The sequence below is a fragment of the Triticum aestivum genome, chromosome 3B (assembly GCF_018294505.1).
Source record: "Triticum aestivum cultivar Chinese Spring chromosome 3B, IWGSC CS RefSeq v2.1, whole genome shotgun sequence".
Classification (NCBI taxonomy): Eukaryota; Viridiplantae; Streptophyta; class Magnoliopsida; order Poales; family Poaceae; genus Triticum; species Triticum aestivum.
In genome coordinates this window covers 710454961-710527049 of record NC_057801.1, presented here as the reverse complement: position 1 = coordinate 710527049, position 72089 = coordinate 710454961, and the positions used below count along the sequence as shown (strand labels likewise).

The following is a 72089-nucleotide window of genomic DNA, read 5'->3' as shown; positions in this document are numbered from 1 at the left end:
TAGATGGCTATCTTTTAGAGTTGCGTGGGTTGAAGGTACTGCCACCGCCGGATCTGGATGACGGGGAGTCTTTGTGGATTGGCCCGGGGGCGGCGCAACCACGGCAGTGCGGTGGGGCGGGGAGCGGGTTTTTGTCCGGGGCCACGGACGGTGGAGGCAGGCTGCTCTGCCGTTGGTCGCTGGCTCTTCGGGGAAGATTCCGAACAGTGTCAGCCAGGAGGCACAAGACGGCCATCAAGCCATCCGGCGTAGATCGGACAGTACCAAAATAAAATAAAATCATGTGACCCCAGTTTAGTCTTCAGTCAACAGACGTGTGACCACTCTCGTACCTTGCTATTGATCTCTTAGTGTATTTCTTCAGATCAAAGAGATATGTCGTTCTTAACATTATGTGTTATCTGCATCTTCAGACACACCATCTTCCGACTCACCGCAGCTGCTCCAACAAGGGAAGCATACACTAGAAGGGAGCTATAGTCCCTACTCAACAGTTCCCTGCATCGAATGCGCGTGCCCGACATGGACAGCCACAACAACTGCAGGGCCATCGACAAGTCAGCACATGATGCTCACTCCTATGGATGGCAGCCAGATAGGTTGTACCCTCATCTTACTTGTGTGCAACATTTATGGCGTTGTTATTCATCTAAGCATGGAAAATAGATCATCACATTTCACTGTATATTCATGCTAATCTCTTACAAGTCTTGTTCAGGAGTTCACGTTGTTCCATAGTTCAGCTAAGATACTTGTTCTTTAGGTAACATTGTTCCATAGTTATCATCCATCAGCCAATGCTATCCCACAGGCTGGTGATTATAGTATTATACCACTTCTAGTATTACCTATGTTGTTCTTTAATACTTTTGTGTGCCATCTAGTTAATCTCGAGTACAAATGATACATATTCTATAGCTTTCATCAGTGTTCTCCCTTTAGTTTATGAGACCTGTTGCTGCTAGTTAACCCCAGTCCTACTATTTATGTCATCTCCTATAGGCACTCATTACATAAATCTAACTACTAGTTGTCTTCCATGCATGTCAGATATAATTGCACACACTGATATATCCACAAGAACCTCACGGAGCAATGTAAAGGCCAATAAACTTGATGTCAATGATACCCAATATGATGGAACATGTAAAGGCAGTTCTTCAGAAGACTTGGAGAAAGATGATGAATCCTCTTAACCACACAAGGTCCTTGCTCTAACTTGGCCTGTGATATGGGTACAACATGCATATAATGTCCTGGAGTGTATCTACTCCGTTGCAATGCCATGTGCTTAGCATGCTGATCATGCATGTAAATATGTCATGCCTTCCTGTTTTTCAGTACCTATTCCATTCATGATAACATGTTTTCAAATTCAAGTACTGTCATTCTACTCTATGGCAATGCCATCTGCTTAATTTGGACATCATGCTTCTGAATATCTTATGCATTGTTATTCATCAGTATGTACTTCATCTGTCTGCCATACCATGTTTTTTACATTCAAGTGTTGTTCTAGTGCTCTGTTGCAATGCCATCTTATTTTCCCAATCATACACGTGTATGTTGCCTTAGTTATTTCTGTATGTATTCTGCTAGCATATAGTTTTACATTCAACTAGTATTTTTTTGCTGTGTTGTCATGTCGTATCCCTAGCTCTTACACCATACTCCCTCCGTCCGGATTACATGTTGCCGAAATGGATAAAAAAGGATGTATCTAGAACTGAAATACACCTAGACCCATCCATTTTTTCCGGATGGAGGGAATACATGTCAATATGTCATGCCTTTCTATTCTTCAGTACCTATTCCATCCCTCTACTGTCGCATGTTTTATAATTAAAGCACCATTCTTCTATACAAGGCATGCAAGGGGAAGACGACTATGTTAGAATCTAAAGGGTTACAAACAAGACCATTGCAAAAGATCCAAACGCCAGGAGATAATAAACCAACTCCAGTTTTTATAGATGCTGCTCCAGCACGGAGAAACCCAACTCCTACTAATAATAAGCAGATTCCGGTGGCCAAAGAACTAGTCCGCTCTAGTCCAGCAAAAATATGTCAACTCAATTCTAAGAAGCATTTGCGTTTCCTTGCATCATGAAATTTTATAGCATGTTGATCATATTTTATACATGTTTCTTACCCATCTCTCTTTTAGAAAATAAGCTTAACAAATAGAAAAATTTCTGCAATGGTATCATTTATGAGGAAAGATTCTTGCAGGAACTCTCTGTGCTCCAATGTAGATGTAAGTACCTATTGTATATCACTATATTTTTACATCAGCATGTATTTTGTTAATCAGCGTGAATCCAACCTTTATCTGATCTAAATTTAGTTGTAGCAAAATGTATGATTAAAGGCCACAATGTTGATTTTTGTAAGGAAAACTGCCTGGTAGTTTTGCATCCTGAGCTGCATGAGTGTACTATCTCATATCAGTGGGTTTGAATACTTTGGTTCTGCGGTGGGGTTTTCAGTGTTTTTTTACTGTGTTGTCCTGTCATATCCCTAGCTCTTACATCATACTCCCTTCATCTGGATTAAATGTCGCAGAAATGGATAAAACTGGATGTATCTAGAACTGAAATACGTCTAGACCCATCCATTTATTTCCGGATGGAGGGAATACATGTCAATATGTCATGCCTTTCTATTCTTTAGTACCTATTCCATCTCTAATGTAGCATGTTTTATAACTGAATCACCATTCTTCTATATAAGGCATGCAAGGGGAAGACGGCTATGTTAGAATCTGAAGGGTTACAAACCAGGTCCTTGCAAAAGATCCAAACACCAGGAGATAATAAACCAACTCCATTTTTCATAGATACTGCTCCAGCACAGAGAAACCCAACTCCCACTGATAATAAGCAGATTCCAGTGGCCAAAGAACTAGTCCGCTCCAGTCCAGCAAAAGAATGTCAACTCCATTCTAAGAAGCGTGTGCGTATCCTCGCATCATGAAATTTTATAGCATTCTGACCATATTTTCTACATGTTTCTTACCCATCTCTCTTTTAGAAAATAAGGTTAAACGATAAAAGACTTCCTCCATTGGGATCGTATGCGAGGAAAATATCTTGCGGGAATTCTCTGTGCTCCAATGCTGATGTAAGTACCTGTTGTATATCACTATATTTTTACATCAACATGTATTTTGTTAATCAGCGTGAATCTAACCTTTATCTGATCTAAAATTAGTTGTAGCAGAATGTTAAAGGCGCCAATGTTGATTTTTGTAAGGAAAACTGCCTGGTAGTTTTGCATACTAAGCTGCATGAATGTACCATCTCATATCATGCACATTACTGAATTGTAGTGCTTCTCTGGTTGCCCATTCATTCATTGTGTCAATGTTGCTTTCATACTACCTTACCTGGCTGATGATAGTTGTGCCATATTGTGTTAATTTGGTGTAGGCTAGTTGCCCAAACGTTCATTGTGTCAATGTTGCTTTCCTATTATCTGACTTGGCCGATGATAGCAATGCTAGTGTGTTAATTTTGTGCAGGCTGCTGAAGATAAGAAGACAAACTCTGAAAACAGCAAGGCAACCCCATTGTTTCTTTCCAGTAAATCTAGGCCAGGTAATATGGCAATAACTCATGATTAATCTGTTTGGTTCCCGTCCTAATTTATGTTATGATGCAATGGTCGAGACACTCTCCACTATCAATAATACAAGCCTGCCAAAATCGCCATCTGAATCTGTTCAGTATCCTCTGTCTCGAATGCAACGGAATAAATGTATGTTTGTGAACCAATTAATGGTTGAAGCAATGATGGAAATGGTGGATGAATCAGAGGTGCAGAGTCGTGCGACACAACAACTGATCAATGTTTTCAGAGACAATGTAGCAAAGCAGCAAGAACTTGCCCACATGCTTATGGGCGTCATCTGTGCTGAGGTTGCAGATTGTGACGTTGTAGATGGTTAGGTTCTGCTCATTTATTTGCACTGGCATCAATCTTTGATTGCCCAGTGGATGTAATTTCCTGTAATATATGCTGGATGTGCAACGTTATTCCCTGTATGTCGTACCTTTGCTTGATCGGTTTTGGTCCTGTGCATAATTGCTCGTCGTAATGGGCTCAAATTATCTAATTTGGCCTAAAGACATGTACGAACTTTAGTGGGCCCATTAAGTTAATGGGCCGTTACTAGGCCGAAAGTTAATGGTCGGCCCTCTTACCTCTCGGGTCGTTAACAGGCCGACATCGAAGCGGGCAATAGGTGGCCCCAATTTACTTCATGGGCCGTTAACATGTCATTACCAAGTTTGGGCTACATATGGCCCAACTATACTGTAGGCCTTTAGCAGGCCGAAAGAGACAGCGGGCTTGTACTGGACCATGAAGAGCATGGGCCGCTAAGAGGCCGAAAGTCAGGTCGTATTGTAAATGGCCCAACTGTGTTGTGGGCCTTTAGCAGGCCGAAAGAGAAACCGGGCTGGTATTGGACCATGACGGGCATGGGCTGTTAAAAGGCCAAAACTAAGGTCCGACTACAAATGGTCGAGCTCATTTATGGTCCGTTAACAGGCCGAAAGGCACACAGGGCCGGGAATTGGCCCAACACTTAAATGGGTCGCTAAAAGGCCAAAACTCAGGTCCGACTACAAATGGCCCAACTGATTTATGGGCCGTAAACAGGCTGAAAGTGACATCGGGCCAGAAATTGGCCCAACACTTAAATGGGCCGCTAAAAGGCCAAAACTCAGGTCCGACTACAAATGGCCCATCAGATTTATGGGCCGTCAACAGGCTGAAAGACACACCGGGCCGGAAATTAGCCCAACATTTAAATGGCTCGCTAAAAGGCTGAAAGATGTACATCCTAAAAATTAGCCCATCCATTAAATGGGCCGTTAACAGGCCAAAATCTCATCGGGCCGATATTGAGCCCAAATATATAGCGGGCTGTTAACAGGCTCGAACTGATGATGGGCTGTAATGGTGTCAAATCTTTAACAGGCCGTTGACGGGCCGAATTGGCACATCTCGTATGGGCCGTGGGCTTAAATGGACCTGACACAAGTAGGCCTTATATGGGCCAGCCTGCTAATTTTTACTGGGCCGGCCTTTTTCACCAGAATGGGCCACTATTGGGCCGTGCCACGTGTCGACCTATCATAGGCGCCTCCTGTCCAATGAGTGGATGACATCTGTCCCAACGGTGAGGCAACACATGTTTCCTGCAGCCAATGATGATTTTACACGAGGAAAATCCCCATTGGTTCGGGTTGTTAACGGGTTACCGGATCCAAAACCGGACCCGATAGCTTAACGACGTTCCGTTACGGTGGATGCCACGTGTCGGTAACCCTTGACGAAAGCACTTCTGTGATGCGCGATTTATTGTCATGGAAGTGGACACTTTCGTGATGATAATTTTGGTAATGTCATGGAACACTTCTGCGACAGCACAGGTATGACTATCTTGATTCTGTCATAAAATCTTCATGGATGTACATGCATGACAAAAAACGCGACCTACTGTGACAAACATGTATCATCACGGAAGTGTATTTTTTTTGTAGTGTGTGCCCTTGCCATTGCATTTGGTGCATCGATTTGAGTTCTCCACGGTGATACGTGGAAGTGAAGTTTGAGAAGCTTATTACTCTTGGATGTTTGAGCACCCGAGAGATTGTTCCTCTTGGGTGCCTTGGCGCCCTAGACGATTGGTGTTGTTCGGAGCTCAATCATTATGGTGTAAAGCTCTGGGCAAGTTTTGGGGTCTCCAATTAGGTTGTGGAGATCGCTCCAAGCAATTTGACGGGTACTGGTGACCGCCCCCAAGGGTTGCCAAAGTGTACGGGTTCGGTGACCGCCCCTAAGGGTTGCCATTTATACGGGTTCGGTGACCTCCCTCAAGGGTCCCTTAGTGGAATCACGGCATCTTGCATTGTGCGAGGGCGTGAGGAGATTACGGTGGCCCTAGTGGCTTCTTGGGGAGCATTGTGCCTCAACACCGCTCTAAACGGAGATTAGCATCCGCAAGGGTGTGAACTTGGGGATACATCATCGTCTCCGCGTGCCTCGGTTATCTCTTACCCGAGCCCTTTACTTATGCACTTTACTTTGTGATAGCCATATTGTTTCTTGTCATATATCTTGCTATCACTTAGTTGTTTATCTTGCTTAGCATAAGTTGTTGGTTCACATAGGTGAGCCTAGTTGTTGTAGGTTTTGTGCTTGACAAATTAACCGCTAGGTTTATTCCGCATTTGTTCAAGCCTAAATCATAATTATTTTAAAGCACCTATTCACCCCCCCCCCTCTAGGAAACATCCACGATCTTTCAATTGGTATCAGAGCCTCATCTCTCTTTATAGGGCTTAACTGCCTAGAGAGTAAGGATGTCGACTAGGTGCTTAGGATTCTCTAACACTCTTAGTTTCGATGGCACAAATTTTGATGTTTAGGTAATTCGCATGCTTAATCTCTTTAGGGCCATGGACCCAAATTTAGAGCGATTTGTAGACATGGGTTTTTCTCCTCCAAAGGATCCCCAAATATTATCTTTAAAGGATGAGAAAAACTCTTATCTCAATGCTTAATCTTCTAATGTGCTTTTTGATGCTCTGAGCAATGTAGTTATATTTCAACTCATGTCGTTCTGGGATGCTCATGAGTTGTGGACAAAGCTTCAAGATAAATATGGTGTGTCCAAGATTTGTGGGGATGATTTTTCTCCCTCCACCTCCGGCCGTGTTGCCTTCTCAACTTCCTCTACTTCACCTACATGTGGATTGCCACAAGGTAATGCTAGGGTGAGTAGTATTGGTCATTGCAATGATGATAGTGTGCTTGTTCTTGGTGATCCTTCATTACTATCTTATTGCAATGGTCCTTCTTTGGACTTTAACACTTCGAGCACCTTACATGGTTCACATGCTTGTGTTTATAGTCCTTGCATATCATGTAGAAATTGCTTGCTCAAATATCATGATGATATGCTTGCTATGTCTTGTTGCCATGATAAAAATGCTTGTATTTCCTCTAGTTGTTGTGCTAACAATGTAGAGGAAACACAACACTCCATGGAACAAGATGTGGTCTTGAATGGTGCCTCAAGGGATCCTACAGCATCATCTATTTCTTTTTGCCTTATGGCTAAGGAGTCAAAGGTATCTCCTACTTTGAACCCCAATATGTCGCTTGATGATGATGTTAATGTTAATGATGATGAGGATAATGATGAAGAGAATGATAATATTGCTTCCTTAAAAATTAAGGGGGAAATGATTTTTAAAGCTCTTCACAAAAATAAACTTGCTCGTTCCAACTTCATGGAAATCATGTCTATTGCCATTGAGGGCAAGAAATACATTGAGGAGTTGGAATCTCATCTAGAGGAGCATGAGGTCACCATTGATAAAATGGAAGCTCATGAGCGTGATTACGCAAATGAGATTGCGGAGCTATCTTAAGCTCTTGAACATGAACAAACCACCTTCGAATCTCTTGAGGAGACTTTTGCTCTAGAATTATCTAGAGTGAGGGAATCTCATGATAGAGCTCTTGAGGTAGCCAGTGATTTCAAAACTAAAAATGCTAAGCTTGAAGTTGCTCATGCTAGACTCCTTGAGGACTTTGAGCACCTCAAAAATGGCTCTAGGGTCATTAAGAGTGAGCTCATCGAACTCACCGAGTCTCATGCTCAACTTAAAGCTTCTTATTTAAAAGAGCTTGCCAAGTTGTCCTCTCCTATTGTTGTAAATGATTATGCTTGTGCTACTAATTCTATTACTTGTGAAGCATCCATTTTGAAGGAGAATGTTGAGCTACGGGCTCAACTTGAGGTGCTATCTAGCAATAATGGGAAATTGGAAGAAAGTCATGAAAAGCTCTCAAGCTCTCATGATGATCTTTTAGTATCCCATAATGTGCTAAAGATAGCTAATGAGGCCATGATTGCTAAGGTAACATCTAGTGAGCCTCATGTGGATACTAGCACTACTTCTAGTCAAAATACTATATTGCCATGTGCTAGTCCTTGTAATTCATCTACTCATAATGTTGGTACTTCTTGTGATGAATTGCTTTCCTTGCCTTGTTGTTCTAACGATGAAGCTTATACTTCCTCTAGTACTTGTGTTGAGACTAACCATGTAGAGGAAATCAAAGAGCTCAAGGCCCAAGTCACTTCCTTGAATAAAGACTTGGAAAAGAGTCATGAAGGGAAATCCACACTCAACAATATCTTAAGTGTGCAAAAATCCCCCAATGACAAAGGTGGACTTGGATTCAACTCCAATAAGAAGAAGAAGTCCAAGACGAACAAAAAGAATGGCCAAGAACAAATCAAGAATTCGGCCAAGATTGTTTGCCTCAAGTGCAAAGTAGAAGGGCATCATGTTATATCTTGCCCATTGAAGAAGAAGCCCATTAGTGTTCCCTCTTATACTCAACCTCAAGTTGAAGAAAGGCCTCTTCCCAAGAAAACTCAAGCTAATGCTTCTCAAGCTGAGAAATCAAGTGAGAAGAAAGTGAAGAGTAGACGTTGCTACCTATGTCGTGAGAAAGGTCACCTCGCTTCTTCATGCACTAGTGGTAACTTATCCAACCCAATTATTATTGATGATATCTATTATCTTAGGAAGGATAAGGTTGGCAATGTGTTTGCCAAAGTTGTTAGTACTCAAAGTGGTGTCAAGAAAAGAAACATTTGGTTAGCCAAGCCTATTGGGACTAATCTCTTAGGACCCAACTTGGTTGGGGACCAACTAGCTCAAACTTGATCAATAGATGTTGTTGGAGGGCATTGGAGACTTGGCTACATTATGAAGAATTAAGGGGACTTCATCATTCTTATTGTCTCAAGCCAAGTCAATTGGATTATCAAGTTTCTATCTTATATCCAATGTGCCTCCTTGTGGTAACTTGTACTTAATTTATTTACATTGAAAGTTACTTGCCCCCTTGCATGTTTTGGTTTTGTTCCTTGCATGTGTTTGTATATGTTGTGCTTCCAACTTGCTTATCTTGAGCAATCAAGTATGTGTGTGTTGGTTTGCACATCATGTACGTGTGTGTTGTGCGTTGAGCCTTTATGCTTCTTGTTTGTATCCTAGTTGGCTCGTGTGAGAGATTAATGGAACATCCCATTTTGGGGGAGTGATGTGCTTTGTGCACCTCACAATCCTATAAATGTGTGTACATGAGGAATACCATCTAGTATTGATATTACAAGATTATCTAGTCGCTAGGTGGTATATCTCTCTTGAGAAATTCAAATTCTAAAAGGTCCATTGATTATCTCTCGTTGGATCATCTTATTGCCTCTTGTTAAGTTTTCTTTGGTATCACATTATGGGGGAGTAATATGCTATGTGCATATTACAAGCCTAGAAAATGTGTACATTTGAGATATTGTCACTTAGAGTTGATGTTATTAATTATGTTGTTCCTAGGTGACATGTTAGCTCTACAAGTTGCAATTTGCTTGTGTTTGTTGTGAAGATGATGCTGGATATCCTTGTTATCTACCACCGGGAATTATTTCCAAATACTTCTTGTCTTTTGACAATTGGTAGTCACTTATCTGTGGTAGAATTTATTGATTATATTTACATTGGTTTTTGTTTTTATTTGCCTTATCTCTTGCCAAGGATCGTGTCAACTCCCTTGTCTTCCATACCACTTGCGGATCTTGCTATTTTCTTGTTCTTGTCTAGTGTTTTCTAGATATAGTGAAAGTGGTGATCTCACCTTGTGCATTTTGTATTCAAATGCAATTTCTCTATAATGCACAACTCGTGGGGGAGCTATCCTATTTTCTTTAGAACACTCTTCTTGTGATCCTTATCAAGTGTGTTTTGGTGGAAGGCAAGTCATTCTTTTTGGTACTTGTGCCATCATGAAACTTTGTAGAGGGCTTGGTGTGTTTGGAACCATTCTCTCTTTTGGGAGTTTGATATCTTTCTTTATGTGTGTATCAATGGATATATCATTCCTTGATGTATCTTTTAATGATAACTTCCAAGTGATGATTTCTCCATTTGGTATCCTATTTTCTCTTGTTATTTCTTTTTCTTTTGGGTTCGGTCCTTGAAAGTTTTGAGCATGCATATTTACTTCATGTATTTTATTTAGCATGCTTTCTTTCTTTGACCCAATATATAGGAGAAACTCCACCAAGTCTCAAATTGGATGAGATGTGCATGAAATTCATTTTCATATCTATATGCACATATTTATGTGGAGTTTGTCCTATGTATTGGTGTTTCTAACTATTTGGTCCCAATGAGTTTGGGTACCGTTTAGTTTGTGTTGTTCTTGTAGGAACATTTGGAGATGCATTGGATGCTCGGCTCACTCACAAGGAAGGTGTTGTCACCATGTTCTTATTGGAGTCAAGCTAGGATGATCAATGAACTACTATCTACCTTCAATTGGTATCTACTACATCCTTCCAATGGTATCTCGGTAACTGATACGTCTCCAACGTATCTATAATTTTTGATTGTTCCATTCTATTATATTATCTGTTTTGAATGATTATGGGCTTTATTATACACTTTTATATTACTTTTGGGACTAACCTGTTAACCGGAGGCCCAGCCCATATTGCTGTTTTATTGCCTGTTTCAGTATTTCGAAGAAAAGGAATATCAAACGGAGTCCAAACGGAATGAAACCTTTGGCAAAGTTGTTTTTGGAACAGAACCAATCCCAGGAACTTGGAGTGCACGTCAGAAGATCTTCAAGGAGGCCACAAGATAGGGGGGCACCCACCCCCCTGGGCGCGCCCTACCCTCTCTTGGGCCCCTCGAGGCTCCCCCGACCGACTTCTTTCGCCTATATATTCCCTCGTACCCTAACAACATCGAAAATCAAGATAGATCGGGAGTTTCGCCGCCGCAAGCCTCTGTAGCCACCAGAAACCTCTCGGGAGCCTTTCCCGGCACCCTACCGGAGGGGGGATCCTTCACCGGTGGCCATCTTCATCATCCTGGTGCTATCCATGACGAGGAGGGAGTAGTTCACCCTCGGGGCTAAGGGTATGTACCAGTAGCTATGTGTTTGATCTCTCTTTCTCGTGTTCTCTCTCGTGTTCCCTCTATGGCACGATCTTGATGTATCCCGAGCTTTGCTATTGTAGTTGGATCTTATGATGTTTCTCCCCCTCTACTCTCTTGTGATGAATTGAGTTTTCCTCTTGAAGTTATCTTATCGGATTGAGTCTTTATTTGAGAACACTTGATGTATGTCTTGCCGTGATTATCTGTGGTGACAATGGGATATCATGTGCCACTTGATGTATGTTTTGGTGACCAACTTGCGGGTTCCGCCCATGAACCTATGCATAGGGGTTGGCACACGTTCTTGACTCTCCGGTAGAAACTTTGGGTCACTCTTTGAAGTACTTTGTGTTGGTTGAATAGATGAATCTGAGATTGTGTGATGCATATCGTATAATCATGCCCACGGATACTTGAGGTGACAATGGAGTATCTAGGTGACATTAGGGTTTTGGTTGATTTGTGTCTTAAGGTGTTATTCTAGTACGAACTCTTGAATAGATTGATCTGAAAGAATAACTTTGAGGTGGTTTCGTACCCTACCATAATCTTCTCATTTGTTCCCCGCTATTAGTGGCTTTGGAATGACTCTTTGTTGCATGTTGAGGGATTGTTATATGATCTATCTATGTTATTATTGTTGAGAGAACTTGCACTAGTGAAAGTATGAACCTTAGGCCTTGTTTCCTACCATTGCAATATCGTTTACGCTCACTTTTATCATTAGTTACCTTGCTGTTTTTATAATTTCAGATTACAAATACCTTTATCTACCATCCATATTGCACTTGTATCACCATCTCTTTGCCGAACTAGTGCACCTATACAATTTACCATTGTATTGGGTGTGTTGGGGACACAAGAGACTCTTTGTTATTTGGTTGCATGGTTGTTTGAGAGAGACCATCTTCATCCTACGCCTCCTACGGATTGATAAACCTTAGGTCATCCACTTGAGGGAAATTTGCTACTGTCCTACAAACCTGTGCACTTGCAGGCCCAACAACGTCTACAAGAAGAAAGTTGTGTAGTAGACATCAAGCTCTTTTCTAGCGTCGTTGCCGGGGAGGTGAGTGCTTGAAGGTATATCTTTAGATCTTGCAATTGAGTCTTTTAGTTTCTTGTTTTATCACTAGTTTATTCTATAAAAGAAAACTACAAAAAAATGGAATTGAGTTTGTCTCATACGCTTCATCTTTTTAATATCTTTCGTGAGAATGATGGTAAGGAAAATTGTGCTCAAATGCTAGAAGAAGAAATCTATAAAATGTTTTTCACTAAATCTTTGAATTATGAGCATGATTGCAATGTTGTTAGTATGAATTCCATGAATACCCATGATGCTAATGATATGCAAAGCCACAAGCTTGGGGATGCTATGTTTGATGAATATGATATTTTTTGTCCCCCAAGTTTTGATGAGAATATTTATTATGATGAAAGCATGCCTCCTATTTACGATGATTATATTGATGAAAGTGGGTTTGCAAGAGTGTCAACTAGGTAATATTGATCCCACTATTTTGGAGGATGTTGAATCTTATTGTGATGAATATGAAAGTGGATTTGGAAGAGTGTCAACTTTATTTAGTGATGATTCCACTATTTCGGAAGAGGTTCCAATTGATTATGAGAACAAAGTTGCTATCTATGATGATTATTGTGATGACTTGTACGCTATTAAGAATAATGATAACCATGAAACTTGTCATCATGATTTTAGTTTTCAATTGGATTATGCCTCACATGATAATTATTTTGTTGAGTTTGCTCCCACTATTATTCATGAGAAGAAAATTGCTTATGTGGAGAGTAGTAAAATTTCAATGCTTGTAGATCATGAAAAGAACGCTTTAGGTGCTGGTTATATTGTTGAATTCATTCATGATGCTACTGAAAAATATTATGAGGGAGGAACATATGCTTGTAGGAATTGCAATAATATTAAGTTTCCTCTCTATGTGTTGAAAATCTTGAAGCTATGCTTGTTTTGCCTTCCTATGCTAGTTTATTATTGTTCCCATAAGTTATTTGATCACAAAATCCCTATGCATAGGAAGTGGGTTAGACTTAAATGTGCTAGTCATATTCTTCATGATGCTCCCATTATGTTTCAATTCTTATCCTTTATGTGAGCATCATTGCCATCATCATGCCTAGCTAGAAAGGCATTAAAGAAAAGCGCTTGTTGGGAGACAACCCAATATTTATCCTTAATGTTTTTGTGTGTTAACATTATTATGTTACTGTAGTAACCATGTTTTATAGCTTTTGTTTCAATAAAGTGCCAAGTAGAGCCTTTGGGAAGACTTGGGTGAAGTCTTTATGATCTTGCTGTAAAAAACAAAAACTTTAGCGCTCACGAGATTAGCTGCCATTTTTTACAGGAGAGTTCTTTTAGGTTGATTCATTTTGCATATGATTAATAGACAAATTACTCAGGTACACCAATTTATTTCATAATTTTTGGGGTTCCAGAAGTATACGTTTGATACAGATTACTAAAGACTGTTCTATTTTTGACAGATTCTGTTTTCATTGTGTTGTTTACTTATTTTGATGCATCTATGGCTAGTATGTAAGGGTATGAACCATAGATAACTTGGAATACAGTAGGTTTAACACCAATATGAATTTAGAATGAGTTCATTACAGTACCTAAGTGGTGATTTATTTTCTTATACTAACGGAGCTTAAGAGTTTTGTGTTGAGTTTTGTGTGGTTGAAGTTTTCAAGTTTTGGATAAGGATTCGATGGACTATGGAATAAGGAGTGGTAAGAGCCTAAGCTTGGGGATGCCCAAGGCACCCCAAGGTAATATCCAAGGACAACCAAGAGCCTAAGCTTGGGGATGCCCCGGAAGGCATCCCCTCTTTCGTCTTCGTTCATCGGTAACTTTACTTGGAGCTATATTTTTATTCACCACATGATATGTGTTTTGCTTGGAGCGTCAATTTCTTTTGTTAGTATTTGCTTGATGTTATTTGGATTAATGTTTTGCATCTTTATTTTCAATAAAAATGTCAAGGATAGCCTTTACTATGCTTATTTTGCTAGTATACATGTTGCTTTTTGAAAACAGAAAGTTTACTGCTGTTGCGAAAATTCCCTAGAAAAGTCAGAGAGTGATATAATGTTGAATATTTTTGCATAATGAGCTCTGATAAATATTTTAAAGCGTAGTATTTTTATTATAATTTTTGGAGTTAGGGAAGTATTGATACTCTTGCATTCTTTACATAATGTACTGTTTTGGCAGATTGCTGTTATGTTTGCATTGTTTGCATATGCTTGCTTATTTAATGATTCTATTTGAGGATAGGAGTATTAAATATGCAGAGACATTTAGTATGCAATGTTTAATAATAATGTTAGTAATTTGTTACAGTAGAATATGATAAGGTTTTTGCATTGTTTTATACTAACTTATCTCACGAGTTCTTGTTGAGTTTGGTGTGAATAAAGCTTTCGAGATTTAGGAAACCGTGATATAAAAGGAATTAAGGAGACACAAAAGTTAAAGATTGGGGATGCCCAAGGCACCCCAAGATAATATTTCAAGAAGTCTCAAGCATCTAAGCTTGGGGATGCCCCGATAGGCATCCCACCTTTCTTCTTCAACAATTAACGGTTAGTATCGGTTGAACCTAAGTTTTTGCTTCTTCACATGAGTCGTGCTATCCTTGCAATATCATTTTGTTTTGCTTTGCTTGATGTTTGAATAAAATGCCAAGATCTGGAATTATTTAATGAGAGAGAGTCTTCACATAGTTACATAATTATTTAGCTACTCATTGATCTTCACTTATATCTTTCGGAGTAGTTTGCCGTTTGCTCTAGTACTTCACTTATATCTTTTTAGAGCATGGCGGTGGTTTTATTTTGTAGAAATTAATGAACTCTCATGATTCACTTATATTATTTTGAGAGTCTTAAACAGCATGGTAATTTGAATGAAAACTATCATAGAAGTGAATTGGATGTTATGATCAACTTGATACTTGATAATTGTTTTGAGATAGGGAGGTAGTGATATTAAAGTCATGCTAGTTGGATGATTATGAATTTAAAGAATGCTTGTTTTGAAGTTAGCAAGTCCCGTAGCATGCACGTATGGTTAAAGTTGTGTAACATGAAGTGTACCTGGCTTGTGCATCCTTATGAGTGGCGGTCGGGGACGAGCGATGGTCTTTTCCTACCAATCTATCCCCCTAGGAGCATGTGCGTAGTGCTTGGTTTTTGATGACTTCTAAACTTTTGCAATAAGTATATGAGTTATTTTGACTAGTGTTGAGTCCATGGATTATACGCACTTTTACCTTCCATCATTGCTAGCCTCTTTGGTACCGTGAATTGCCCTTTCTCACCTTGAGAGTTGGTGCAAACTTCACTGGTGCATCCAAACCCCGTGATATGATACGCTCTATCTGTTGGGTTTCGTAGTAATTTCAAAAATTTTCCTACGCGCACACAGGATCATGTGATGCATAGCAACGAGAGGAGAGTGTTGTCTACGTACCCAACGTAGACCGACTGCGGAAGCGATGACACGACGTAGAGGAAGTAGTCGTACGTCTTCACGATCTAACCGATCAAGCACCGAAACTACGGCACCTCCGAGTTCGAGCACACGTTCAGCTCGATGACGATCCCCGGACTCCGATCCAGCAAAGTGTCGGGGAAGAGTTTCGTCAGCACGACGGCGTGGTGACGATCTTGATGAACTACAGCAGCAGGGCTTCGCCTAAACTCCGCTACACTATTATCGAGGAATATGGTGGCAGGGGGCACCGCACACGGCTAAGGAATTGATCACGTGTGTCAACTTGTGTGTTTAGAGGTGCCCCTGCCTCCGTATATAAAGGAGGAGAGGAGGGGAGGCTGGCCGGCCAAGGGGGGGAGGCGCAGGAGAGTCCTACTCCCTCTGGGAGTAGGATTCCCCCTCCAATCCTAGTCCAACTAGGATTCCTCGGAGGGGAAAAGAGGAGGAGGGGGCCGGCCACCTCTCCTAGTCCTAATAGGACTAGGGGAAGGGGGGGCGCGCAGCCCATCTAGGGCAGCCCCTTCTCTTTTCCACTAAGGCCCACTATGGCCCAAATAGCTCCCGGGGGGTTCCGGTAACCCTCCCGGTATTCCGGTAAAATCCCGATTTCACCCGGAACACTTCCGATATCCAAATATAGGCTTCCAATATATCAATCTTTACGTCTCGACCATTTCGAGACTCCTCGTCATGTCCGTGATCACATCCGGGACTCCGAACAACCTTCGGTACATCAAAATGCATAAACTCATAATATAACTGTCATCGTAACCTTAAGCGTGCGGACCCTACGGGTTCGAGAAATATGTAGACATGACCGAGACACGTCTCCGGTCAATAACCAATAGCGGGACCTGGATGCCCATATTGGCTCCTACATATTCTACGAAGATCTTTATCGGTCAGACCGCATAACAACATATGTTGTTCCCTTTGTCATCGGTATGTTACTTGCCCGAGATTCGATCGTCGGTATCCAATACCTAGTTCAATCTCGTTACCGGCAAGTCTCTTTACTCGTTCCGTAATACATCATCTCACAACTAACATATTTAGTTGTAATGCTTGCAAGGCTTATGTGATGTGTATTACCGAGAGGGCCCAGAGATACCTCTCCGACAATCGGAGTGACAAATCCTAATCTCGAAATACGCCAACCCAACATCGACCATTGGAGACACCTGTAGTACTCCTTTATAATCACCCAGTTACGTTGTGACGTTTGGTAGTACCCAAAGTGTTCCTCCGGTAAACGGGAGTTGCATAATCTCATAGTCATAGGAACATGTATAAGTCATGAAGAAAGCAATAGCAACATACTAAACGATCGGGTGCTAAGCTAATGGAATGGGTCATGTCAATCAAATCATTCTACTAATGATGTGACCTCGTTAATCAAATAACAACTCATTGTTCATGGTTAGGAAACATAACCATCTTTGATTAACGAGCTAGTCAAGTAGAGGCATACTAGTGACACTTTGTTTGTCTATGTATTCACACATGTATTATGTTTCCGGTAAATACAATTCTAGCATGAATAATAAACATTTATCATGATTATAAGGAAATAAATAATAACTTTATTATTGCCTCTAGGGCATATTTCCTTCAGTCTCCCACTTGCACTAGAGTCAATAATCTAGATTACACTGTAATGAATCTAACACCCATGGAGCTTTGGTGCTGATCATGTTTTGCTCGTGGAAGAGGCTTAGTCAATGGGTCTGCAATATTCAGATCCGTATGTATCTTGCAAATCTCTATGTCTCCCACCTGGACTAGATCCCGGATGGAGTTGAAGCGTCTCTTGATGTGTTTGGTCCTTTTGTGAAATCTGGATTCCTTTGCCAAGGCAATTGCACCAGTATTGTCACAAAAGATTTTCATTGGACCCGATGCACTAGGTATGACACCTAGATCGGATATGAACTCCTTCATCCAGACTCCTTCATTTGCTGCTTCCGAAGCAGCTATGTATTCCGCTTCACATGTAGATCCCGCTACGACGCTTTGTTTAGAACTGCACCAACTGACAGCTCCACCGTTTAATGTAAACACGTATCCGGTTTGCGATTTAGAATCGTCCGGATCAGTGTCAAAGCTTGCATCAACGTAACCTTTTACGATGAGCTCTTTGTCACTTCCATATACGAGAAACATATCCTTAGTCCTTTTCAGGTATTTCAGGATGTTCTTGACAGCTGTCCAGTGATCCATTCCTGTATTACTTTGGTACCTCCCTGCTAAACTTATAGCAAGGCACACATCAGGTCTGGTACACAGCATTGCATACATGATAGAGCCTATGGCTGATGCATAGGGAACATCTTTCATATTCTCTCTATCTTCTGCAGTGGTCGGGCATTGAGTCTTACTCAATTTCACACCTTGTAACACAGGCAAGAACCCTTTCTTCGCTTGATCCATTTTGAACTTCTTCAAAATTTTGTCAAGGTATGTGCTTTGTGAAAGTCCAATTAAGCGTCTTGATCTATCTCTATAGATCTTAATGCCTAATATGTAAGCAGCTTCACCGAGGTCTTTCATTGAAAAACTTGTATTCAAGTATCACTTTATGCTATCCAGAAATTCTATATCATTTCCAATCAGTAATATGTCATCCACATATAATATCAGAAATGCTACAGAGCTCCCACTCACTTTCTTGTAAATACAGGCTTCTCCGAAAGTCTGTATAAAACCAAATGCTTTGATCACACTATCAAAACGTTTATTCCAACTCCGAGAGGCTTGCACCAGTCCATAAATGGATCGCTGGAGCTTGCACACTTTGTTAGCTCCCTTTGGATCGACAAAACCTTCTGGTTGCATCATATACAACTCTTCTTCCAGAAATCCATTCAGGAATGCAGTTTTGACATCCATTTGCCAAATTTCATAATCATAAAATGCGGCAATTGCTAACATGATTCGGACGGACTTAAGCATCGCTACGGGTGAGAAGGTCTCATCGTAGTCAATTCCTTGAACTTGCCGAAAACCTTTTGCGACAAGTCGAGCTTTGTAGACAGTAACATTACCATCAGCGTCAGTCTTCTTCTTAAAAATCCATTTATTCTCAATTGCTTGCCGATCATCGGGCAAGTTAACCAAAGTCCATACTTTGTTCTCATACATGGATCCCATCTCAGATTTCATGGCTTCAAGCCACTTTACGGAATCTGGGCTCACCATCGCTTCTTCATAGTTCGTAGGTTCATCATGATCTAGTAGCATGACCTCCAGAACAGGATTACCGTACCACTCTGGTGCGGATCTTACTCTGGTTGATCTACGCGGTTCAGTAGTATCTTGATCTGAAGTTTCATGATCATTATCATTGGCTTCCTCACTAACTGGTGTAGGTGTCACTGAAACAGTTTTCTGTGATGAACTACTTTCCAGTAAGGTAGCAGGTACAGTTACCTCGTCAAGTTCTACTTTCCTCCCACTCACTTCTTTCGAGAGAAACTCCTTCTCTAGAAATGATCCATTCTTAGCAACGAATGTTTTGCCTTCGGATCTGTGATAGAAGGTGTACCCAACAGTTTCCTTTGGGTATCCTATGAAGACACATTTCTCCGATTTGGGTTCGAGCTTATCAGGTTGAAGCTTTTTCACATAAGCATCGCAGCCCCAAACTTTAAGAAACGACAACTTTGGTTTCTTGCCAAACCACAGTTCATAAGGCGTCGTCTCAACGGATTTTGATGGTGCCCTATTTAACGTGAATGCGGCCGTCTCTAAAGCATATCCCCAAAATGATAGCGGTAAATCAGTAAGAGACATCATAGATCGCACCATATCTAGTAAAGTACGATTACGACGTTCGGACACACCATTACGTTGTGGTGTTCCGGGTGGCGTGAGTTGCGAAACTATTCCACAGTTTTTCAAATGTACACCAAACTCGTAACTCAAATATTCTCCTCCACGATCAGATCGTAGAAACTTTATTTTCTTGTTACGATGATTTTCAACTTCACTCTGAAATTCTTTGAACTTTTCAAATGTTTCAGACTTATGTTTCATTAAGTAAATATACCCATATCTGCTTAAATCATCTGTGAAGGTGAGAAAATAACGATATCCGCCACGAGCCTCAATATTCATCGGGCCACATACATCGGTATGTATGATTTCCAACAAATCTGTTGCTCTCTCCATAGTACCGGAGAACGGTGTTTTAGTCATCTTGCCCAAGAGGCACGGTTCGCAAGCACCAAGTGATTCATAATCAAGTGGTTCCAAAAGTCCATCGGTATGGAGTTTCTTCATGCGCTTTATACCGATATGACCTAAACGACAGTGCCACAAATAAGTTGCACTTTCATTATCGACTCTGCATCTTTTGGCTTCAACATTATGAATATGTGTATTACTACTATCGAGATTCAATAAAAATAGACCACTCTTCAAGGGTGCATGACCATAAAAGATATTACTCATATAAATAGAACAACCATTATTCTCTGATTTAAATGAATAACCGTCTCGCATTAAACAAGATCCAGATATAATGTTCATGCTCAACGCTGGCACCAAATAACAATTACTTAGGTCTAATATTAATCCCGAAGGTAGATGTAGAGGTAGCGTGCCGACTGCGATCACATCGACTTTGGAACCGTTTCCCACGCGCATCGTCACCTCGTCCTTTGCCAGTGCTCGCTTATTCCGTAGTCCCTGTTTCGAGTTGCAAATATTAGCAACAGAACCAGTATCAAATACCCAGGTGCTACTGCGAGCTCTAGTAAGGTACACATCAATAACATGTATATCACATATACCTTTGTTCACCTTGCCATCCTTCTTATCCGCCAAATACTTGGGGCAGTTCCGCTTCCAGTGACCAGTCTGCTTGCAGTAGAAGCACTCAGTTTCAGGCTTAGGTCCAGATTTAGGTTTCTTCTCTTGAGCAGCAACTTGCTTGCCGTTCTTCTTGAAGTTCCCCTTTTTCTTCCCTTTGCCCTTTTTCTTGAAACTAGTGGTCTTGTTAACCATCAACACTTGATGCTCCTTCTTGATTTCTACCTCCGCAGCTTTCAGCATTGCGAAGAGCTCGGGAATAGTCTTGTTCATCCCTTGCATATTATAGTTCATTACGAAGCTCTTGTAGCTTGGTGGCAGTGATTGGAGAATTCTGTCGATGACGCAATTATCCGGAAGATTAACTCCCAATTGAATCAGGTGATTATTATACCCAGACATTTTGAGTATATGCTCACTGACAGAACTGTTCTCCTCCATCTTGCAGCTATAGAACTTATTGGAGACTTCATATCTCTCAATCCGGGCATTTGCTTGAAATATTAACTTCAACTCCTGGAACATCTCATATGCTCCATGACGTTCAAAACGTCGTTGAAGTCCCGATTCTAAGCCGTAAAGCATGGCACACTGAACTATCGAGTAGTCATCAGCTTTGCTCTGCCAGACGTTCATAACATCTGGCGTTGCTCCAGCAGCAAGCCTGGCACCCAGCGGTGCTTCCAGGACGTAATTCTTCTGTGCAGCAATGAGGATAATCCTCAAGTTACGGACCCAGTCCGTGTAATTGCTACCATCATCTTTCAACTTTGCTTTCTCAAGGAACGCATTAAAATTCAACGGAACAACAGCACGAGCCATCTATCTACAATCAACATAAACAAGCAAGATACTATCAGGTACTAAGTTCATGATAAATTTAAGTTCAATTAATCATATTACTTAAGAACTCCCACTTAGATAGACATCCCTCTAATCCTCTAAGTGATTACGTGATCCAAATCAACTAAACCATAACCGATCATCACGTGAGATGGAGTAGTTTTCAATGGTGAACATCGTTATGTTGATCATATCTACTATATGATTCACGCTCGACCTTTCGGTCTCCATGTTCCGAGGCCATATCTGCATATGCTAGGCTCGTCAAGTTTAACCTGAGTATTCTGCGTGTGCAAAAACTGGCTTGCACCCGTTGTAGATGGACGTAGAGCTTATCACACCCGATCATCACGTGGTGTCTGGGCACGACGAACTTTGGCAACGGTGCATACTCAGGGAGAACACTTCTTGATAATTTAATGAGAGATCATCTTATAATGCTACCGTCAATCAAAGCAAGATAAGATGCATAGAAAGATAAACATCACATGCAATCAATATAAGTGATATGATATGGCCATCATCATCTCGTGCTTGTGATCTCCATCTCCGAAGCACCGTCATGATCACCATCGTCACCGGCGCGACACCTTGATCTCCATCGTAGCATCGTTGTCGTCTCGCCAATCTTATGCTTTCACGACTATCACTACCGTTTAGTAATAAAGTTAAGCATTACATCGCGATTGCATTGCATACAATAAAGCGACAACCATACGGCTCCTGCCAGTTGCCGATAACTTGGTTACAAAACATGATCATCTCATACAATAAAATTCAGCATCATGCCTTGACCATATCACATCACAACATGCCCTGCAAAAACAAGTTAGACGTCCTCTACTTTGTTGTTGCAATTTTTTACGTGGCTGCTACGGGCTTAAGTAAGAACCAATCTCACCTACGCATCAAAACCACAACGATAGTTTGTCAAATAGACTCCGTTTTAACCTTCGCAAGGACCGGGCGTAGCCATACTTGGTTCAACTAAAGTTGGAGAGACAGTCGCCCGCAAGCCATCTCTGTGCAAAGCACGTCGAGGGAACCGGTCTCGCGTAAGCGTACGCGTAAGGTTGGTCTGGGTCATCTCGTCCAACAATACCGCCGAACCAAAATATGACATGCTGGTAGGCAGTATGACTTGTATCGTCCACAACTCACTTGTGTTCTACTCGTGCATATAACATCAACATCAATAACCTGGCTCTGATACCACTGTTGGGTTTCGTAGTAATTTCAAAAAATTTCCTACGCGCACACAGGATCATGTGGTGCATAGCAACGAGAGGAGAGTGTTGTCTACGTACCCAACGCAGACCGACTGCGGAAGCGATGACACGACGTAGAGGAAGTAGTCGTACGTCTTCACGATCCAACCGATCAAGCACCGAAACTACGGCACCTCCGAGTTCGAGCACACGTTCAGCTCGATGACGATCCCCGGACTCCGATCCAGCAAAGTGTCGGGGAAGAGTTTCGTCAGCACGACAGCGTGGTGACGATCTTGATGAACTACAGCAGCAGGGCTTCGCCTAAACTCCGCTACAGTATTATCGAGGAATATGGTGGCAGGGGGCACCGCACACGGCTAAGGAATTGATCATGTGGATCAACTTGTGTCAACTTGTGTGTTTAGAGGTGCCCCTGCCTCCGTATATAAAGGAGGAGAGGAGGGGAGGCTGGCCGGCCAAGGGGGGAGGCGCAGGAGAGTCCTACTCCCTCTGGGAGTAGGATTCCCCCTCCAATCCTAGTCCAACTAGGATTCCTCGGAGGGGAAAAGAGGAGGAGGGGGCCGGCCACCTCTCCTAGTCCTAATAGGACTAGGGGAAGGGGGGGGGCGCGCAGCCCATCTAGGGCAGCCCCTTCTCTTTTCCACTAAGGCCCACTATGGCCCAAATAGCTCCCGGGGGGTTCCGGTAACCCTCCCGGTATTTCGGTAAAATCCTGATTTCACCCGGAACACTTCCGATATCCAAATATAGGCTTCCAATATATCAATCTTTACGTCTCGACCATTTCGAGACTCCTCGTCATGTCCGTGATCACATCCGGGACTCCGAACAACCTTCGGTACATCAAAATGCATAAACTCATAATATAACTGTCATCGTAACCTTAAGCGTGCGGACCCTATGGGTTCGAGAACAATGTAGACATGACCGAGAGACGTCTCCGGTCAATAACCAATAGCGGGACCTGGATGCCCATATTGGCTCCTACATATTCTACGAAGATCTTTATCGGTCAGACCGCATAACAACATACGTTGTTCCCTTTGTCATCGGTATGTTACTTGCCCGAGATTCGATCGTCGGTATCCAATACCTAGTTCAATCTCGTTACCGGCAAGTCTCTTTACTTGTTCCGTAATACATCATCTCACAACTAACATATTAGTTGTAATGCTTGCAAGGCTTATGTGATGTGTATTACCGAGAGGGCCCAGAGATACCTCTCCGACAATCGGAGTGACAAATCCTAATCTCGAAATACGCCAACCCAACATCGACCATTGGAGACACCTGTAGTACTCCTTTATAATCACCCAGTTACGTTGTGACGTTTGGTAGTACCCAAAGTGTTCCTCCGGTAAACGGGAGTTGCATAATCTCATAGTCATAGGAACATGTATAAGTCATGAAGAAAGCAATAGCAACATACTAAACGATCGGGTGCTAAGCTAATGGAATGGGTCATGTCAACCAGATCATTCTACTAATGATGTGACCTCGTTAATCAAATAACAACTCATTGTTCATGGTTAGGAAACATAACCATCTTTGATTAACGAGCTAGTCAAGTAGAGGCATACTAGTGACACTCTGTTTGTCTATGTATTCACACATGTATTATGTTTCCGGTAAATACAATTCTAGCATGAATAATAAACATTTATCATGATTATAAGGAAATAAATAATAACTTTATTATTGCCTCTAGGGCATATTTCCTTCACTATCACACATATACCTCCTTATATCTTCCTCAAAACAGCCACCATACCTACCTATTTATGGCATTTCCATAGCCATTCCGAGATATATTGCCATGCGACTTTCCGCCGTTCCGTTCATCATCATCATGACATACATTACTTTTGTCATATTGCCATTGCATGATCATGTAGTTGACATCATATTTGTGGCAAAGCCACCATGCATAATTTTTTATACATGTCACTCTTGATTCATTGCACCATCCCAGTACACCGCGGAGGCATTCATATAGAGTCATATCTTGTTCTAGTTTCGAGTTGTAATTCATGTGTTGTAATCAATAGAAGTGTGATGATCATCATTATTAGAGCATTGCCCAAAAAAAGACCAAAGAAAAAAAAGGAAAAGAAAAAAAAGAAAAAGAAAAAAAAGAAAATAAATAAAGGGGCAATGCTACTATCTCTTTTTCCACACTTGTGCTTCAAAGTAGCACCTTGTTCTTTATTGAGTCTCATATATTGTGCTTCAAAGTAGCACCATGTTTTCATATAGAGAGTCTCATAGGTTGTCATTTTCATATACTAGTGGGAATTTTTCATTATAGAACTTGGCTTGTATATTCCTACGATGGGCTTCCTCAAATGCCCTAGGTCTTCATGAGCAAGCAAGTTGGATGCACACCCACTAGTTTTATTTTGTTGAGCTTTCATTCATTTATAGATCTAGTGCATCCGTTGCATGGCAATCCTACTCCTCATGTTGACATCAATTGATGGGCATTTCCATAGCCCGTTGATTATCCTCGTCAATGTGAGACTTTCTCATTTTTTGTCTTCTCCACACAATCCCCAATCATTATTCTATTCCACCCATAGTGCTATATCCATGGCTCACGCTCCTGTATTGTGTGAAGGTTGAAAAAGTTTGAGATTATTTAAGTACGAAACAATTGCTTGGCTTGTCATTGGGGGTATAGAACTTGGGAACATCTTTGTGTGACGAAAATGAAGCATAGCCTAACTATATGATTTTGTAGGGATGAACTTTCTTTAGCCATGTTATTTTTAGAAGACATGATTGCTTTTATTAGTATGCTTGAAGTATTGCTATTTCTTTTATCAATATGAACTTTTATTTTAAATCACTTGGATCTAAACATTCATGCCACAATAAAGAAAATTACATTAAGAATTATGCTAGGTAGCATTCCACATCAAAAATTCTGTTTTTTTATCATTTACCTACTCGAGGACGAGCAGGAATTAAGCTTGGGGATGCTTGATACGTCTCCAACGTATCTATAATTTTTTATTGTTCCATTCTATTATATTATCTGTTTTGAATGATTATGGGCTTTATTATACACTTTTATATTACTTTTGGGACTAACCTATTAACTGGAGGCCCAGCCCATATTGCTGTTTTATTGCTTGTTTCAGTATTTCGAAGAAAAGGAATATCAAACGGAGTCCAAACGGAATGAAACCTTCGGCAAAGTTATTTTTGGAATAGAACCAATCCCAGGAACTTGGAGTGCACATCAGAAGATCTTCGAGGAGACCACGAGATAGGGGGGCGCGCCCACCCCCCCTAGGCGTGCCCTACCCTCTTGTGGGCCCCTCGAGGCTCCCCCGACCGACTTCTTTCGCCTATATATTCCCTCGTACCCTAAAAACATCAAAAATCAAGATAGATCGGGAGTTCTGCCGCCGCAAGCCTCTGTAGCCACCAGAAACCTCTCGGGAGCCCTTCCCGGCACCCTACCGGAGGGGGGATCCTTCACCGATGGCCATCTACATCATCCCGGTGCTATCCATGACGAGGAAGGAGTAGTTCACCCTCGGGGCTGAGGGTATGTACCCGTAGCTATGTGTTTGATCTCTCTTTCTCATGTTCTCTCTCGTGTTCCCTCTATGGCACGATCTTGATGTATCCCGAGCTTTGCTATTGTAGTTGGATCTTATGATGTTTCTCCCCCTCTACTCTCTTGTGATGAATTGAGTTTTCCTCTTGAAGTTATCTTATCGGATTGAGTCTTTATTTGAGAACACTTGACGTATGTCTTGTTGTGATTATCTGTGGTGACAATGGGATATCATGTGCCACTTGATGTATGTTTTGGTGACCAACTTGCGGGTTCCACCCATGAACCTATGCATAGGGGTTGGCACACATTCTTGACTCTCCGGTAGAAACTTTGGGGCACTCTTTGAAGTACTTTGTGTTGGTTGAATAGATGAATCTGAGATTGTGTGATGCATATCATATAATCATGCCCACGGATACTTGAGGTGACAATGGAGTATCTAGGTGACATTAGGGTTTTGGTTGATTTGTGTCTTAAGGTGTTATTCTAGTACAAACTCTTGAATAGATTGATCCGAAAGAATAACTTTGAGGTGGTTTCGTACCCTACCATAACCTCTTCATTTGTTTTCCGCTATTAGTGGCTTTGGAGTGACTCTTTGTTGCATGTTGAGGGATTGTTATATGATCTATCTATGTTATTATTATTGAGAGAACTTGCACTAGTGAAAGTATGAACCTTAGGCCTTGTTTCCTACCATTGCAATACCGTTTACGCTCACTTTTATCATTAGTTACCTTGCTGTTTTTATAATTTCAGATTACAAATACCTTTATCTACCATCCATATTGCACTTGTATCACCATCTCTTCGCCGAACTAGTGCACCTATACAATTTACCGTTGTATTGGGTGTGTTGGGGACACAAGATACTCTTTGTTATTTGGTTGCAGGGTTGTTTGAGAGAGACCATCTTCATCCTACGCCTCCTACGGATTGATAAACCTTAGGTCATCCACTTGAGGGAAATTTGCTACTGTCCTACAAACATGTGCACTTGCAGGCCCAACAACGTCTACAAGAAGAAGGTTGTGTAGTAGACATCAGTAACAAGTATCATCATCTACTTCATGCACACATTTCTTGCATCAACCTTGTGTAGGTTGTACATGGCATGTAATTCTTTCTTTCTTGTGATACTTGTTTCCTTTCTCAAAGCATCCCAACAATGATTTCTTGTTGCTAGTTGTGATGTCTTTGATGCTCGTGTGGTTGGAACTCATTTATATACAATAAGACCATATCTAGCCTTTTGCTATGCCTTTAAGCAAATATCTTATTGGTATATGTATGACTTCCATGTGGATATCTTATTCCTTCATTTTTGTAACTATTTCATGTGTGCATCCTTCTTTGTGGATTGATATCATCATGATCTTCATCTACCTAGAATCTTATACACTTGAGAGAAGTTACATATGTGCGGATTTGTCTTGAGTGCGGATCTTATATCTTGTTGCATCTTGATGCAATCTTGTGTGGTGAAGATTATTTTCCTCATGCTTGTCTTTACGAGGCTTTTGCCATCTTAATTGGTATCCCTCGTCTTGATAAGGCTTTCTTTTTCTTTCTTCACCATGGGTTGTCACATGTTGGTTATTCATTTTGCATTTTTAGTGCGCTTGTGAACCCATTTTCTTGTTGGGTCTGTGTGGGGAGGAATGTCATGCACCGTGTATCTCATTTATCCAAGACTATGTTGATGCTTAATGCTCATCCTTATTTTAGTCTTCTCAAGTGCTTTGCCATGACTCACACACATCATTTTGGTTGAGCCTATTCTTAAGTTGCCTCTTTTACATGTTGCTCAACCATGTGTTTGTTGCAAGTGCTAGGCTTTGTCTCCTATGTTCTAACTTGCACTTGTTGTAAGTTTCTATTGATTTTTGGGGATCTATGATCCTATTTTGTGCACTTTGTATCCAATACGAATATTCTTATTTGTGCACAAATCATGGGGAGCTTCTCTAGTTTTTTCAGAACACTCCTCTGCTCATATCATAATATCATTTATTCTTGGGGCTCATAGGATCCTTGGTCTAGTTGGTTCAATTGATATCTTTTGTTTGCTTGCTTGAATTGGTATCTTTTGATTGCTTGATTGCGTGTGTCTCTCTTTGATTTGTCTTTGTGGCATATCTTTCTTTAACAATCTTTGTGCCTCAATATAGTTTGTCTTCCTCCAAGTATTTAGCTTTGGATATGTGTATGGCATTCCACTCTCTTGTTGAGAAATACACAATTTATGGAGGAACACAATACATTAGCCTTCTAAGCTTTTCTCCCATTTTGGCAATCGATGCCAATGGGGGAGAAGTTTCAGAGAGTTTTGTGGAGAAGTTTAGAGAAATATCTCTTCTTGCTTTGGTTTTGTTCCTTAGCATCTGCATCTCATACGCATGCACTATTGGTTGTTGCATTGCATGGTGATGCATAATTCCTTTTATAAACTCTCTTGAAAATGATTGTCATCAATTACAAAAATGGGGGAGATTGAAAGGACATGCGGTGCCCCCAAGTGTGCTTTTGGTAATTGATGACATTCTCTATGGACTAATGGTTGCATTGAGTTATATTGGAAGAATTTTTCCATAGGATTTTCTTGAAGTCCATGTGTTGGTTTCAAGGAGTTTATGTGTTGACCAAGGTGCTATTAAGGAATTATCCAAAGATTGGTCATGCGAGTGTTGAGCTTATTGCAAGCATGTCTTGAAGAAGAAGATTGTGTGATCATTCATGTTTACCTTCAAGACATCATCCAAATGAAGAGAGTTGGAAAGTTTCAAGGTTGATCAAGATTAAGTCAAGAGTGAATCAAGTTGATCAACTCACAAAGCGTAGAAGATGTACCGAGAGGGATCAAGTGATCCCATGGTATGGTAAGCATTGTCCATTGTGCTTTGTGTACTAATCCATGGTCTATGTGAGAGTTCTATGTAGGTACGTGTTCATGGGCTTGTGCCAAGAGGAAGATATCACTCAACCCATGGAGAGGATGACATCAAGTGGTGATCGTCATCAAGATTGTCGTGTGCAAGTTCAAGTGGAGCATCATGAAGAGATCAAGTGCTTGAAGCTTGCTGTCTATTTTGGTGTCAATCGACTTGTGAAGATGTGCCCAAGAGTGGCTCACCCATAGTGGAGTATGGGGGAGCAATCAACTAGTCTTCGTCGAGCGAGCGCTATTAAGAAAGGTGGTCCAACTTGAGGGAGTCAAGATCATCATCATCATCTAGCTCAAGTGGACTTCGTGCAAGGCGAAGGTTTGCCCTTGATAGGTTTTATATTTTACCGGTCTCATGGTGATAGTTTGGAGACCGGGTTATAGGATCGATAGCCGTACTATCAAGGGGGGCTCTCAAGTGACTAGCTTGATCGTATCGTTCGTCAAGAGCTCAAACCATTGCATGCTTGCATCATCTTTCTTAATTCTTATTTGTATTTTTTTTTAGATTTTAGAGCTTGTGTTCATTTTCTTGACAAGCTCGAATTCATCGAAAACGGAGTTCACATGCTTCTTCTATTGCGTTTTCGGTGTTGGAGGTTTTACCGGTCCTATTCGAGGAAGGGTTCTCACCATTTTCTTTTGGGCCTTTTCTAATTTGATTCTTATTGTTATTTCTATCAAGATTGTGTTAGGCCTTGTCGCTAGCTTTCCAACAAACTTGGTTTCGTTGAATTCGGAGTCCGTTTGCAAAAGTTGTGGCAGTTTTGGTGTTCTGAAAAGGTTGCAGCGGTACTACCATGAATTGGAGTGGATGTAATTTTTTACTACCGCTGCAGAGCGGTACTACCGCGGCTCCTATCTCTACTCCTAATGGAGCATTTGGTGAATAGTTCGCGTGGTTTATTTTCGCTGATTTATTTTCGTCATCCTCCCACCTCCGTTTTATTTTCGTTCGTTTTATTTTCGTCATCCTCGCACCTCTGCTTACTCAGTACCCTCTAAGCGAAAAAAAACCCGTCTTGAACTGGCAACGTGCGAACGAGCGAGCGAGCGGGCGAAGCCTCCAGGTGCCCTCGAGCGACACCACACCAGATCCCCTCGCCGTTGCCCTCGCCCTCGCAGCCGCCGCCGATCCCCTCCCCCATCTTCCTCCCTCAAACGCTAACCCGTCTCCGCACCGCGACCGCCACCTCCCGTCGTGGCCGCCCCCGCCACCTCCCGCCGCGGCCGCCGCCTCAGCTCCAGCCGTGGCCATCGCGCCCAGATCCAGCCACGGCCGCCGCCCCCACGTCCCACCGCGGCCGCTGCCCTGCGTGCCAACGACCCCTTCCCCCGCCGCATTACAAACTCCCTCGGGCACAAGGATTTACATCGGCACGCTACCAGGAAGGCAGCCCACGCACGCATCGTCCCCCCATCTCTCTCGTTTCCTCTCCCCCAGCTCTAGGGTTCCCAGCCCCACTGCACCGCCGCCACAGCGCACAGCCCCTCCCAATCTCGTTTCCGATTTACCTCCTCTCTCCTCCCGTCACGGCCCTGAATCATCCCCCTCCTCCCGCACTTCTTCGTGCGTGGCCGCCGGCCTTGTCGTCTTCACCGACGGGAGGAGGCGAGTAGCAGCCGCACCAAGCGGTAGCAGTTGATTAGGCCTTTGGCCAATTGTGTATGATTAGAAGCCTTGGCTGAATGTATTTGCGTCTTGTTTTTTGGGCTCCTATGTTCTCTTTTGATTAAGCCCACTGTGTTCTCCTCTCACTAAGCCCTTGGCTAATTGTGTTTGATTAAAGGCCTTGGCTGATTGCATCCTTTTTATTATTATTAGATGGTCTACTCCCGATGATGTCATCCTTTCCAGTGGAGCGCGGGAGCGTCGTCGAGAGATTCGTCAAGGAAAGTGACCTGTTGTCTCATCTGGTGAGCATTTGTTTTCATTCCCTCCTTTTGTTTTTTATACATATATAAATACTAATCATGATGTGTATTTATTGTTTTGTTTCAGCTGGCCAATCCTCTGGTTTGGCGGTCAGTTTGTTGCGTGCTTCTCCTGTCCTGAATTTGGGGTCTTGTTCAGTGGCTGCTGAACCTGCTTTCTTTGTTTTGAATCCGAACTTGGGATCTTCTTCAATGGCTGCTCAGTCATTCAACCGTTTGTCTGGAACTTTTCATTTGTGTATGTTGTCTTCCTCTTACCTCTTCTTTTTTCCAGTTGGTTAAATCAAATAAGTTTAGGTTTTCCCAAAAAAGCATTTCTTACTTTTTTTGATACAGTGAGGAATTTATGTTGATTTGAATAGAAAATTTGTCCTTCAAGAGTAATGAACAAAAAGGGCAGCCGGTGCATGTAGCTCCCGCTTGCGCAGGGTCGGGGAAGGGTCTGACCACTTTGGGTCTATAGTACGCAGCCTTTCCCTACATTTCTGTAAGAGGCTGTTTCCAGGACTTGAACCCGTGACCTCATGGTCACAAGGTAGCAGCTTTACCACTGCGCCAAGGCTCCCCTTCAAGAGTAATGAACAATCAAACAATTTTGGATTGAGCTAAACTGTTACAATAGAAATTTTTTTATCTCTTATTCTTATTATTAGCTAACATCCTTATGTTATGGGACGAGGGAGTAGTTTATAAGGTTCTGTTTATAAACTTTCTGTACTCAGTTTATAATGTTTCTCTTATTCTATTATTAGCTAACATCCTTATAAATCAGAGATTCTGTGTATCATCACAGTTATAAGCACATACCAAATTTAGCTACATCTTAGACTTATCTTCATACAAATTATATCCTTTTGACTTCAGGTACTTATGTATTGTCGAAATCTGGTCATTTGTATTCTTCTCAGAAACTGCATAATGGCACCTTGCCGTTCTTTTCAGTTTGTCTCCTTATGATCCCCGCTTCAATCTTTCTACTTGATCTACATTTTTTCCCATGAGTTTAATTTCTTGATTTTGATTCAGATATTCAATAGTTGCTGGTGCGGGCAATGGACATTCAGACATTCCTATATTTTTCTGTACTCTGTTCTGTATTTCATTTAATTTGTATCTTACTTTTTCCTGTATATATATGATGCCTAGGAGAAGTGCACTGTACGATGCATATCGGAGAAAAAGGCGCACTACAAGTTCTCCTGCTACTAAAAGGTTATATCCTCCGTTTTGACGTTGTTGGTTATGGCAGATTGCACTACATAAGAATGAGCTAAATAAGTTAATTACCATTCTCTACAAGAGTTAGTGCTAGCTAAATCATAATTAACTTACAGTAGCGCGGTGGCATGGATGAAGGCGAAGAGAGTACATAAATGGGAAATTATGTAGATTTTGTTTTCGGCTTCCAATATTATGTATACGGTTTCTTTTCCTCCATCTAATTTATGAATATATACTATGTAGTATGTACAAGCAAGGAGATGAACAGAGAAATCAGTTAGTGTACAACATCACATCATACTTTTTCAGTGAATTAACTTTAGGTTCCACAACTGTTTCCTCTTGAATATTTGTTCAATTTCCGTTTTACTTTCCAGTATAAACTGTAGTAAATGAGTATTATCCTACAAATTATATGTATGAAGAAGTATTTACAAAGTTCTCCTCTGCGTAGAATTGAAAATATCAGGGCATTGTTATCGTTTATCCTGTTGTGCATTGAGTGCAATTCTGTGTTACTGAACAATAAAGTTGAAAATTCTAATTTGTGGAGAAATGTTTGTTGTATAGTACTTAAAACTCAGTGCAAATCTGATTTGAGTAAATAGACCTAAAAAAGGAGGAACAAGTTTAAGGTGTTCCTAAATTTATTCAGTTATGCTTTTGTGCTCCGTTATTGTTAGTGTAACTACTCGTTACAGAACATTTCAGTTTCTTTTTTAAAATGACATTTTTTTATCTTATTCTGGGGCACCCAGTTGATGAGAGAACTGTATATGCTTTGCTCTTTTTCAGTTTGTGCATAACTGTTCAGTGCCCTATTGTGCACTAACAAAATTCAGTGTAAGTGTGACTAAGTAAGTAAAGTTAAAAAGGAATATGAAATTTGAAAACAAAATAAATAACTTTATTTTTTATAATTTGTAAAAAAGTGTTTGTTATAGTGTCATCTATCAAATAAATTGGTGCAAATCCGATTGAATTAATGGATTGTAGCTTGGCAAACTTTTACAGAAAATGAACAAGGCTACTCTGAATTCCTTTGCAGAAGTTAGAGCTGCAAATTCAATGTTCAGGGAAGCCAAGATCGGTTGATATGAAACTGTATCTCCTGTTCAAGATACTGTCATGGTAAGCTGAGGTGTAACCTAACATGTAGGTAACGTGATTTTATAATTTTGATGTGCTGAGAGATTTTGGTGGAGAACTGGAGATTGGTTGTTTTGGGGCATGTGGTTCGTGATTTGGGAATTTTGAAAGGATTTATAATAGTTGTTGATTTGTTCTCATTGATGTTTGGCTCTTCTGATACCTGGCACTCATCTTAGAATGATGATTTACGAGGGAAATGCGAGGCTAGAAAGTTTCACAATATTCTCTTTCTTTACTTTAACTTGGTAGGCAACGGTGGAAAGCTGCAGAGGACACATCCTGAATTGGTGTTCTTTGCAATGCCCTGGTGACCGGCGCCAGCAACACGCTACGGCCCGCCGGTTGCACTAAACGGCAGCGTGAACCATCTGGTACAGGACTTCAAACTCTATTCTCATCGAAGCTTCTATCAAAAAGTTTATAAAAGCTTTTCATGCACTAGCTCATCGATTGCCACATTGAATTTGTTATTTGCAGGTTAAGGGTTAGTTTCACCTACTGTCTGATTAACATGAATGCCTTTACCATGGATTATAGTAATCTACTACTTTAGTCATTGTTTTAGATTTTGCCTTCATGATTAATTATATGGATGATGCTTAGCTGTAGCCATTATGCCTGTCATAGTTCAAGATTTTAAATTTTTTATTCATGTCTGCCGCACAAAGGGGATGAAATGAGTTCTGCATGTCTTCTCTTTTTGTAAAGTGTCTACCTGAGTTCTTTACATGGTGCGTTGGTTTTGTTGCAAAATAAAAATATATGTGCATATCGTGGATCTTGTCATGTCAACCAAAAACAACTTCTTCTTAAAAGATACATTTGTTTCAGCTTGATTCGAATAGGTTTCTTTCTTTTCATATGCTTGCCTCAAACTACAATTTACAAAGATCATTTTTAACGTTCATTTACTTTTCATTCACTTACTAAATATGCTTCAAAGCTAAAGATGATAGCAGCAGAACTAAATCCGTCTATAAAGCACTCTATCACCACGGCTTTCATTCAGAAATCTATAAACATGGTTCTTCGATCAATACATTTATAGCCTTGTTCACGATTGTTTCTTGCCATATCAAATGCTTATATTAACCCTGTAATTTACTGATGCATAAAAAATAATACTTAACTACAAGTTTTATCTGCCTGACACGATTATCTCCAGAACATAGACCATATATGTTTACTCTCGTTGAATCTCTAACAACCATATTGTCATACTTAGGTGCTCAATTAATCATGTTATCCTGATAAGTCTTGATCACCAGTTTAGGAGTAGCGGCGCAGAAGACGATGACGTGGCAGAGGATGGATTAGATTGTCCCTATCAGTGCGGCAGCAACTGGGTTGTGTGCGCAGCCGGGGTCGAGGAGGAAGAACCGCTGCTCACGACCTCGCACTACGACAGCGCATCTTCTACTATCGCACCTGTGGAGTCCTAGATCTGGTCCGTCAGCCTCTCTCCCTCCAAGCTCCCAAGATAATGATGCATTAATCTCGTCCTGATCTTGCTATTTATGTATCTCCATCTCTCATTTGTGTTCCTTCTATTTGCAGGGATCGTCGGAAGCAAGTGTACATCTAGGGATTTATTTGATTTGAAATGTATTATGTTAGCTTAGCCTACTCTGTTGATGTTGGTATGTCAGGCTTTTATATTTCAGAAACATGGTCATTGCAAATGGCAATGTCGACATGGAGGAACGAACCCTTGAAATCGGGATGGGTATGCATTTTCTTTTTAATCTCCATATGAGTATCTTCACATCAGTGATAATCTGGTGAAGATAATGCACACCTTCTAACTGTCCTCTTGGTATTGCAGAGTACAGGACAGTTTCTTGACTTGCTGCTCCTCTTGTGATTCTTGATAAAGTGAATTTGCAGGCATTACTTCCAAGTCACAACCTGCATATTTTAGAAATTTGTTGGGTAAATATTTGAATATGGTGCTTTTCTAAGGAGGTATACAATTTATCTTTTGTGGAATGAGTATTGATTTGCTGATACCCGTAGTTAGCATACAGAAGAGGCTGCTTGGTTGTCAAAAGAATTTTATTATCTTATAAAAAGTTCCTATATTGGGATTTTGGAATAAAGTGCTTCATTGGAAGTCCGTAAGCAAAAGTTTGGTACTGCTTCATTGGATTTCAGTGAGGTTATGATATAGTGCCAGACTGCCAGCCTTAGTACTACTTGTTTCATGAATGCTTCTACATATTTCTAGGCCGTGCATTTCTATGTTTGATTACTGTATTTTGTCTCAAACCCTGCTTTACTTGTATCATTTGTGTTGTATGTCATGGAACCGGAACTAGCATTTTGGACAACCATTGGACAATATTGTATATTCCGACTTCAATTCCATGCGAGTACCGAACTTGGCATTGAGAGTCATCCCATGGAACTAAGTTAGCATTTATCTCTGAAACCAGAACATATAGTTCACTACTGAAGTAGCTACCAAAATTTTGCAAGGCGTTGGACCTTTTCACATATGTTGTTGATCGTTTCTTCTTTATTGGTGTACGTTTGGCTGATTCTGGCGAGATGTGGCTCGAGCGGATGTCGTTGATGTGACAATGAGAAGATCCTCTCTTTGAGCCCTCTCCCTCTCGTTTTGCCTCTCATGCTTCCTGTTTCTCTATTCTCAAGGGAGTTTCACTGGTTCTTTGGAGGTTTGTGTTATTATCTGTCTCGTTTAAATGACCAAAGGTGTATGGGAATTTCTATGGAATGTCACTCAAGGAGGGTCAGACATAGCTCAAAGTTGAGTGATATCCTCATGGCCAACAAGGATTGATCCTAATTCAAGATTGAAAGTTTTGCTTTCGTGCGAGTGTCATATATATACATGTATTGTTTCTTGGGCATTGAAAGTTAAGGAAAACACTTTTTTGATTGGTTCAGCGCAGCTTGCCATTCGTTGAGATTTGTTACTTCTGTTAGAAAGCTTCAGTCTGAGTCTGCGCCATAATTCCTAACAATTCAATGAAGGTCTGGCTTTGTTTTATCCTTTTCTATCGCTTCATATTCAATGAATTCCAAGATGTATTAGATAACTATTAATAGTTGTAGATGTTGCAGGTTGCAGATACTATTTAGGATCATTTAGTATCCAATGCTTTCATTTTTCTCAATGCTACTGAATTATCCAATACAAAATCTAGGGTTCATTTACCAGCTACACCATGTATTTGATTATTCACTTGCTGCCAATAAGTGTCAATTATACTAACATGTCCTGAACTCTTTTGCTTGGTCACCAGAAGAGCAGTGGGTGAAAATGTTGGCTTAGAAATTCAGAACATCAAAGAAGTGGTCGGGGGTCTGGTCATGGTATGTAAACACTTTACAGGGTCAGTCTGGCTTATCATTTGGACTTGATTTAATGATATGAACAATGGTGCATACATATCTCCAGAATATAGTTTCTTCAATGCAGCGTACGTGTCTTTTACTCTAGCTTTTGTATGCTAATACTTCCACAAAAAAGTATGGCCATCTGTGTATTGTACATTATAATGTCTGATTATTTGTCAGACAGGTTGAGAGCATAAATGCATCATTAGTCCATCGATCCAGTGTGATTGCTTAGATCCAGCCGGGTATAGCTTGCTGCTAGCGTTATACTATCTAGAGCATGTTCTTTTTCTCTTTGTTTAATTGAATAGCGTAATACTATTGTTATCAAGAAATATGAACAAGCGACATTGTAGATCTATGTCTTCCATGTTCCCACACTGATGTTCTTTTGATATTCTTCCATTTACACCAATCTACTTGTTGGGTGATAATCTTGACAATCATAAAACCTTTCAGGTCTGCCTATCTATTGATGGTGATTCTAGCAAAGGTAATGATGCAGCAAAAATGATGGGAGCGACTCTTCTCGAGATATCTTGCAAGTTTGTGCCCGCTTTTCCAGAATCTGAGAAACAACAACTCATGAGTATTTTGTTGTGTTTATTATCATAGCGGACACCACACCCGCTTTTCCAGAATCTGAGAAACAACAACTCATGAGTATTTTGTTGTGTTTATTATCATAGCGGACACCACAATTCTAAAGCTATTAGGACTCGGGAGATGAGTGCCTGATGGTACTGTTGCTGCATGTTGGGCAGCCGTATCAGTATGGATCTGCTGTTTTGGGCTACAGCTAAGCTTTGCTACTGCTCTAAATTGCAGTCTTTTGACCAACCGTGTTACCAATGATCAATATTTTTTTCCTTCCAGCATTGCCTTATTGTCTCTACTCCGGCTGCACTGTCAATTTTGTGGTAGTCATTTTCCAACAGTGAGTAGTGCTTTCTTTTCAGAAATGAGCAGTGTGTTGTTTGTGTGGGTGCACATTATTTAGAATCTTATTGTCGTTGCTTTCAAAATAAGTATCATGGTGCCTGGCCACTTATTAAGCTCATAATTTGCCGTTGCTTTCCACTTTGTTTATACAGATGTTTGTTCGTGCAATGCATTGGAATTAATCATGAAATAATTTGCTTAATATTTCGTTTTCCATTCCTTGTTTGGTATTAAGATACAACAAGCGAACAACGACATCAGGTTGTCGGCAGTAGTGACATCAACGGATGGAGGGTGCGAGTGCTGCAACTCCGGCGGGATGCTAGAGCTCGTGGTGACATTTACGGCGGTGTGCCTGGGCGCCATGAAGGATGGATCTGGCGCCGCGACCGAGATGACAAGAGGACCAGCTGAGGGGGGCTCGACAAGGCGGCACTGCCAGCCATGCCGGTGTTCGAATTCAAGACGGGGCCTCGATGGGTTGTTACTTGGTAGCTGCTGCATACGTGTTGCTTCATTGTTTTGCCTTACTAGAAGGTGGGTGCCTTACCGATGCTTGATGGTTAGCCATCGAGTTCATAATAGCTTGCTTCAATTGGAACCGATATTGTTTTGACATGATTTGTAGATCATAATACTACTTGCCTTTTGCATTTGCACCTGTTAATGTCTACAATGTGATTCTCTTCTAGATAAAGTTGCATTTCTGCTGCTTTGATCTATTGAAAATGTCAGTCAAAGCACATTGCTTAGTAAAAAAAATACCTTGGAAGGGGCGTGGCCGAGCTTCCGCTCAGGCGGCGCGCCAAGGGCGCGTCCTATCAAAGATTATTATTTGAGCATTTATTTATTATTATTCTTTTGCCTTTTGCTATTGCTTGCTAAAGGCACATGCATACACGAATCTTTCCTCGTGCCATTGTTTCTTCTGCAAGCACCTAGCAGTGTAATTTGATGAATCAAGTAAGATTCTGCTATTTGGCCCAAAAAATTATCTAATGATACATTTCCCCTTTCCTTGCTATAGTTCCTTTCAGTCAGCTAAATGTCAATATGTTGGATGATGTTGTGGAGAGGGCCACCGAGAGGGGGTTTGCATTGCCAAAGTCGAAGGTGGCCATTGCCTTGACCTGCCTGGACCTCTTGACCTTTAACAACGCTCAAACAGGAAACACATGTTGGAGGAGGAGACCACAAGCTAATTGTAAGCATCAACTATTTGTTAGCTATCAATCTTGTCCTTTGAGCATATATACTTTATTTCTTAAACCATTATGCATGAGCTTTTTAGGATGATTTGGATGAGTGGATCAGAGGACGACATGAGCAGGTATTTCCATTTGATCATACCCAAAATGATAATGTATACACTAACTTAAGATGATGGCTCTTCTACTCTGCTAACATAACATGCATGTGCTTGTGTGGAGTGCCTCCAAAATTAATAGCTCAAGTCTCTCAACACGCGGATGGATGATGTTGTGGAGAGGGCCATCGAGAGGGGGTTTGCATTGCCAAAGTTGAAGGTGGCCATCGCCTTGACCTGCCTAGACCTCCTGACCTTTCACAACACTCAAACAGGAAACACATGTTGGAGGAGGAGACCACAAGCTAATTGTAAGCATCAACTATTTGTTAGCTATCAATCTCGTCCTTTGAGCATATATACTTTATTTCTTAAACCATTATGCATGAGCTTTGTAGGATGATTTGGATGAGTGGATCAAAGGACGACATGAGCAGGTATTTCCATTTGATCATACCCAAAATGATAATGTATACCCTAACTTAAGATGATGGCTCTTCTACTCTGCTAACATAACATGCATGTGCTTGTGTGGAGTGCCTGCAAAATTAATATCTCAAGTCTCTCAACACGCAGATGTGGAGAGGGTTCTCCTAGCGGTCATTGAAACTGTGATATGCATTTCCTTGCTCCCGGCTCTGATCAAGTTTGTAGCGTCTGGGAATGTGCATATGAAAATCCACATGTGCGATTTGGCTGTTATATTTTTTCCACACTGGTTTCTAGAGATGTTCAAGTTATCTCATATACTATATCGAATTATAATGGATAAGTTAGTGTACATACTAATTTGAAGATCCTTTTGCTGTCATACACATATTACTGCAGGACCATAGCGGACCATTGCAATGCGGCAAATCAAATTTCAATACTCAACACACTTCTATGTGGATTAGTAAGTTGTTTATCTACTTTCACTTTTAAATTGCTTGTTAAGACACTTGATTCACTTTGTGCCTCTTACTTTAATCTTGCTAAGTGCATACAGAAAAAATTCTACTTGCCCCTTGTCATGCACAAAATCGAATAAACCTTGCAAATTAGTTTACGCAAATCTGGTCCTGTGGTTAAATATTATTTGGTCTATGAAATGAGATGAAGTTTTTCCCTAGAATATATAATGGACTGAAAACAAAACCCAAGATGTGGCAATTCAAACACCCAAAAGAAATTACTTGCATACCTTGTTGAGATGATCTTTTTAAAGTTTCTGCGTTTATCTTTGGTATCTTTGGTATCTTCAGCCACAATACGACCTGCAGGAAGACCACAGGTGGAGTGTGCTTGGACGGCAGCTTGGCCGCCAGCTGCATGCCCTTCTAGGCGGCCAGGCAGAGATTCTTTGCCTCGGCAACCGCCTTGGCCTAGAGCCATGCCAGGTCGTCGTCGCCGAGGATGGACGCCAGCAATGACATCGATCTCTGTGATACCGACGAAGTTGGTTGTGGGGCGGGACCATGGCGGGGTGGCATGAGGCCATGGTGGGGAGAGGACATGGGCACGAGGCTGTGGATATCGAGCTCCTTCTTTTACAGTAATCGAATTTTGAGTTTGCAATGATTGTTCATGCCTAATTGGCAATATATATTCACAACAAATTATTTTTGTTGTCAGACGAAGGGCATGACGGATGGCACCAGCGGAAAGGTGAGCGCCGGTGGAGATAAGCGAGAAAAGGAGTAGCGCGAGGCGGTAGGCAGCCTTGAAGAGGATGAGTGGGGCCGCTGCTGGGGGATGGTCCTAGGGATTTTTGAATCAACGAGAGCAGTGTCGGCCCAGGTATCTTCTTCCATCTCTAGATCCTAAACTATATATCTCTCTAATCTGCATTGACACGCAGTAGTGCCGGGTACAAGTGTGTGGCTGCTCCAGTGCGATGAACAGTGCGATGAAGTTAACAGCTCTTTATCCTTATTCCTCTTATTCATTGTGTATTTCCCCGTTTTATACATGTAACAATGATGAATAATGATGAACTTAGACTTGGTGTAAGGAGAGTCATTCTGTTTCCTTGAACAAAACAGCCTTCTATCCTTATATTTATCCTAAAAGCTTTCAGACGATACTCACACCATATGATTCGTTGAAGCATAGAAGTATTTTTTTCACATCTGCTACAATCCAATATTTGTTAGTTAATCATATTCTTTATATTCGCAAGTAGTATAAAGTTGCCCCAAAATTGGTAATATGATTTTGGATTATACATTATATGCCGACAAGGAGATTAATGCTGCCCAATAAACTAGCAGTATGAAATAACCCTGCATATATTTGTTGATTTTTAATTTCAGCCTTTCAGTCCAACTAAAAAATTTATTTGTACAATATTTACTGACTTTTACCTCTTGTTTTGCAGGCTATCTAGAATGATTGCATGTATTAATGAAGTAGTCCACGTTAGGTGGATTGGCTCAAAATGGAGAAGCATGATTGTATTAAGCATTTAAGCTCTAAGCAATTTAGAATGTCAATGTCTTGGGGCTCCCTTGCAATATTTCAGAGAACTATATTTTTTCAGACATTTTATATTGCCTCACGATGTTTGGGGGATCTGATTAGGTATTGTTTCTCTATATATCTATCCATCTCTCCATTTTAGTTGCTAATAGAATAATGAACAATTGATAGGACTAATCTTATAGACTTGTTTTCTCCTCAATCCGACTGTGTATACCGAATTAGGCTTTTCCTTCGGTCGGTTTATGTCAGAGTTCACACTACAACACACATTTCCTTTTGAGTCTTATGTGAGTTACTTTTGAACCGATACACCAAATCAGGCGTTACACCGCTCAAACAAACTAGAAGAAAATCATCAATGGATTTATCACAATATTATAAAAATACAAATAAATGTATACACAATTTTTTAACAATAAATGTTATCAAAGATTGATGTATTTACCTCTCCAAGATAGTAACATGTTCTAGAAGATGTGTTTTGTTGCAGTAGTACCTAAATGGTTAATTGCATGTTCTAGAATATAGGCTTTTGCATATTGCAATCAAGTTCTTTTTTTTATGGAATTGAGTTTCTGGTTGTAACTTGTTCGAACATTTGTTTAAAGGGAACAAAATACTCCATGTGTTTGTCTTCAATTAATGGATAATAACAATACACTTGCTTTTGTGAGATGATATCTTAAGCATAAATAATAAAGGCATTCAAGTGTTATTATCATTTGTAATGCAGAGCACAATAAAGAGTTCAATGTTTTTGTAGCCCCTTCTTTATTTTGTGAATCAGATATGATAAGTCTTTCTATTATACGGTCGATTTTTTATCGAAATACATTGCAAGTGAAGGGGATTTTAAATCATTTTTTTGTGTTATTGGCTATCTTTTCTGTCCATATTAAATTCGATATGCAACCAGTATAAATTTTACAAAGCCCGTGGCAACGCACAGGCTGTCTACTAGTAGCGGTAGTACCGCTCTGGACCAAAAACTCATCCCAAGTCCCGTGGTGGTAGGCACGGATGTATTTTTTTAGTACTGCTTGCAAGCAGTAGTACCGCGATCCCTAGCGGTAGTACCGCTCCGGCGGTTCTACTGGCCTTTTGCCTCCTCGCTGTTGTTTTTCAAAGGGCTTCTACCACCCTAGCGGTAGTACCGCTCTGTGCGGGCTGTGAGGATAACGGTTGGATTTTTTTCCTCACCTATAAAAGGGGATCTTCTTCCCCAATGGTCCTTATCTCTTGAGCTCGTGTTCTTCCCCCATTGTTGACCTTCTTCGAGCTTGCTAACTCTCAATCCCTCTAATGGTTCTTGCTAGTTCTTGAGGGAAAAGAGAGAGGAGATCTAGATCCACGTTTCCACCAATCACTTCCTCCTCTAAGTGAGGGGAACCCCTTGGATCTAGATCTTGCAGTTCTTCGTGTTCTTCTTTCGTTCTTCCTCTCATTTTCCTCCCTAGCATTAGTTGCTTTGGTGGGATTTGGGAGAGAAGGACTTGGGCACTCCGTGTGCCCTTGCCATTGCATTTGGTGCATCGGTTTGAGTTCTCCACGGTGATACGTGGAAGTGAAGTTTGAGAAGCATATTACTCTTGGGTGTTGTGGCACCCGAGAGCTTGTTCCTCTTGGGTGCCTTGGCACCCTAGACGGTTGGTGTTGTTCAGAGCTCAGTCATTGTGGTGTAAAGCTCCGGGCAAGTGTCGGGGTCTCCAATCAGGTTGTGGAGATCGCCCCGAGCAATTTGACGGGTAACAGTGACCACCCCCAAGGGTTGCCAAAGTGTACGGGTTCAGTGACCGCCCCCAAGGGTTGCCATTTATACGGGTTCGGTGACCGCCCTCAAGGGTACCTTAATGGAATCACGACATCTTGCATTGTGCGAGGGCGTGAGGAGATTACGGTGGCCCTAGTGCCTTCTTGGGGAGCATTGTGCCTCCACACCGCTCCAAACAGAGATTAGCATCCGCAAGGGTGTGAACTTGGGGATACATCGGCATCTCCGCGTGCCTCGGTTATCTCTTACCCGAGCCCTTTACTTATGCACTTTACTTTGCGATAGCCATATTGTTTCTTATCATATATCTTGCTATCACTTAGTTGTTTATCTTGCTTAGCATAAGTTGTTGGTGCACATAGGTGAGCCTAGTTGTTGTAGGTTTTGTGCTTGACAAATTAACCGCTAGGTTTATTCCACATTTGTTCAAGCCTAAATCATAATTATTTTAAAGCGCCTATTCACCCCCCCTCTAGGCGACATCCATGATCTTTCACCCATCATCCAAATATACAAGCCAAGTTCTATAATGAATAGTTCCCACTAGTATATGAAAGTGACTAAATAGGAGACTCTCTATATGAAAAACAAGGTGCTACTTTGAAGCACAAGTGTGGTAAAGGATAGTAACAATGCCCCTTCTCTCTTTTTTTCTAATTCTTTTTTTCCTTTTTCTTTTTTTCCTTTTTTTCCTTTTTTCTCTCATTGTCCGAAGTCTCATCCCGACTTGGGGGGGGGGGGAATCATAGTCTCCATCAACCTTTCCTCAATGGGACATGCTCTAATAATGAATGATGATGATCATCACACTTCTATTTACTTATAACTCAAAAGAAATAAGAATTACAACTCGATACCTATAACAAAATATGACTCTATATGAATGCCTCTGGCAGTGTACCAGGATTTTGCAATGATCTAGCATAACAACGATATCAAAAAATGGACAATCCATGGAAATATCATGCTAGCTATCTTACGATAATGCAAAGCAATATGACAATGAATGCTCAAGTCATGAAAATAGAAGCGGTGGAAGTTGCATGGCAATATATCTCGGAATGGCTATGGAAATGCCATAATAGATAGGTATGGTGGCTGTTTTGAGGAAGATATAATAAGGCTTACATGTGATAGAGCGTATCATATCATGGGGTTTGGATACACCGGCGAAGTTTGCACCGACTCTCGAGGTGAGAAAGGGCAATGCACGGTACCGTAGAGGCTAGCAAATTGCGGAAAGATAAGAGTGTATAGTCCATGGACTCACATTAGTCATAAAGAACTCATATACTTATTGCAAAAGTTTATTAGCCCTCAAAGCAAAGTACTACTACGCATGCCCCTAGGAGGATAGATTGGTAGGAAAAGACCATCGCTTGTCGCCGACCGCCACTCATAAGGAAGACAATCAATAATAAATCATGATCCAACTTCGTAGCATAACGAGAGACTATACATGCATGCTCGGGAATCACAAACCTTAACACCAATATTCTTACTAACCACAACCATTTACTAGTACCTCCCATATATTATCATCTCTATATCGCAAAACTATTGCAAGGAATCAAACATATCATATTCGGTGATCCATAAGTTTCATGTAGGATTTTGTGACTAATGATGCAAATGACCAATTCTTGCTGACTCTCTAAATAAATGGAGTATAAGTGAAGCAAGAGAGTTTAATTCTTTCTACAAAATACCATGCTATAATAAATATAAGTGAAGAAAAAGAGCATTCTAAAAATAACAGTTTTCTATGTGAAGAGAAATAGGCAATCCAAACTTCAAAGATATAAGTGAAGCACATGAAGCATTTTATAAAGCCATACTCAAAAGATATAAGTGAAGTGAAATGAGCATTCCATAAATCAACCATGGACTATCTCATACCAGCATGGTGCATGAAATAAAAGTGAAAACTAAATGCAAATAACGCTCCAACATTTACACATATCACATGAATGAAATGAAGACGAAAACATACCAATACTTGTTGAAGAAAGATGGGATGCCTTCCGGGGCATCCCCAAGCTTAGACGCTTGAGTCTCCTTGAATATTTACTTGGGGGGCCTTGGGAATCCCCAAGCTTGAGCTCTTGCCTCTCCTCCTTCTCCTCATATCAAGAATTCCTCGATCTTTGATCACTTCGTCCACACAAAACTCAATAGAAACCTCGTGAGATACGTTAGCATAATAAAGCAAATCACTACTTTAAGTATTGTTGCAAACCAATTCATACTTTGTTTTTGCTTTTTAGCTATTGTAACATAACTTTTCCATGGCTTATAACACTGATAAAAATCGATAGTTTCATCAAAACAAGCAAAACAATGAATCAAAAATTCTAAAAAAATTGAACAAAATAAACATTTTGTATAGCAAGACTGTGCAAAAAGTTTCAGAAGCTTTTGACATTCCAGTAAAAATAAAAATTCACGCGCTACAGTCAAAGTTTCCGTTTCTGCACCGTACATACCAACAAGCAATCTAATCATCTTAAAGGAAAATCTTGGTGTATGATATAATACAATGGATTTGCACAAGGGGGTAATTATTTTTGTTGAAAAATTTATGTAATTAAGATTCACAAAGTTTCCATGGGCATGAACAAAGTTCAAGGAGCTCCCCCGCTTCAACAATGCTCGTCTCTCCCACTTTCACTTTCCTTTTTGAAAAGTTTTTAGGTTCCCCTCTATATTTCTGTTTTGTTTTTAAACTATATAAAAGCACTCAACATAAGTAAATGACTCTCTAAAACTTTTGAGTTGTCTCCCTGGCAGCGCTTTCTTTAAAGCCATTAAGCTAGGCATAAAGTTCTCAAGTAATGAATCCACCCGGATCCCAAGGTATATCAAAGCCAATTTTAATTAACAATGATTTGGCATTTAGTAGTGTGCACAAAGCAACATGTATCATGCAATGACGAAGTCTAACTCTCTTCCTATGCATCGGCATGTCATAAAAGAACAATTCATGCACATCAAGTAAAGGCCAATACATAGCATAAGCAATTTCTTGCAATTCTATCGTGTTGGAAACATAGAGAGGCAGAGATGCAATTACTCTCTCATAATAATTGCAAGTAGGAGCAGCAAGCACATGCATATTATACTCATCAAAATTATCATGTGAAATATAAAAGGCAACCCATCAACGTAATCCTTAATAAGTACAAACTTCTCCAATATAGTGTAGTTTGGAGAATTCAAAAACATAATAGGACTATCATGTGTGGGTGCAATAGCAAAAAATTCATTCTTAACATAAGGAACACTATAGCAAGTTCATCTCCATAAGCATAATTCATATTGGCATCTTGGCCACAAGCATAGCAAGCATCAAGTTCATCAAAAAGGGATATTTCAAAAGAATCAAAGGGGTCATAGCAATTATCATAGCATTCATCCTCTGGTAAGTATGAAGGGGAATTAAATAATATATGAGTTGAAGAGTTACTCTCATTAGAAGGTGGGCATGGGTAGCTAATCCGCTCTTCCTCCTTTTGTTCTTCGCTCTCCTCCTCATCTTTTTAATCCAATGAGCTTACAGTTTCATCAATTTCTTCTTCCATAGACTCCTGCAAAATATTAGTCTCTTCTTGGACAGCGGAGACTTTCTCAATAAATATATCAATATCAGAATTGTATTTATAATTTTATGGCAATATTTAAGGATGGCAAAATTTTGTCTATAAACATCATCATCAAAAGCTTCATACTTAAAAAACAAAGATTCAATTTCATAAGCACCCTTAAAAGCAACAAATTCTTCTATTCGTTCCACATCATAAGAAATCATATATGCCATTAGCATAAGAAGCTAAGGTTTCATTATCATGAAAAGGGAAGGTGTGGAGCCTTCATCCTATAGCAACAAATATAATCATATCTCAAGCATAGCTCCCGAGCATACCAATGCAACATATGAATTTGATCCCCTAACAATTTCCCTTTATGAGTCAAGCGATAATACCTAAAGTATTCACGTTGATCCAACGTTACTCCCATTGTATAGTTGAATGGGGTTTTCTCAGGATTATCAAAGTAGTGCATAATATCTTTCACATAACAAGCATCGAGGGTTTTAGGAGGTTCCCCATCTCCATGAGTAGCAAGTACACCTATTTTTTTGGTGTTTCCTGTTCCATATCCATAACTAAAGATAGAGAACAACTTAGAACAGAAAATAAAATCTACTTAGTGATAAAACAAAGAAGCACACATGAGAATATTCACCCCACGCTATTGCTCCCCAGCAACGGCGCCAGAAAAAGGTCTTGATAACCGACAAGTATAAGGTATCGTTTGTAGCCTTCTTCGGTAAATAAGAGTGTTGAACCCAACGAGGAGCTAAAGGTAGAACAAATATTCCCTCAAGTTCTATCGACCACCGATACAACTCTACGCACACTTGATGTTTGCTTTACCGAGAACAAGTATGAAAACTATTTTGCAAGAATAAAACTACTAGTAGTTTGCAAGAATAAAACTAAGAATAAATTGCAAGGTAATAAAAGTGGATAGCTTTTGTCAACAAGAAAGTCATTTGTCCCTAGGCAATCGATAACAAGTAGCGGTAATCATTCTTGCAATTTTATATGAGGGAGAGGCATGAGCTAACATACTTTCTCTCCTTGGATCATATGCACTTATGATTGGACCCCTAGCAAGCATCCGCAACTATTGAAGATCATTAAGGTCGTGAAACCCAACCATAACATTATGTATCAAGTCCTCTTTACTCCCATACGCCATAACCCACTTATCTGCGTTTAGGCTGTTGTCGCCCCCACAACACCGACAATAAGTAAACCATGAACATATTGCAACACCCTACAGTCGGGGCCCCTCACATTTGCACGAGATGGAGGGCACCGTAGGACATCACCATAAATAAAATATACACTCATACCAACCAAGATCACGATTAACCCATAGGACAAAACGGATCTACTCAAACATCATAGGATAGCCAAATATCATTGGGAAATAATATATGGAGTTGAGCACCATATTTAAGTAGAGACTACAGTGAGGAGAAGGGAGGTTACACCGCTGCATAGAGGGGGAGAGAGTTGGTGTTGACGGTAGAAAGATTGTTGATGTAGATAGTCGTCACGATCCTTGCCCCAGCGGCACTCCGGCGCCACCGAGAGAGAGGGGGAGAGAGCCCCCTCCTTCTTCTTCCTTGGCCTCCCCCTAGATGGGAGGAGAGTTCCCCCTCTGGTCCATGGCCTCCATGGCGGTGGAGGGGCGGGAGCCCCTCCGAGATTGGATCTCCCTCTCTGTTCTCTTCTGTTTCGCGTTCCCCAGATCTGACCCTTCACAGTTTCTTAAATTCCAAGATCCGTAACTCCGATTGTGCTGAAAATTTTACACAACTTTTTTCCATAAATTATCTTTCTTGCGCCAGAAGAAGGGCCCCAACGGACTTTCGAGGAGGGCATAAGACACCTGGGCGCGCCAGGGGGTGCCCGACGTGCCCTGGTGGGTTGTGGTCACTGTGGCCCCTAGTTTGCGTTGATTCTAAGTTCTGAAAATCACATATATTCCAAGATAATTCTGTGTAAATTTTTATTGTGTTTGGGCTTCATTTGAAATGGATTTTCTATGAAACAAAAAACATGCAACAAACAGGAACTGGCACTAGATCAATAGGTTAGTCCAATAAATCATCTAAAAAGTTGCCAAAAATATGTGAAAGTTGTATAATATTGGCATGAAACAATAAAAAATTATAGATACGACGGAGACGTATCAGCCGCCACCACCCCGCTGCCAGATCCAGCCGCTCCACCGCCCTCGCTGCTGGTTCCGCTACTGCTCCGCCGCCGCGCCGCTGCCGCCAGATTCGAGCCGCACACCTACCGCTATGCCACATCCGCTTTTCCACCGCCAGACTTGACCTTCTCACGCCACACAACCACCGCCCCTCCGTGACCAATCCATGGCTCGATTCACAGCCGTGTTGTCAGCCATTTGAGCTCCTGCCGCCGCATATCGACCTAACGACTCTTGTCGCTCGGCCGTCGGCTCACCTGCCGCCGCGGCTCGGTCTGCCGGCATTCCTCCTGGCTCTCATTGCTCGGCCGCTTGTGCTCCTCCCGTCTCTTTTTACATCTTCATTTGCATCATCAATTGGAGTTGCTCTTTTACATCTCCAATGTACATCATCTGTGGGAGTTACCTCTTTTATGGAGATGTAAAATGCACCTTTTGGAGATGTAAATCTTTACCTCTCCTGTTTTACATCTCCAATTTCAATTGGAGATGCTCTAAAGATAGCTTTCGGGTGAGTCATGAGACATGTCATGAAACATGGTTGAACAAGATGGGATTTACCCCTTCGATACAAAGAGATATTCTCTGGGCCCTCTCTAGTGATCAAATTCAGAAGCATAGTCGACTTGGGTTAAGAGTTAACCCGTTTCAGAAATCTGTATCACGGTTTCAAGAAGAGAGGTCGAGATACCATAAGGGTGACAAGTACTCGCCTTGAGCTCGACAACATATATCATGAGGCAAAAGAAATGTTGCGCATGACACATTGTCGAGGTTCATCAAATGAATTTATGCATGCATGGGAGTTGCCACATTTCGCTAGGAGGCACTACCACCTATCGACTCGGGTCGTGTCCATGTGTACACGAACCTATAGGGTCACACACTTAAGGGGCGGCAACCCATCTCGATTGGATCCAAGTGGAAAGTGAGTGTGGACTCCTAGTAGGTCTCGGGTGTTGAGCCCGCCTTGGAGGTCTATATAAAGGGGAATGGGTGCACCTTTTAGCGTTGATCTTTTTCCTCCCACCACGGTCATCGCCATCACTCCCCATGCCCATATGCCGTGCGACCAAACCTAGCAGCCCGCTGCCTGATGCTACTCCCCGTACATGTGGATACCATGGAGGCATCACATCTATAGTGTTTGGATGAACTGTTCGGGGGATCCGCGAGTAACCGTTTGCGGGAGATCGACTAAGCGAGGAGGAGGCGACTCTGATTGGTTACACACGGCACCAACTCTACTTCCTCCATAGTGACTGCGCATCTAGCGGTATAATCTGTACATGTGACCTATCTCCGGTAGTATGTTCTTTGGTTGTATGGTATGAAATTTTATTTGGCGCTAGAGTAAATATGGCGTACCCCCACACATACATGGCATAATTGCGTATAGGTACCATGTTCAAATATCCATAAACCTTATCCAACTGTATCTATAGTTAATACTCCACCTCAAGATCGCTATATAGGGTGCATTTGAGAGTACTAAGTAAAATAGAGTATTGCAATAAGTATGATGTTGCGATGGCGATAGTATATTGTCTTCGCCCCATGTTCGAAGGACAACTACACAACTAACTTTTTATCCTTAGTGGTAGTCGCACGATGCGAGCCTTTTTCACTTTACTTTACCGCGGTAGATTATTTGCAAGGTTAAACCCAACTAACATATATAGCTCTTTTTTGATCATTTGTATAAACATGGCCAGTGCAAAACTAATAGATTGAAGAGCATATGTGTCTATAAATTATGCAGCAAAGAACTCAAAAGAATCCAAACATAATCATATATAGATCTGATCATCAAGCCACCTCAACAAACACACCAATAAATATTACATCAGATGGAACACAATCATGTAGGGCAGCTCATGTGATCATTGTATTGAAGAACATGGAAGAGATTGCCGTCTAGCTATTGTTATGGCATAGGCCAAAGGGACTACTCACAGACGATCATGGTGGCAACACGGGGATGTAGATGTCCACCTGGTTGAACCCCACTCCGTTAGAGTATAGAAAATTGCTTCCAGACTGAATCGCGATGAAACAGAGGTGTGTGACAACGAAAAAATTCCTTGATAATATTTTCAGGGTTTGGGGAGTATATAAAGGCGGCAGAAAAAAGAGGCGATAGAGAGGCCTCATGTGGGGCCCACTCGGTCACCCCTGGCCACATGGCTTGGTTGCATGGGGCCCACAAGGGTCCCCCTAGTTGGCTTAGATACTCCGTGGAAGCTTCATAATGCGATTTTTTTTGCATCCCCCCCTCCCCCGCGTTTTTAGCCCTGCAAAATGGATTTTGTTGAAAGTCCAAAAAACAAGCAGAAAATGGTAACTAACACTGGACACTGGTTAATAGGTTAGTTAATAGCAATAATAATAATAATTGGTGACAAAACTATATAAAATTTATATAATAACAACACACAACAATTAAAAATTCTAAGATACGTTTATGACGTATTAGGGTGAACCTACTATGAGTTAAGGTTGCCTATGAACTAGTCTGACCTCGCCTTATAAAGGGGACGAGGCCTAGGGCTACAAAGAGACCTAGTAGACTATGACAGTTGAGGAGCCCTCCTCAAAATTGAAGGTATGCAAATTATACTCCATCTCTTTTGAAATATAAGGCACACATGTATCTAATATTTGCTTTTGATGAACAACCAGTCTATGGTTTTCCTAGATAAATTTGATGTCACCGAAAAATACTTCTTAATACAAATCCAATTTGTATACTTTTTTCATTATGTATCATGTAGTCCACTTATTATTGAATAAATTCTGGATCAAAGATAAAGTTTGCAAAGCATATGCACCTTATGCTTCTAGAGAAGTGGTGTATATATGAACATAAGACCATGGTTGTTGGGGATATAACTATTAGGTATGACCTGCCAGGAGGGGCCGGGTTATACCTATAAGCATTCTTGAAGCCCAACACTCAAGGTTGAAGACGGCGGCTTAGTAAGGGCCCAAGGCCCAGAGGCAACTTAAGGCCCGTAGTGATAAACTGCCATATAAGTGTGACTTGTATTGTAGGCAAGAAAGATTAAGAGACCGAGCCGGATACTGTTTATAAGCCGGCCGAGACTCTGTAGAGCCGCTGGGCGTCGACCTCTGTATATAAAGGGATGACCCAACGGCGGTTTAGGGCAAGTAACAACAACTCGAGAGCTAGGTCAAGCGATTTGCTCCCTGGTGATCGAGACATAAGCAATCCCACTCAAAACTGGATCGTAGGCTTTTACCTTCACCATAAGGGGCCAAACCAGTATAAACCTCGTGTCTCTTGTCCCGATTAACCCCTTCAAGCTTCCTAGTTGCAATGGCTCCACGATGAAGTCCATTCCTTAGGACATCTAACATGACAATTCCACGACAGTTGGCGCCCACCATGGGGCCAGCGCATGGTGGATTTGAGTTCTTGAAGGGCAACTTCGAAGGGCTCAAGGGATATGCTGTGGTCCGGATGACCAAGAGTCGTCGCGGCAAGCTCTACATCGACGATGTAGGCTGGGCCCCGACGCCGGCTCAATTGAGTACGGGTATCGGGTCCCCTTCGGCGGAATCCACGTCTTCATCGGCAAGATTGGTGAGCCGGGCCCTGAGCCGGACATCTACACCGACCTCGGCGAGACGGCTCGGCGTGCAAGACCCGCCCGGGCTCCGCCGGCTGTGAATCGTGCCTTCGTGGGATGCGTCCACGGAGGACCTTCTGAAGGATCTGCCTCTGGGTGGCGAGACGACCATCTACTCTGATGGTGAGTCGTCCACAGGTGAGACGAATTCGTTGTATCAATTGCAGGATGGCGGGCTTGGGGGCTGTTCCGATGGCAGCAGTATTCTGGACTGTCTTGAGCCGCCGAGCAGGGTTGGGATCTTCATGGCCGGCACACAACCTATCCAAGATTCCACAACTGCAGCAGCCATAACCTCCGGGTCAGCAGCAGCCGAGGTAGGAGGCCCAGTGTGCTCGCCGACTCAAGTGTTGATGGATCTCACAGACAAGCTGACCACCCTGTTAACCACCGCCGTCAACCCGGAGGATCAGGCTCATCATGATGCGGAGGATCTGGTCAGTAAAAGTGACGGTTGTGAGAAGTTCTCAAGACGGGCTCATGTACCAGCTCAAGAATTGAGGATGATTCCAACTACTTGGCCGTTTGTAGTCTGGGGGCTTGATATGGTTGGGCCTTTCAAAAGGTCCAAAGATAAAAAGACCCACCTCTTGGTGGCGGTTGATAAGTTCACAAAGTGGGTTGAGGCAGAGCCTGTCAGTAAGTGTGATGCAGCCACAGCAGTTCAATTTATGAAGAAGGTGATATTTCACTTTGGCTTTCCACACAACATCATAACAGACAATGGCACTAATCTGTCTAAAGGCGCCATGGAGGAATTCTGTCAACATGAGCATATCCGGCTTGATGTTTCATCAGTGGCTCACCCTCAATCCAATGGTCAAGCCGAGAGAGCCAATCAGGAGATCTTGAAAGGCATCAAGCCCCGGCTTTTGGTCCCACTGCAGTGGACGCCGGGGTGTTGGGTTGAGGAGTTACCCTCTGTGTTATGGAGCATCAACACTACTCCTAATAGATCTACGGGTTATACACCTTTCTTCATGGTCTATGGAGCCGAGGCGGTTCTCCCTTCTGACATCCCTCATGACTCGCCTAGTGTGGCGGCTTATGTTGAAGCAGACAATGAACAGGCGTGTCAGAATGATCTCGACCTGTTAGATGAGCAGAGAGACTTGGCAGCAGCTCGCTCGGTGATTTACCAGCAAGACTTGCGCCGATATCACAACCGCCGTGTTAAGTCCAGAACCTTTCAGGAAGGTGATTTGGTGCTCCGGCTCATCTAGGATCAAACTGATGCACACAAGTTATCACCACCTTGGGAAGGACCCTTTGTGGTTAGCAAGAACTTGAATAACGGGTCATATTACATTATCGATGTTCGAGAGCACAAAGACTCACGTAAGTCGGAGGAGGAGACCCGGAGGCCGTGGAATATTGCTCATCTTCAGCCCTACTACACTTGAGCCATAGGCTCCCCTGATGTACATATTTTTGCCAATGTATATATTATGATAAGTAATAAAGCAGGACCTCTGTCCTTATTTCCCTCACATCAAGGTAAATTTGTCATTATCATTGTCATTATTCCTTCACATGATCACTTGGGGGCTGATCACGTTTGATCCGGCTTAACCCATTTGATCCGACTTACGATCGTATTCGAATCTAGCCGTTAAAAATTATGTTCACTAGGGGGCTTCCTGTTCAAACATAGGTCGTATTCGAACCGAAGAGAACATAGCTGTCAGTACCCTTTTGATTGGCACACCGCCAAGCTCACTTGGGGGCTTCTTGATCGTATTCGAATCATAGCTTAACCCCTTTGGGAACCGACTTTGATCGTATTCGAATCAGAGTCATTAAAAAACTGTCAAGGTCATTAGGGGGCTTCCTATTCAAACATAGGTCGTATTCGAACCAAAGAGAACACAGATGTCGATACCCTATTGATCGGCGCAATGCCAAAGCCATTAGGGGCTACATGATCGTATTCCAATCCTAGCTTAAACCCCTCTAGAACGGTTCACTGATCGTATTCGAATCAGTAGCCTTGCCATTTTTTACTTCTCTTTCGATTTAAGTTGTTTTTGGACACCCCCTTGTTTTACTTGAGATTTTTTCTGAGGCTTACAACTTTTAAGTATGATTCCTGTAACCCGGCTCAATATTGATTGATGAGTCACCGATCCATAAGCATCATTGTACCTTTGAAATTATCAGGTATCCAAAACATCGGGGTTATCACCCTTACTAACCGGGTCATATAAACCGGTGGTGCAAATTTGAGAAGTCTTAAGCATAAGATCATAGTTGTGTTTTTTGCAACAAGCTAATCTATGATTGTTTTTAAATCCTTTTGACCCATCTGGTTGTCCGATGTCAAAGGATTTTTTGTAGTCTGTTGAAGAACAGTTTTTGAGCCCTGATCATGCATGAATGGATATAACCACGGTGGTTTAACAAAGCATCAACGACGTGCACGATGGCACAACCACAAAATAACATTATCTCTGTCCTATTACATGACTCATTAAGTCCACATAGTTCACATTGTTTTTTCCGCCCCAGGTATGAGCCGCCATGACAGGTTCACCTTCAGGATTGCCCGGAAGCGTCCGGGTTAGCCCTCTCCGCGTCTGCGCCCTGCTCCTTTTCCTGGAAGGTTGATGATGACTAGTCAATGTTGTTCAAGGCTTAAAATTCAGCTTCATCGTCAACAAGACCGGCCGGGTCAACTTCAGGAGCAAAGGTATGCTTACGGGGTGGAGGAATCAGACTGGTCACATTGTATTGAGGCGTTGGAATTCTTCAGTTCTCTTCATCGTAACCCGCCTGGTACTTGGTAAGATCCACTTCATTTGCTATCAAAGTCGCCACAGGGCGTATCTCTTTGACACATGCGAGAAAATCTGCGTCTTCAAACGGCGTGCCGTCTTCCTTCAGGTTTGGGTAACCAATGGCAATGTCCGCCGGGTCTAGTTCCGGTAACCAGGCTTTAGCCCGACTTAGAGCATTTATCGCTCCGGCTCTTGCAGATAACCGTCTCAGTTCATTGATCCGTTGCAGAAGAACCGAAAGCTTCCTCAAGACATGTGCTAGGAGGGTTGGCATTTCATTGGACACAGCCACCGAAGCAATGGTGCGTTGAGACCCGATGTACAGTTATTCCACCAAGGTGTACACTGCCTTCAGTTTTGTCAGCATGTTTTGGTTCAAGTTTGAGCTTCTGGGGCCTGTATAAGCATAATCAAGAGGGTTAGTTCCAGGCTTATGATCCATTACACGACTTACATATTTACACAATGATAAGGTGACTTACCAAAGATGGCTGAGACCATTTGTGAAACATGGTGCTTTAGACCAGCTAATTCACCAGTAACTTCTTCCAGAGCCGTTTCTGCTTTCTCAGCTCGCCTTATCAACACGGTCTTTTCATCCGCCCAGGCTTTCTTTTCAGCTTCAAGTTTGTTCTTCAGTTTATCCTGTTCAGAAACACTGAATTCAAACTTGGTGTTGGCCTTCGCAAGTTCCGTCTCTTGGAATTCAAGGCGGCTCTTCAGATTAGTCACCTCGGACTCGAGTTGACTCGTGGTAGCCTATACAAGTGCAAAATTCAAATCACGTAAGTTGTTTCTGCAGTATTAAAGTCCCAAGCATTTTGCCAGCAATAACACTTGGCACTTGGGGGCTAATGTCCCAAAGATTTTTTCTTTTCTATGGCGAGTCATCAGATGGTGATTTATACGAGTAAGTCCCAAGCATTTTGCAAGCAATAATACTTGGCAATTGGGGGCTAATGCATACTGTTGTTCAGAAAACTAAAAGGATTTTTTCTATCAAGAACCGGCTCAACCATATCGGTTAAGCCGCCCCTTGGGGACTACATGGTAAGCCGGAATTTTCTTCTTTCTTTATGTTGTTCAGTTGTTTCTAAGTCTACGACATAAGCATCATAAGTAGCAGACTTGGGGGCTAACATACTAAAGGATAATGAACAAGAAGGAGCGGGTTATACCTCGAATTTGTGATGCATCTGCTTTACCATGTCAATTTCGAGGTCCCGGCTGCTGTGCACTTGACTCATAAAGCCAGAAAAGATATCTCCAATGCTAATATGAGCATAATTAGCAACATCCATCTTGACTCGGCGTTGGTCCAGAAGTTCTTCCTTGGTAGGACATTTAGCCAGTACAGTTGGCTTCCCCGGCTCAGTATAGCCGGTTCTAGTGATTTCTATATCAGCATTGGAAGGATCATCTGTCCGTATTGGGCTTGGAGGCTTGGGATTTTCTGAGTCATTGGCAGCTTGGTCAGTGGGCAGGTCGGTAGAAGGAGGAGACACATCTTGCGCTAGTTCAGATGGCGGTTCATGAGTATTTGAGTCCGGCATGGTTGTTTCAGGAGCCAGCTCAGTTACAACTCTGTCTTCAGCTGGTTTGTTCTTCCTAACCCTCTTGCTGGGTTTGGCTTGACCACTGTGCCAAAATAAAAGATTAATACAGGCGAAAGGGATTTAAATAAATACAAGATGAGCAGGTTAGTATACCCTGGAGCAGTCTTGAAGGCTGGCAGATTGGACTGCAAGGACTCGCCGGATGAAGGGGAAGTATCCTGATAATCCGAGTCAGAGGGATTGAGTGGTTGACGAAAGAGACCCGCCAAGGGGTAAAACTTATTTAAAGTAGAGGTAACCTCATTTCGGCGTTTCCTTGGAGTGTTTGGTAAGCCGGAGGATAGCTCCACGTCCTTGCTGGTCCGGGTCTGCCTCCGGCTCTCATGAGTCTGCCGCTTCAAAAGAAATTGAGGATCGTGATGAGCTAGAGGATGAGAAAATCTTACTTTCCGGGTCACCCTGCGGAGTTTCCATCTTGGCAAAGGCTCGGAGTTGGAGGAAAGGATAGTTACCTCATCAGCCTTGCTACGGCTTGTCCCAGTGTCCTCCTGCTGATGATCAGTGTCAATAAGGTGATTAAAAAGTAAGCCAAGGGAGTCAAGGTCTACCTCCGACTCAGAAGAGTCCGATAGCCGAAGTAGCTCAGAAACGGAAGCTTTCTTGCCCTTCTTTCTGACAGCTTCTTTCCTAGCGGCTTTCTTTTCTTTTCTTGCTCTTTTGGCAGCTTCATGATCATATTTAACTTTCCAAAATTTATCACCCGCCTGCAAGGATTAAAGCATATTCATGAGTATGGGGGAAACATTAAGAAAATAAAATAAACATTTCATATGGACGGTTTACCTTTGGAGCCGGGTTATCTTTACAGAAAGGGGCTAGACCCACTTTGCCACAATCCGCCAGACTCTCGTTGAGAAGAGATTTGGTCATGTCATCAACAACATGAGCAGGTAAGTCATCAGGGCTATGGCGCAGGGGATCATCCTTGGCGCCGGTATATTCGCACATTAAGATGGTGCGGCGGCTCAATGGAATAACTCGCCAGGCAAGCCAGACCCGAACCAGGTCAATACCAGTCAACCCGTTCCCCAGCAGAGCCTTGATCTTAGCCAGGGTAGGAGCAAGAGATTTGCGCTCTGCGGTAGTAATCTTGTCAGGCAGAGGATGATTGGTGTCAAGACGAAGGGCGCGAAAGCCGGGCAGAGGGTTCTCGTCAGCCGGAGAGGTATCCTTGCAGTAGAACCATGTCATGTTCCAATCTTTGGGATGGCTCGGCAGGTTAGCATAGGGAAAGATCACATCCCTGCGGCGCTGGATTGAAACTCCGCCAAGTTCCAAGCTCTGGCCGCTGGCACACTCCGTCTTGCGGTTCAAATAGAACAATTCTTTGAAAATTAGTAAATTGGGCTCTTCACCAAGATAAACTTCGCTGAATACTTGGAAGTTACAGATGTTAGACACGGAATTAGGTCCAATGTCTTGTGGGTGAAGGTCAAAAAATTTCAGCACATCTCTGAAGAACTTTGAGCCAGGAGGAGTGAAGCCCCGGTTTATATGATCTGTGAAAACAATGACCTCCCCCTCTTTGGGTTGAGGAAATTCTTCATCCGGGTCAGGATCACGATAAGGCATGATTTCTTTCTTCGGCAGATAGCCGGTTTTCACAAAGTCATTCAAAGTGCTATCAGTGACAATGGATTTCACCCAGTTGCAAGAGGTAGGTGCTTTGGGCGCCATTCTGTTCAAAAGCCTAAGACAAAGTAAAGGGCCGGTTCAAATTTAAGCCGGGCAGGATAAAAGTATTACTGTGAATAACAATATGGCGACTTATGAAAGAGGCCTAATGGTATAAGGATAGTTACGTCCTGGTTATTTAAGCCGCCATAGGTTTTATAAGCCGTCAGCACTATTTAAACTGACGGGTGGTTCAGATTATTAATTGAGCATTACTTCCTAAAGTCGGCAATCAGAGTCGCCATGATAAGTTTAACAAAATATGGATTTTTGCCTAAGTGTTGTACAAACAGGTTTCACAGTTGGCAGCAATTATTTTGGATCAAACAAAGGTTCAGAAAAGAAAAAAATACTAGACCTAAAAACAGGGCGTAGAGAAGTTCATGTGCTATGATGAGGTTTTCTTACAAGGAAAGGAGGTCTACTGTTAATCAAAATGGATGCGGAACATGAAACGCATCAGATCCATGGGGTTTTTGGATTAAACGAAGCCATGGCAAGGAAAAAATGCAAGAGCTTCGAGGAACTGTGCCAGTACAGAAGAACACGCTAGCCCTAATGCAGATCTATGACGCGGAAAGGGGAAGCACTTACTACGGAGTATCTGCGGAGGAGGAGCGCTGCCGTTCTCTGGTTAAGATCAGGTCGATGCAGCGGCCAAGCTCGACGAGGACGAAGGGCGCAGTGGTGACGGCGGCGGAGCTCCAGTGGCAGATGGGGGCGAGAGGAAGAAGATGCGAACGGAGAATGGGAAGAGACCTAATCAGGTCTATTTATAAGGAAAAATCTGTTAAGTGGGCGCGAAAAACGAGGAGGCTGAAAAAACATAGTTATCCAGCTACAAAGGCGCCTCGATTTTCGGATGGTCATTAAGACAGAGATCCATTGAGATGTATCGGACAAAACATGCATTTATGATAGGTGACGTCATGGCGGGTTACCACAAGTTCGAAGGATGACGTCATGGCGGGTTACAGAAAATTTCATAAGCAAGGAGCAGAAGATTTTTTCTTAAGTGTCAAAGATTGACATGAACCAGTTCAAATCAATCTGGGGCCTAATGTTGGGGATATAACTATTAGGTATGACCCGTCAGGAGGGGTCGGGTTATACCTATAAGCATTCTTGAAGCCCAACGCTCAAGGTTGAAGACGACGGCTTAGTAAGGGCCCAAGGCCCAGAGGCAACTTAAAGCCCGTAGTGATAAACTGCCGTATAAGTGTGACTTATATTGTAAGGCAAGAAAGATTAAGAGACCGAGCCGGATACTGCTTATAAGTCGGCCGGGACTCTGTAGAGCCGATGGGCGTCGACCTCTGTATATAAAGGGACGACCCGGCGGCGGTTTAGGGCAAGTAACAACAACTCGAGAGCTAGGTCAAGCGATTTGCTCCCTGGTGATTGAGACATAATCAATCCCACTCAAAACTGGATCGTAGGCTTTTACCTTCACCGTAAGGGGGCGAACCAGTATAAACCTCGTGTCTCTTGTCTCGATTAACCCCTTCAAGCTTCCTAGTTGCGATGGCTCCACGACGAAGTCCGTTCCTTAGGACACTGACGTGACAATTCCACGACAATGGTGGTAATGATTGATATTAACATACATGTTTTATAAAAGTGTTTGAGATTTATTTTTCATGCAACCCATGAATAAACAATACGCAAATTTTAAACCAAACCTACGGTTCGCGGCGAGCAAAAAATACGCTTATCATACATTTTTTTAACAAAATTAAAACCACTAAAATCAATGTAGAGAAAACCCATGAAAATTAAAACCGAAAAAGAGCATTAAGAAGTACTACGACATCATGATGGTGATGCTAAAACCAGAGCTGGCCAAACAGGCCGGCCCGGCACGGCATGGCCCAGCCCATCGTAATTGGGCCGGCCCGGTACAGGATGGCCACCCATCGTAATCGTGCCTGACACGGCCTGGCCAGCCATGGCACGATTATTAGCCTGGGCGTGCCGTGCCGGCCCACGTGTTGCCCCCTCCAGCCTAGGTACGACCTAGAAGCTATGCGGACCGACTCGCAGCATGCCAGGCCTGTTAGGCTGGCGGCCTGCTAGGTTGTTATTGGGCTATTTTTCGGCCATATATATTAAACAAAATCTTAAATTAAAATTAAATAAATAAATGGCCCGTGCCGTGCCGGCCCGCGTGCTCATCCTTGAGGCCCATGCACAACCCCTGGCGTGCTGTGCGGGCATCCTATCGGGCCGGCCCTGCTACCCCAGCCCGTTTGGCCAGTTTTGGCTAAAACATTGTTCTTAAACCCAACTGGTCAAGCTAAAAAAACAAGCCCAACCCGTCAACCCGTCAACCCGTCAGCCCAATTCTACACCGTGCTCGTCTCTGTTCTGTTGGCCAGCCGTCAGCCCGTCACCGACCCCGCCGGCATGGCGCTCCTGGAACTGCTCTCGCGCCTGCGCCTCGCACCTCTCCACCATCACCTCCGCCGCTCTCTCTCCGCGGCCGCCCCTCCACCACACGAGCCGCCCCCTCCCCATCATGCCCCACCGTCACAGCCGGCCTCCAACAAGCACAAGCTCTTCGTCGCCGGTAACACTCTTCCCTCCTGTTCCCCTTTACTTATTCCCCAATCATTCCCTGGCTCTCACCTCAGTTTGCCTCGTTTGCTTGCGAGCATGGGCAGGGCTCTCGTGGTCCGCGGACGAGCGGTCGCTGACGGACGCCTTCTCCTCCTTCGGCACCGTCACCGAAGGTAAAGGACCAACCCACATACTAGCTAAAGCCATTCCTCATTTGGTCGGTAGCAATATAACCTCTCGCGTGGTGGGTGCTGGGCGGGTTCAGATGGTGCGCGTGGTAGGTGCTCGACGAAACGGCTCCCAGGTCCTGGACGACCTGGTTCCGCCCAGCCTCGCGAACTGTTCGACAGAATGCCTGTTAGGGACGTGGTTGCCTTCTCGGCGGCAATCTACCGGAATGCGAGGGCCGGGTCGTTCGACGAGGCCGTTGGGCTGTTTGTCGGCATGGTGAGGGCAGGAGTGTGCCCAAACTCGTTCACCTTGGTCGGTGCATCGCTCGCCGCCGCCGGGCTGGGTGACGCCGTGCTCACCGAGTGCATCCATGGGTGGGTTGTCAAGCTTCGGTTGGACTCCAATCCTTTTGTCCGAACCGCGTTGCTTGATTCATATGCGAAATGCGGTTGCCCCATCAAGGCACGTGCTTTGTTTGGTGAAACGAGGGATCCAGGTATAGTTACCTGGAATGCGATGATCTCCGGGTTAGTGCACAATGATTTGTTCGAGGAGGCAGTGTTGGTGTTTAAAAGGTTGCTTCGTTCGTTGGGGCCAATTCATAATGTTGTGACTATGATAAGCACTGCTCAAGCTTGCGCTGGTTGCGGTGATGCTGGACTATGTGGAACTGCACATGCTTACACGGTCAAGATGGGGCTTGATTTGAATGTATCAGTGACAAACTCGATACTGGGCATGTACTTGGGTTTTGCTAGTCTTGAGATTGGAAGAGAGATTTTCAGGAAGATTCCTGTCAACAATGTTGTTAGTTGGACGATGATGATGGGTTTCCTTCTTGAGAAAGGGCATGCTGGTGAAGTTATATGTATGTTTGTCAAGATGAGGTCAAACGGTATAGTTCCTGACATGGTATCAATGGTTGGTTTGGTGCAAGCTTGTGCACTTATGGGTGATGGAAGCAGAGGAAAGTTGGTTCATAACCAGATTGTAATCCGTGGGTTTAGTAGAGAGCTTCCTGTAGTGAATTCATTAATCACAATGTATTCCAAATGTAAGGATTTAAGCTCTGCAAGGAAGTTGTTTGATGGAAGAAGGGATAAGAGCTTGGTCTCATGGACTGCAATGGTGGCGGCGTGTGTAGAAAATGGAGATTTGCTAGAAGGATTGGATCTCTTTGCTAAGATGAGGCATGGAGGCTTGTTTGCGATTGATTCTGTAACGTTAGTCACCTTATTGCTCGCATGTTATGTGATTGCTAAGTTTGACCTGTGTGTTCAGCTTCATGGGTATAGCTACAAGTCAGGTTTGTCTTTGTACAGACCTGTTCTTAACACCCTTATGGCAGTTTATGGTAAGTGTGGATATGTGGCTCTAGCCCAAAAATTGTTTGATGAGATGATTTGTCGAGACACTGTCTCGTGGAATACTATGATATTATCCTTTGGTATAAATGGCCAAGGAGAGGAAGCAATAACACTTTTTAATGAGATGGAGAAATCTAGCGAGGGCCGAGACAGTGTAACATACTTGAACACATTGCTAGCATGCAGCCATTCTGGCCTGGTGGATGATGGGTTGATCATCTTTAGAAGAATGATAAACGATAAGGGCATAAATCCATGTCAGGAGCACATTGGATGCATAGTGGATATGTTAGCAAGAGCTGGCCGCTTGGACGAAGCAGCAGGAGTGGCTAGCTTGACTGACAATAAATTGGGACTAAATGCTTGGAAAGCCCTTATGGGAGGGGGTCATTTGCACAGTGACATGAAGTTCACTAACGTTGCTGCGGAGAAGGTGCTTACAGTGGAATCATTTGATTATGGACACGTGTTGTTACTTTCTAACACTTATGCATCACTTGGGAAATTCAGTGCTGCTGAATCTGTCAGATCCTGTTATACAAAACAGATCGCAAAGAAAACTCTGGGGCTTAGTTCAATTTAGGCCATGCCATCCATCACAAGGTAGCTGAAGAGTACTTCCCTGGGAAGGGTAAGGATATATATCACACAAGGACCACCAGTCTCAAGCTATTGGAATCTATTTTAGGCATTAACGTTTGAATTTTACTTTGTCAAATGGTTAAGTCTACTGTGAAGTGTGGACAATGGATGAGCATCAGCATTAGGTTTCAAAAGGCTCAGGTGCAATAGTGGATTGCCTCGGACCCTTGGCCATTGGGTCTTAAGTCTTGTGACTAACAATCGGCTCAGCCTTTTGACACATGAATGTGGAGTTTGTCAGACGGTATTCTGACCACTTAGAAGAGTTTTTAAGCACACCTCAAATTTTCATTACTTTCTTTTGTTTATGCCCATTTTCCTTACATATGGGTTGGAATATATCTGGTTAGAACTTGGAGTCCCAATCTTACTAACCTCTGGTTGGCTCGATTGGCATCTGTATCAATCACTCTGGAGCTGGTCCTCAAAACACGCATGCTGATTGCAACAACTCCAAAGAAAAGGAGAGTGAATAGCAGCAACATCAACAAGACAACAATGTACATTCACAGTAATATATATGTTGGTAGAGGAAGCTGCAACTACCAGTTGTGTGCTGTGCGTAGTATCTAATTACTTTTGAGTAAGATGGTTGGTTGCACTTCATTATGTAATTCATGAACAAACAATTAGCTCCTAGACAATTCAAAAATACATAAGTTGGATTTACTTGAAATATTTGATAATTCATATTTTTATATCTGCGTCCATTGATCAGGTTAACTGGATCCAAGTATTTCTGCTACAACTTGCAATTTCTTTTGGCAGTCCCTATGTATCAGCTGATTTTGAGTTATTACTTCTGAATTGGGTGTTCATGAATCTAGTTGCGTCCTTTCTTCCTAAAAGGCGATATAATTCATGCATATTGCTCTTGCAGTACCGACAGATCCTATACTTCTCATGTGTTGATAGTAAGTGGTAGCCATATACTCCCTCTGTCCCAAAATAAGTGTCTCAACTTTGTACTGGCTTTAGTGCAAAATTATACTAAGCTTGAGACACTTATTTTGGGACGGAGGGAGTACTTTATTAGTTTTATGTCATAGATAGCTAGTCTGCAGTGCCCCCCCACAAGTGTACATTACTCTGTACATGCATGTAGTCTGGTTCATGCGCATGGATTTCTGTCAGTGTCCATCATTTCTGTTTTGAGCAAGTTTGTCCGTGGCATGTGGTTATTGATTGACCTAACACAGGGGCATATTCTGAGTGATAACATGTCAATGTACATATACTGTGGAACTAGCTGACTGAGTTATACTCCCTCCGTCTGAAAAAGCTTGTCCCTGGTATCATTGTTTGCCTGGTATTAGATTTTGTGGCCATAATGGAACTTCAGTATCATTTGTTCTATTCATCCCAGAAAATTAATACTTAATGCTGTTTTTACATGTGTTAAACTTATCTTAATACAGTGAAGTTATATGGATACTATTTCGTGTTGCAGTGAGAATAATGTATGACAAAAACTCTGGAAGGTCAAGAGGCTTTGGTTTTGTCCAGTTCTCAAATAATTATGAGGCTAAGTGTGCCAAGGACGCTATGGATGGAAAGGTTCTTTATGAAGAGAGTTGCCTTACAAACTGCTATTGCTAGATATTCAATTCATAGAAAGATCAAACAAATGACCTGGATTATTTTTAATTCGACAGGTAATGCTGGGGCGGGCATTACGAATAAGTTTTGCTCTTGACAAAGTTCGTGGTGGTCCAGTTATTGTTCCACGACTTCCCACGGTGGGTAAATTTTTGTCATATCCGTTCCCTAAAATATGATCTTTTTTGGCTACTGTAAACTCATATACAGAAACATTGCTGGGATTTGATTTCTATACTCGTTTGAATATGCTATTGTGCATATCCTTAACATTCTATCCAAAATTCAGATAAAACAAATCTAAGTTTTTTTTTGGAAACAGTTGTTTGAGACAGTTCATTGAAGGATGACCTTATGTCTGTACTGTTTAAACTTCACCTTTTATTTTGCGGGGATGTTTGAACTTCACCTAAAAGTATAACGAAAAGGTTATTTAACTTGTTAGTTTCTTCACATGTTGAACACCTATTAGTGGAGGCACAGTCCACAAGGGCATGATTGGTTTAATCTAACTGCTTAGTTGCCATTAGTTTTGGGAGCCCTAGTCCAGTCCTCAAATGATCCGTAAATAATCTAAACATTATGTGAATGCATTTAAAAATAAATAAATATTATATGCACGAAAGGCTGTACTGGCAAGTACGGCCTGTGTGTACTTGCTGCAGACACACTACTGACTTAATTAAGTTCGACAAAAATATCGCTGGCGTCATTATGTTCCAGAAACTCACACTTCATCAAATTGGAATACAATAGACCTTTTAGCTCTTCATTGATGCTCTTTGGATAACAGTCATACATCCTGGCTAAACTACGCTACATTAGTTCTTCGTCACATTAAAAAGATAATAAAGTCCTGTGCCATATTACGAAACAGGAAAGTCTGTTGACAATTTTCCAAGTATATACTCTCTGCAGGACAAATTTCCTTCCCAATACTTATTTTTTAGGTGCATCTGTATTCGCGTCGACCTCTGCTTCTGCCTCTTCCTTGGTGTGTACTTTGATGGACTCTTCAGCATGGAGTGACATGGATTTATATTGATAGTAGTGTGAGCATATAAGGAAGTAGAAAAAGTTCAGTACTCCTATGAGGGCAATGAAATAGAAGTAATAATCAAGCTTGCCAAGATTAATGTCATCTGTCAACCAGCTTGTGTGGCCATCTCTGGTAGTCACTTTCCTTGTAATGTTTGCCAGAGCAGTACTCAAGTAGTTTGCTCCAGCTAACGTAACGAAAAAGAGGGATCCTGCTAGGGTTAGCATCTGCTCTGGAAACTGCTTATTATAGAATTCTATTTGTCCAACTGCATTGAAGGCCTCAGCAATACCCATTAAAATCAATTGGGGGGCAAGCCACAAGACTGACATAGGTGATTTTCCTCCATTAGACAATGCTGAGTTTCTCCTTTTGTGTTCAACAAGCCCTGCTACCACCATTGAAATGGGAGAAATCACCAATCCTATACCCTGTCTCTGAAGAAGTGTAATTCCACTTTCCACTCTGGTGAATCTTCTAGCTATAGGTACCAATATTCGGTCATAAATCGGCAGGAATGCAGTTAGGGCGATTAAGGATATGGATATGACAGAGCCTGCAGGGATTTCAAAATGTGTTCCAAGGTGACAGTCCATTGTTAATGTTTGCAAGATTATATATGTGAATTGTTGAGCCAACGCGACGAAGCATATGATGCCAGATATACAGATAGGCACAATTCTTAACAAACATTTGACCTCTTCTATCTGCTGGATACTGCAAAGCTCCCATGAGTTTCTTGCAGAACCGTCATCATTTATATCACCATCCCTTACAATCGCACCTTTGTTCAGACACCTGAGTACAAATGACAATAAAAGGTGGATATACATTAGCATCTACTTCCTCCGTTCCCAAATACTTGTCTTTCTAGGCATTTCAAATGGACTCAACATACAGATGTATGTAGACATATTTTAAAATGTAGATTCACTCATTTTGCGCCGTATGTAGTCACTTGTTGAAATCTCTAAAAAGACAAGTATTTAGGAACGGAGGGAGTAGCACATAGTTGTTTGAAATGATTAGTATTTGTTTGATCTGCCTAGCATGTTCTTTATCTTTTTATTTCACTTTGTCGAGGAGTGCAGGACGTTTTGCTCACTTTACTTGCAGAAAAATGGCTTACATTTACCAACACATGAAATTCTGCTTGTTTTAGCAAGTTACATGGATGTTAAGCCTATAGAACACTTTTGCAAGCTAATTGGAATAGTTTTCTTGGAAAAAAACATGATACTTTTGGGAATGGGACACTATCAAATCATATTTTTTGTCTGTGTTGTGACACTTCCATCGTGGCTAGTTCTTTATTTTACCTGAACTGGGAAGTAAGTGGCAATCTGAAAATACGGTGGCCACCTATTGGAGGACTGAAGAGCAGCAACTCTTGTTGATTTATATTGTCAGGATGCGGAAGCTTGAGTCTTCTCTTTTTAAATGATGCCACTAAAACTTGGGCAATTCCAGTGAAGATGCTTCCTTCTGGTGGTACATGGACATAAAGTCTAGTGCCCATGAATAAAATGATGATTGACATAAGCATGAAGAATGTGGGAATGCCAAATCCTATTGGCCAGCTGATGCTATTCTGGATGTAGATGAGAATAGTCATGGAGAACACCAGGGCAGCAGTAGTTGTGCCATAATACCAGTTATAATAGCTATTCAGTCCCTTTCGGCTTTTTTCATCAGTCATATCGAATTGGTCTACTCCAAAGGGCAAGCTGCATGGTCGGATTGCTCCACCGCCGATGGTTAGAAACGCTAGAGATATGTATAGCACGCTCAGCTGGAGTGTTGATGGACTGTTGCAGTGACCACCCAATTGGGCTGTCTGACTGCAGCCTGGTGGTTTGAGAGCTGGAACTGATGCAGACAAAGTCAATCCCAGCATCCCCTGTTTTCACAGCAAATAAATATGCAGATTAGACTGTGAGCAATGCAAAACCTATTAGTTGCTGACATATGCAAAAATCTTGTAGTATAGTTCACATTTTTATAGTGCATGATAGTAAATCCTTAGAACAGCTAACCCAGTAAATAAATGCCATTTGCTGAGACATCAAGTTTTGTTGCGATAATAAGCAGATAAAATGTTAGCCATTGCCTGTGGTTCGTTGCACATGCTATTTCTCATATTAAGCAATCAATAATGCTGTTTTTCTAAAAGCATAATGCTGTCTATTTCGTTCATTCGTTAGACTTATTTTTTCAATGACGACTTATCTCACATTTCCTTTTGCCAATACAAGCAGGCGAAACAAGACGACTAAAAGAACTTTGACCGTGGCACGGACATACCAGGAGGCTAAAGAAGGATCCGTAGGCCAGGGTTCTGAACCTTCCCAAGTAGGCGTCGGAGATGAAGGCGCCTAGTAACGGCGCAAAGTTGAGCGTACCGTAGAAAATGTTGGTGATGTTTGCTGCCGCGAGCTTCCCAATGTTGTAGCGGTTGACAAGATAGACCGTGAGATTTGCTGCCACCCCAACTGACCCCACCTTCTCAAATGTCTCGGTTGCTGCATAGAATGGAAGTGTCTGTCGGACGCGGCTAATCTGCACCCGAGCTCATATGCTCCCGCATGAACAGTAAAATCGAAAAAAATTCAAAAAATTCCAAATTTCTTTTGAGAGAAACATTGACAAAAGTTTTAAGTGCCTGCAAAAATTCGTCATGAAATCAAATTCCTAGAAGGCGTGGCAAAAAAAACAAAAATAGTACTCTAAAAAAGCTACTTTCAAACGCATTTTGAAGCACTGAATTTGTTTTTTTTGCCACGCCTTACAGGAATGTGATTTCATGATGAATTTTTGCAGGCACTTAGAACTTTTGTCAATGTTTCTCTCAAAAAAATTGGAATTTTTTGAATTTTTTTCGATTTTTTTTCGATTTTACTGTTCATGCGGGTGCATATGAGCTCGGGTGCAGAATGGACTTTTCGAGTGTCCGTCACATTTCTTTCCTAGTACGGTGACTAAATAGTTTGTGCGGTGTTCTGGAAATTACAAAATGACTCTGCTTTATTACAGTAGAAGTTCACAATTCTGTCGTTGTGGTCCATAACTTTGTGCGAATAAAAAAGATCCTAAAATATAAATCAAACGAATCAGCTAATCATAAGACCGTGGTACACATCTGTCTACTGCATTGAATGTGTGATAATTGTGGTAGCAACCTCGCAATCTTTAAGCTCGTAAATGTTTGAGATTTGCCAATCTGTCCCTAAATGCCATGGAAACATATGACCAACCATTCAACGCGGCACGGGCGAATCTAATCCTTGATCTTCCCTATATGAGTCAAACAGCTACTAGAATTAATTGTTGGACTCATTTTTCCTTTGCCGGGAAAGCCAGAATTAGCTTTTTGTTTTCGTTTTTGTGGAAATTGTTCATGGCCATCATGATGAGCTTGCTAGCTCGGCCGTCTGGAGGTAGGGATGAGCTCCTGGACTGTACGACGGGGCGAGGTAGAGGTCTTAAGCCAGTGGAAGAAACCAAAGCAGACTGAGAGATGGAGAGATCCACACGGGAATGGAGTAGAAGTGAACTTGTGAAGCATACACATACTCCTACATACCTATGATGAAGGGCATGCACCTCCACCCCAGCGGCTTCCTGCCGCCCCGCCTTGCGCCAGTGCCGCCGGTGCCCTCCTCCAGCAGCGCCTCGCCTCCACCCATCTCCACCTCCGCAGCCATGTCTCTGTCCCAAGCCTCGGCTCTCAAGCGAAAAACGGCCCGCGGGACACAGGGGCAAGCGACGTGGTATCTCGGAATTTAAGGATGGCTGCCTGCGCCTACGTAATCCCGCCAGGAAGCAAGCACAGAGCGCTTCGGCTTTTTAGGCGTTGTCAATCTCGTCATTCGTTTCGGTGCCGTCGCTCGCGTCGCTAGGATATGTCCATGGATATGCAGCATATCATGTCAAAAATAAATAAATAAAATATATCCTCATGCGGCGCGCATGAGTAGGTGGAGGAGGAGGCCACCACGCATCCTCGTAATAACGTGTCGCCTCGCGATCGAAACCGCATCATCCGTTGGAGTATCTCGCTTTCAATTGCGTGGAGTGATTTCAGTGTCAGTGCGTGGGCTGGTAACCGTCGGCTTCCTCACTCCCTCGGCGGCACTTGATGGCAGCGTATACGGGGACGGTGGAGTTCTGGTTTTCTTCTTGCGTGGAGTGATTTCAGTGTCACTGTGTGGGCTGGTAACCGTCCCTCGGCGGCACTTGATGGCAGCGGATACGGGACCGACGCTCGGTGCAGCTCTTGGTTTTTTTCTTCTTCTTCTTCGGTGGACTGCGTCAACGGCGACGTACTACGTGCTGAGTGAGCGGAGTACAGCTGGCTGGTACGTATGGCCACGGCCCATGCTTGTGATCGATCGAGCCGAAATGTTGGACGTCAGGTACCTCATCCTGGGGATGCACATGCATCACAGTACCTCGGTCTATCATATGACCGAGTCGACGACCCATCTTTTCCTTCCCGAGCTATCAAGGGCTCTTGTCGTGGCTCATGTGGACCTGTGTCCTGTGCCTGGACTGTTTTCGATCTTAGGGGCGTTGGATCCGGTTTCCTGCTCCATCGCATGCGCGCGTCCATGGATAATCGGATATGTAGGATTTCTATTTTGAAATCAAGCAATTTGACCGCTCACACCAGCCCGGCTGTGCGGCGACATATCTTATCTTGCGGCTATTGTTGTAGGTCTCCAGTAGTCAGCAATTCGAAGGATAGTAGTCCATATCATGTTTTAAAGTTCTTTGTATTAATTTTTAGGGAGTATCTAGAACTCATTTAGGTGAGATATAATTTGGTCTCATTCATTTTGAAAATAAGAACAGATACAACCCATGTCAGCACACACACATCTTATAGCACCATATCCAATTACTATAAAAGGTGAATGAGACCAAATTATATCTCATCTAGATGAGTTCTAGCAAAACTGAATTTTTATGTGGAGAATAAACTCTAGCACTAATTTAAAAGGAATAGTTGTAACCATTTTTACCTTTTGAGCGTAGTAGACCCAGTATGGGATCCAGCTTATTGAGTCAGGGTGGGCCAATAGTGAAACTGTAAGAATTTGCTTTTACAACTATTTTTTTAATTTCTTTTGCTATGATATAAAGCAATTGGAAAAATCCTAGGCCCTCTGTCCACCCTCTGGCTCCGCCACTACGTACAATGGTTGTAATCATGTGCAATGGCTATATCTCGCCTATTGCGAGTAATGAGGACTGCTCACATGCAATCAGTTTCCACGTGGGTTGACCTTGTAAGACTTTTTTTTGTTTTCTTCCTAGGTTTTGGGTGATTTTTCAAAGGATCCCTGTTCTAGTGCGTTTGTGTTTTTTCATTCTATTCCAATGTTTTTCTTGTTTTTTCTTCACTACTCTTTATTTTTACTTTTTATTTAATTATCCATTTCCTCTGTTTCCTTTTGGGGGAAACGTAAATATTTATTTTACACATACACAATCGTTTTTAAGATGGATGATTTTTTTATTTTCTAAAAAATTAAAAAATATATATTACATAATTTTTCAATTATATGAAGACTTTTTGAAATGCATGAACCTTTTCATTAACTACATGAACCTTTAAAAAAATATGGAACAATTTTATAATTAAATGTTTATAAAAATAGATGGGCACTTCTTAAATTTGTACTAACATTTAAAAAATTTGTGGGCACATTTATAAAATTGCACATTTATTAATAAAATTGGACACTTATTCAATTACACACATTTTTTTTAAAATTACAGAAGATTTTTAACATACATGTGAACATTGTTTTTGAAACATGTGATCACAATTTACATTTTACTTTTGTTTTCCAAAATTAATGAAGTAAACATATTTCTTGATATATATTTTCTTATGAACGATTTTTTAAAAATAAAGAAGGAAATTACCTATTCGTTTTTTTTTGGAATTGTTTGGATTGCTTACCACATGTCTCACGTGGTAGGAAATTACCTATGCTAATAGACCATACTTATTGCAACAGCTATGGGCATCATCTGCTTCATGTTTTGCAGCG

General features: G+C 42.0%; 2 protein-coding genes and 1 long non-coding RNA gene across 53 annotated transcripts; 2 read left to right on the top strand and 1 right to left on the bottom strand.

Moving 5' to 3' along the window:
* Positions 1–30063: 30063 nt before the first annotated feature.
* On the top strand, positions 30064–41570 carry LOC123071922 (uncharacterized). Of its 50 annotated transcripts, XR_006434636.1 has the most exons (19): positions 30064–30904; positions 30990–32134; positions 33192–33274; positions 33545–33666; positions 34564–34742; positions 34853–35021; positions 35121–36634; positions 37118–37203; positions 37348–37430; positions 37535–37595; positions 37836–38137; positions 38628–38804; positions 38892–38930; positions 39049–39217; positions 39305–39343; positions 39735–39801; positions 40169–40440; positions 40521–40685; positions 41266–41570. It is a non-coding gene; the product is annotated as an uncharacterized lncRNA (long non-coding RNA). The 50 variants fall into 50 exon arrangements; XR_006434644.1 differs by lacking the exons at positions 37348–37430; positions 37535–37595 and having other exon boundaries at positions 35121–36292; positions 36565–36634; positions 37118–37151; XR_006434631.1 differs by having other exon boundaries at positions 35121–36292; positions 36565–36634; positions 37118–37151; positions 37348–38137.
* A 19403-nt stretch (positions 41571–60973) lies between these two features.
* LOC123071921 (glycine-rich RNA-binding protein 4, mitochondrial) lies at positions 60974–68554 on the top strand. 2 transcript variants are annotated; one of them, XM_044495500.1, is made up of 5 exons: positions 60974–61219; positions 61314–61382; positions 64840–64946; positions 65045–65128; positions 68283–68554. In XM_044495500.1, the coding sequence occupies exons 1-5, from the start codon at positions 61057–61059 to the stop codon at positions 68301–68303; spliced, it is 444 nt and encodes a 147-aa protein (XP_044351435.1). In that variant the 5' UTR covers positions 60974–61056; the 3' UTR covers positions 68304–68554. The 2 variants fall into 2 exon arrangements, with proteins under 2 accessions (XP_044351435.1, XP_044351436.1); XM_044495501.1 differs by having other exon boundaries at positions 60978–61219; positions 68286–68554.
* On the bottom strand, positions 65645–69915 carry LOC123071920 (protein NRT1/ PTR FAMILY 2.12). Its single transcript, XM_044495499.1, has 4 exons — positions 69611–69915; positions 68332–68549; positions 67347–67927; positions 65645–66825 (listed from the first exon to the last, which is right to left on the bottom strand). Exons 1-4 carry the CDS (start codon positions 69729–69731, stop codon positions 65928–65930), a joined length of 1818 nt encoding a protein of 605 aa, XP_044351434.1. The 5' UTR covers positions 69732–69915; the 3' UTR covers positions 65645–65927.
* Positions 69916–72089: the final 2174 nt, after the last annotated feature.

What these genes read in the sequence shown, in the direction of transcription:
- LOC123071921 (XM_044495500.1), top strand. Translation starts at nt 61,057, where the DNA reads ATGGCGCTCCTGGAACTGCTCTCGCGCCTGCGCCTCGCACCTCTCCAC. An exon ending in AGGACGCTATGGATGGAAAG is followed by an intron (nt 64,947 to 65,044) that starts GTTCTTTATGAA and finishes TTAATTCGACAG; the next exon opens with GTAATGCTGGGGCGGGCATT. An exon ending in TTGTTCCACGACTTCCCACG is followed by an intron (nt 65,129 to 68,282) that starts GTGGGTAAATTT and finishes TGCCAATACAAG; the next exon opens with CAGGCGAAACAAGACGACTA.
- LOC123071920 (XM_044495499.1), bottom strand. Translation starts at nt 69,731, where the DNA reads ATGGCTGCGGAGGTGGAGATGGGTGGAGGCGAGGCGCTGCTGGAGGAG. An exon ending in GATCCTTCTTTAGCCTCCTG is followed by an intron (nt 67,928 to 68,331) that starts GTATGTCCGTGC and finishes CTGTGAAAACAG; the next exon opens with GGGATGCTGGGATTGACTTT. An exon ending in CCACTTACTTCCCAGTTCAG is followed by an intron (nt 66,826 to 67,346) that starts GTAAAATAAAGA and finishes ATTTGTACTCAG; the next exon opens with GTGTCTGAACAAAGGTGCGA.